The following is a 71,124-nucleotide window of genomic DNA, read 5'->3' as shown; positions in this document are numbered from 1 at the left end:
AAATTATGCTGTGGTTCTGAATGCGAGCAGCCTTTGGAGTGCTGACAGAGTATGTTGACCTCAGGGGGGGGGGGGCAATGTACAACAATCTGGCTTTACCTTGCAGACCACTGCTTTAAAGGCAGCTTAGTATAGAGTGCATAAGAATAGTCTGTTGACTTGGTTCTATGTTTATTCTCTGGGATGGGAAGAATCAGCCCACCCTCCATATTCCTGGAAACCACAAAATGACATCTCTCTCTCACACACACACACACACTCTCTCTCTCTCTCTGGCTAGGCATGCAGAAATAATAGAAGCAAACAATGCACCATAATTTATTTTTATGAATGTCAGGGATGGCAGGGCACTTGAATTCTACATCTAGTTCAAACAATATTTCAGTCAGATCCTCCGTTCTAACAGAGCTGTTAAATCTTTTCAAAGACTTCAATCTGTGTCCCCAGCATAATATATTGGTTATGGGCTTTTTTCCGTGGATAGTAATAATTGTAAATCTTGTAAATTAGCATGAAGAATGTCAACAAGACTCTCTATTAAAATCCATCTTTATTGTTATTGGAATATTTATTAGCTAATAAAATATTTAAATAGTCATGTACAACTTACTCCTTTAAACTTTCCTTCCTGCATTCCCTACATCCTGAAACATATGATCAAGAGAGTAGTTTCCACATACACCCTCCCTTCCCTTTCTATCTTCCCCGATGGTTGAATACTTTAATGTTCATTTGTGGAAATCTTTTGGCATGCCAAGCACATTACCACATTATTAACTCAGTCTGGGCTTTTATCTGCTGTGCTTCCTTTCATTATTAGTTTGCTTTATGTGGCTTTGTTACGAGAACATTGGCTTTTAATTCTGAGCTGCTCTGAAAAGGGCAGAGAATACATTTTCAAATAAACAAAATATATACAAACTTCTACTTCATATGTGTGTGCAGAAAGCTTTAGGAACAAAATCTGTTTCATGGGTACAGGGAGCTTTTGATGTGGGAAACTTCTCCAGTATGGAATGGTGCAGCCTAAGAAAAGCTACATTTCAGTTAATGAATTCCAACTGAATCACTTCCCTACTTGGAATGGATAGCTTACCTTCCATTTGGGCTATGGCCCAAACAGAGAGGGCACTCCATCACACGTTCCTGCCAGTTTGATTAACCTGAAGCCAAAAGAAACAAAATCATCCACTGGGACCAAATATGAAAGAGAGACAAAAGTCTCAGGATGTTGAAAAAGTAGGTTTATTGTACTTTGAAACATGTCTAATCTATTTCAGCCAAATCAATCTGTGGTCTTCCATAAGGGAAATATTTTAGCAATATGTAATCAAGATCTCTTTTGGGCTGGTGGAGCACAGAATAAGATGAAAACATATCTTCAGTCTGTATGCAGAACACATCATATGGAAACCAAGACTGGATTCAGATGAAGGGGGAGTGAATCTTGGTGGAAGAAACATCAGTAATTGAAGATAATCAAGTTTAAGGATGTGTCGCGGGATACCATGATCAAAATCATCCACATTCTTGTATTTTCAATCACCGTGTATGGGTGGGGCAGTTAAGAAAGTTGACAGGAGAAAAATTGATTCATTTGAAATGTGCTGAAGGAATGTTTTGAGGATACCCTTGTCTGCCAGAAAGACGAACAAGTGGGTCCTAGACTAAATCAAGCCTGAAGTATCTCTGGAGGTGGAAAATGTTGAAATTGAAGTTGTCCTATTTGGGCACATCATGAGAAGCCAGGATTCTCTGGAAAAGATAATAATGGTGGGAAAGGTAGAAGGCAGCAGGAGAAAAAAAGAAAGACCAATTATGAAATGGATTGACTTTCTAAAGTTGTAGTTGCCGACCTTGGGAATCCCAGATGTTCTTGGACTGCAACTTGCAGAAACCCTGGCCAGCACAGCTAGTGGTGAAGGCTTCTGGGAATTTCAGTCCAAGAACACCTAGATTACCCAAGGTTAAGAACCACTGCTCTAAAGGAAGCTGCAAGCTTGAGTTTGCAAAAACTGAGCAGGGCTGTTAAGGACAGGACATTGTAAAGATCACTCATTAATTGGGGTCACCATAAGTTGAAAGTGACTTGATAACACATAACAAGGAAAACAACAATGGTGCAACTTATTACACTAAACAACAGGATTTCAGCCATGAATTGAGAAGTTTTAATGCTGGAAAGGTTGAAGGCAGCAGGAAAAGAGGAAGGCCAAATATGAGATGGGCTGACTCCTTAAAAGAAGCCGCAGGCTTGAGTCAACAATTGTTGAGCAGGGCCATTTTGGAGAGTGCTCCTTCATAGGATTGCCATAAATTGGAGGTGACTTAATGGGAAATAAGAACAGCAAGCAGAACTTCATTGCATATTGCTAAATTATTGCCTCAGAAGGCAATACACACTGTTTTGTCCAAAATGCCTTTGACCATTTTTGAAGTACAACTTGATAATCTGCTTCTACCCCACAATGGTTTTGGATGTGAGTGTGGGTGTGTTTAGCTTTGTTTCTGCTTATCCTGTACAGTATATATTATTTTCAATAATGGTCATATTACTGAAAGTAAGAAAACATGCCAGGTATATGAGAAGAGAAAGGACTTTCTGCCTCCCCATCACACGAAAAGCAATAAGGCTGAGCTGACTTCTTTTAAATTCTCAGTACAGTATATGTTTCATTTCTCCGTTTTGAAAGAGAAGTAAAGCTGGACTGAGAGCAAATGGAAGAAGATCGACCCTTATCCTCCTCATTTCTTGAAAGAACAGGTCCAGTTACAAGCTCAGGCTGTGGATCTTTATTTGACACATTTATTTTAATTAGATAGTAGAACAAAGCCATTATGCCAAATGGTCATTCTCTCCGATACAATGCAGTAAAGTTACCATTGCTATATAAGTGAAGTGTGTAACATAAGGAGCAAGAGTTCTCAACAATCTGGTCTGTAATAAAAAGCTAACTACCACTTAATCATGGGCTTTGCTCATGAATTCCAGAACTGAGGTAGTGGATCGTAACTAAATGATACTGCTCTTCAATGGCTGATCTGAAATTAAAGGGATCTGATCATATCCATTAGAGAAGGTCATTAAAAACTTTATTTAAATGGCTCACAAAGCGGAATGTAATATGCAATATGATCTCGTAGACGGTGTTGGAGCAGGTCTCTGGAGTCCTGATTCACATTGCTGTTTGGCCCCAGAAGCTCACTAGAGCACAGCAAAGGTAAACCACTTATACATTTCACATATCTCAAAAACCCTACTAGGTTTCCATTCAGTCAGAAAGAACATGAGAGCATGCAACACACATAGTGTTAATCTAGATTAACATTACTGCAATAGTCTGGAGGTGTCGGGGAAATGTTTTTTTTTAATACTTCATTACAAATCAGACACAAATGTACAATATGGTATTGAAGAACTAGCACTGGATATCCAGCTACACAGCCTGTCCATACTAGATTGCCTTCTCCTAATTTTCAGTGTCACGGTGCAACTCCACAGGGACTTGTCCTGCTGCTTGAGCACCTCTGGGGATAGACTGTTTTGCTTCTTTTCCTGGTGACCACACAATGTAAGTGCCAGCGAGAACCAGTCAGTCCCGAAAGCATTCCAGCTGCACTTTTTTTTTTTGGCTACTCTTTTGCAGATGCAGATAGGATGCTTTCATTTTGGTACAGTTCCAGCAGATCTGGCAGCAAAGTCCAACAGACTGCCAGGAGACGTTCTAACAATTATCGGCTTCAGCTCTGCTCTCAGGTACAGATAGCAGCAGACACAGGTAACATCAAGTGAATGTATGACAGTATCAAGCAGACTTTAGGTCCAATAGAAAAGTATCAGGCAGACTTTAGGTCCAATACAAAAGAAATCACCAGATGGGCAATACCGAAATCAGATTGATTAAATTCTCTGCAGCCAAAGATGGAGAAGCTCTAACAAGGCCTGGAGCTGATTGTGGCTCTGATTATCAGCTTCTTACAGCAATATTCAAGCTTAAACTGAATAATGTAGGAAAAACCACTGGGCTAGTCAAGTAGAATCTAAACCAAATCCCTTATGAATACACAATGGAAGTGAAGAACTGGATTTGGTGGACAGAGTGCCTGAAGAACTATGGATGGAGGCTCATAACATTAGAAATGCAAGAAAGCAAAGTGGCTGTCCAACACCATCTTACAAATAGTAGAGAAGAGAAGGGAAACAAAATGCAAGGGAAACAGGGAAAGTTACAGAAAATTGAATGCAGACTTCCAAAGAACAGCAAGGAGAGACAAGAGGGCCTTCTTAATGAATAGTGCAAAGATATAGAGGGAAATAATAGAAAGGAAAAACTAGAGATCTGTTCAAAAAAACTGGAGATATTAAAGGAACATTTTGTGCAAAGGTGGACATGATAAAAGACAAAACTGGTAGGGACCTCACAGAAGCAGAAGACGTACCAGAAAGATCTGGATGTCCCAGACAACCCAGATAGTGTGGCTGCTGAGCTTGAGCCAGATATCCTGGAGAGTGAAGTCAAGTGGACCCTAAAAAGCATGGCTAACAACAAGGCCAGTGGAGGTGATGGCATTCCAGTTGAACTGTTTAAAATCTTAGAAGATGACACTGTTAAGGTGCTACACTCAGCATGCCACCAAGTATGGAAAACACAGCAGTGGCCAGGGGATTGGAAAAGATCAGTCTGCGTCCCAGTCCTAAAGAAGGGCAGTGCCAAAGAATGCTCCAACTACCGTACAATTGCACTCATTTCACACGCTAGCAAGGTTATGGTCAAAATCCTACAATGTAGGCTTCAGCAGTATGTGGACCAAGAACTCCCAGAAGTACAAGCTGGATTTCGAAGGAGCAGAGGAAGTAGAGACCAAATTGCTAACATGCGCTGGATTATGGAGAAAGCCAGAGAGTTCCAGAAAAACATCTACTTCTGACTGAATGACTACTCAAAAGCCTTTGACTGTGTGGACCACAACAAACTATGGCAAATTCTCAAAGGAATGGGAGTGCCTGACCACCTTATGTATCTCCTGAGAAATCTATATGTGGGACAGGAAGCAACACTTAGAACTGGGTATGGAACAACTTATTGGTTCAAAATTGGGAAAGGAGTACGACAAGGCTGTATATAGTCCCCTTTCTTATTTAACTTATATGAAGAATACATCATGCGAAAGGTTGGACTGGATGAATCCCAAACTGGAATTAAGACTGCCGGAAGAAATATCAACAACCTCCGATATGCAGATGATACCACTCTGCTGGAAGAAAGTGAGGAGGAATTAAAGAACCTCTTAATGAGGGTGAAAGAGGAGAGTGCCAAAAATGGTCTGAAGCTCAACATCCAAAAAACTAAAATCATAGCTACTGGTCCGATCACCTCCTGGCAAACAGAAGGGGAAGATATGGAGGCAGTTAGATATTTTATTTTCTTGGGCTCCATGGTTACTACAGATGGTGACAGCAGCCACATAATTAAAATACGCCTGCTTCTTGGGAGGAAAGCAATGACAAACCTTGACAGCATCTTAAAAAGCAGAGACATCCTCAAAGATCCTCATAGTCAAAGCTATGGTTTTTCCAGTAGCGGTTTATGGAAGTGAGAGATGGACCATAAAGAAGGCTGACCGCCAAAGAATTGATGCTTTTGAATTGTGGTGCTGGAGGAAACTCTTGAGAGTCCCCTGGACTGCAAGGAGAACAAACCTATCCATTTGGAAGGAAATCAACCCCGAGTGCTCACTGAAAGGACAGATCCTGAAGCTGAGCTCCAATACTTTGGCCATCTCATGAGAAGAGAAAAGTCCCTGGAAAAGACCCTGATGTTGGGAAAGTGTGAGAGCAAGAGAAGGGGACGACAGAGGACGAGATGGTTGCACAGTGTCATCAAAGCTACCAACATGAATTTGACCAAACTCTGGGAGGCAGTGGAAGACAGGAGGGCTCTGGTACATAGGGTCACAAAAAGTCAGACATGACTTAACAACTAAAGAACAACAAAGTAAGAAGCAACTTACCAGCACATAACAGCAACTGACTTGGTGTGCACCCATAGTTATAGCTGAGTTGATAACACTCTTGCACCCTCAGTCCCATACTTATATATAATAATAATGTACTTATTTATGAGAAAATGGTAGGAAGAGATCATAAATTGAATTGTACTATAAATATATGTACCGGTATGCAAAATTGATGGCTACAACTTAATGGGTTGAGACAATGACAACAAAATTGCAAAGATGATTGCATTACCTGTTGGTAGACACAACTTGACAGCATGAAATGACTTTTGTAATTCTGCTGTCATTATTTCTTCCTATTCACTTAGAAACTGGAAGTCCTGAATAAGTTTCCACCATCTTTCCTCCCACTGACCTAAGCAAGCCTGCTATTTTCAGTAATCTGAGTCATCAAAGCAAAGATTCTGTGAAACAGGGGACGGGCAAATTATATGTGAGGCCTCCAGTGTGCCAACTGAATGAATGAATTGTTCAGTTTTGTGAGAGGGAAAAAATTGCTTTAATGACTACAAAATTGCATTTCGGTAAAAACAGTATTATCATAATCGCATATATCGCTGAGGCAACTATCACCCCATGCATTGCCAAGGACACTGGGATTATTAATGAAATGCTCTTTTATGAATACTGACAATATTTGTGACTTCCACAGACATGGTATACTCTACAGGTGGCCAAAGAATAAACATACAAGGCCCAGGAAATATATACAAAGTAAAAGGCTTACTGCCGTGTCGTTTCTATCTCTAATGATGCAACCATGTTTAAGGAACCACAATATTCCTGAGTGTTCACATGCAATACAAAACCATTGTGAGCTTCAGAGTCAGACGCCGAGACCCCTCCCAGTTATCCTCTTAATAATTGTAGAACTACAGAGCTGGAAGGGTCCTTATGGATCATCAAGACCAGCCCCGGTAAAGGCAGCACAGTGGGGCATCGAAATCCCAACCTCTGGCTCCACAACCACATACCTAAACCACTGAGCTATCCATCAGTTCTCTTACACACTTTGCTTCGATTACTTCCTCGCTCTCAACATAAAACACAGTTTGCCATGATGTCATGAATTCCATAATTGAAGGCTACCATTTAAATGGCGGTTTGCACTACTGCTGTGCTGACAGATGCAAAAGTAAGAAAATGAATAAATATAAATAAATATCGCCTCCTGCTCAAACATCTACATAGGCCAGCATTCTTCCCTCCACATTGGCCAACCAAATTTTTGTGGAAAGGTCAAAAGCAGAACATGAAATCAACAGCACCCTCCTTTCCATGCTTCTGAACAACTGGCAAACTGTTATAACTACTAGCAACTACAAGCCCTCTTCTCTTCCTCCTTTTACCCTCCATGGACCACTTTCTGGAGTTTGACAGCCTCCCCAGCTACCCACACTTTCTGAAAAGCCCAGGGAAAGCCCTTTTGTCATGACATCCCTTGAGCTTTTGAACTGAATTGATTAAGTTATACTACCTTCAGGCAGGCGGGCAGGCGGGCAGGCAGGTCCATTTATGCCTCCCTGCTTTACCACTGAACTTGCCTTCAGAGTTATGGAATTAAAACAGGCATTTTTAAAAATTATAATACTCACTTAGCAAATCATCAGATTTAGACTGAAACCCAACAACAACCTCCTACAGGACAGACCAAATACACAAAATGACAGAACACAATTAGTAGCCACCTATAGCTCCTAACTGAAACCACTGAGACATGACATCTATACTAGGGGTCCCAAACCCCCGATCCGTGGCCCAGCCATGGCAGGACCGGGCTGTAGAGACAGATCCACCACCACCACATGCATTCCCCCCGTGCACCTCACCTGCACACACGGCCCCCACCTGCACACATGAGTGCCCCGCCCACCTGCAAAAACACCCCACCTTCCGTGCATGTGTGTGAGTGCGCCCCTCCCCGCATGCGTGCGAACTCCCCCACCCCTCCACGAACACACCCCGCCCACTCGTGAGCAGGGGGGGTACCCTGCCCCCCCGTGCACAGATCCCACCCCCCTAACTAGTCTGTGATTCAGAAAAGGTTGGGGGCCACTGATCTAGACCAGTGGCTCTTAACCTTTGTTACTCAGATGCTTTTGAACTGCAACTCCCAGAAACCCCAGCCAGCACAGTTGGTGGTGAAGGCTTCTTGGAATTGCAGTCCAAAACTCCTGAGTAACCCAAGGTTAAGAACCAGTGATCTAGACAACATTTCCCTCTCCTAGACTTTGGGGGACCAGCTCATACTTGCTCACAGACAACGCCCCCCTCCCAACTTAGCTGCTAACACACAAGAGGCAAAAGAACATGAACAGAGATAGGAATAAGTGCCAGACACCAACCTAGATGCCAGGTATCTACACTGGCAGTGCTATTAAGGGTACTAGCCACGTCAGCCACAGCATCAGGGATCTATTCACTTGCTCATCTTCTAATGAGCTTTCTAGTGTCTTCTGCCAGCAGGGTGCCAATGCTTTTCACATAGGACATAGAGTGCAATCACTGTAGAAAAGAATGAATGGATACAAATCTGAGATGAGGTATGGAGAACCTGTTTCAGAGCACTTAGGTCTCAGTACATACAGTCTATTGTGGATTTCAAAGCGGGTACCATCAGAACAAAAAAGAATTACAAACGGAGACTCAAGAGAGACAGCACAAACTGGCTAAAAGAAAACAATCCAATCATCTCTAAAGGCTTAAATGGAGAACAAGGCATCCTTCCACACTACTTATTTTAACAACTCATCATCCTGTAACTATAACAACTTGACAGTTCCACTGCTGTGTTAATGAATATACAGTATAAATAAACAGGCCACGTATTTGCACTCTTCTGTCAGAGAAAGTGGGCTGTGATCTACAAAACCTCACACTGAAACAATACTGTTCATTTTAAAAGTGGTACATTTTTTGCAATTTTCTTTTGCCAACATAGCATACAAGAGATGCTGGTAGAACAAATACTTTCCATGGAAAAGGTTATATGCTCAGTTCCTTAAATGTCCAGGTAAAAAGATCAGGTTTAAAGATAGAGCAGCCTCTGACTCTTCTCTGGAGAAATTTTACCAGAGTTTTTATTATCAGGTAGATAGGCAAATAGTCTTCTTTGGTATTAAGCAGCATTTTGCAACCATAATCATGATTATATTTACGTAAGTACACATTCTACTGGTTTCAGTTGTATTGATTTAAGCCAAAATCCAACTGGAGAAAAAACTCACGTGGAAAGCAGTCACGCAGCTGTTTCCTCCTAATGGCCCCTTCTTTGCACACTTGTGCATGTGAGCAAGAGTGCATAATTTCTTAATCAGTGGCAATATCAGGAATGCAAAACCCTGCCATGGAGAACACATTTAGAATCATGGAAGAGTGGAAGGGTCCTATAAGGCCATCAAGTCCAACCCCCTGCTCAATGCAGGACTATAAGAATATCAAACACCTATGTCATTACAGTCGTGCCCCGCTGGACAATTACCCCGCTCTACGACAAATCCACTTAACGTTGAAGTTTTTGCGATCGCAAAACGATGGTTTGAATGGGTTTTTTTCATTTCACAATGATCAGTTCCCTGCTTCGGGAACCGATTTTTGCTTTACGACGATCAGCAAACAGCTGAAGAAAATGGCCCCCCACTGTTTTTAGGACTGATTTTTCGCTTAACAGGCACCAGAAAATGGCTGCCGTATGGAGGATCTTTGCTGGACGAGCAGGTATTCAGCCCATTGGAATGCACTGAATGGTTTTCAATACGTTTCAATGGATTTTATTTCATTTGACGTTTTCGCTCTACAGCGATTTTGTTGGAACGAATTAACGTCATCAAGCGAGGCACCACTGTATTCTTAAGAAATCAGGCAAGTAAAGAGGACCTTCGCTGCCCCTTTCCCTTCATCAGACTGGGAATTCTGAGGTTTACAGACTCATCGTAAGTTCACTATTCTGCCACCTGTTCTTACATGCCTTGCATCTGGAAGATTTGACATTCACAGATCATACAGTACAATGCACTACATCACTGGGGAACTCGAATACACTGTTTGTTTGTTTGTTTTACCAACTAAGGTAAGGAACATTGTCTTCTTAGAAGCTGCAGAAACTAATGAAAACTGAGGCATTTAGCTTGAGGCATATTTCAGACTTGTCTGATCTAATTTGGCGGGCTAAAAACTCTATTCACTCTCTACGCAATCTTCTTATGCTGGATCGCCTATGAAGCTAGGGCACAGTTGCAAAACTGCCAGTGTTTGCATTCAGGTTCTCAAAAAAAAAAACCCACAAAAAAACAAAACAAAACAAAAAAACAACCTGGCAGTTCTGGAGTGTCCAGCTGTGAAATAAAATTTTGTGTCGCCTTTCAGCCTGTGCATGTGGGTGGATGGGGAAATATTTGCTGCCCCTGCATGCAAAATGCAATGAGCTATCATTTACAATGTTGTACACATTTTTATAAAAGCAGAGTGTGTTGTGGATAAATAATTGCTACAAACTGTCAACCCCTCAGACCTCCTTAACAAATAGTTTGCTTTTAAATGAAGATTTATTCTCTCAATAGTAGGGTAATGAGGTTAGAGGAAATATTTAAAAACAGGACAGCCCACCTAAAAGCAGAATGGCAAACGTCTATACAGTAAATCCCATTAATTCAGTAGGAGTACTTCAAGTTGGACTAGCAACTGGATTCAAGTCTGAACAGTGTCTGGAGGGAAAAATGTTGAAACTGAGAAGACAGGATTCTTTGGAAAAGACAATAATGCTGGAAGAGGTGGGAGGCAGAAGGAAAAGAGGAAGGCCAAATATGAGACCAACTGACTACCTAAAAAATATCAGGCTTGAGTTTCCAAGAGCTGAACAGGACTATAGAGGACAAACCATTTTGGAGATTGCTCGTTCATGGGATTGCCATCAGTCAGGAACTATATGATGGCTCCTAATAAGAGCAAGATGACAACAACAACAACAAACAACAACAACAACAGAGAGCATTGGAATCTGAACTGATGGTGGGGAAAGAGGAAGCTTTCAATTTATTTAAATTAAACTTAAATTTAAATTAAATTAAAATTAAATTTCCAGTGCTGGATCCGGTTTATGCCAGAGTAACTTTACATAACAGGATTTTGGCCACTGTCTTTAATTGAACTGTAGTCCCAGTTGTTCTTGGAGGGATTGTGAATTTGGTCATGCCATTTCTGGTGGAGAGAAAAGCATGATCTATCGTGTCTCATAATCCTTCCTTTGAAAAGGAAAAGAAATTATCAGTCTGGATACTTCTTGATTAAAGAAAGCAATGCTTTTTCTTACAGTACATGCTTCTATTCTTTCCTCTTATAGGATAGAGCTACATCTCCATACATTTTTCTCCAGAGAGCAAAAAATGGAAGGGAAAGGAAAAGCAGCTAAGAAGAGAACCATCTGTTGGATTCAGGCATGTGTGAAATGGAACATTGTCAAGTTAGGACTACAGTGGACCCTTGACTTACAGACGGCTTGACTTACAGACTTTTTGAGTTACAGACTTCTCTGGCCGCAAAATTTAGGTTTGACTTGCAACCTGAGGATTGATTTACAGACCAGAAAAAAACCAAAATGGAACAAAAACGGCCTGTTATGGGATTAATCGGTTTTAATGCACTGTAGGTCAATGGAGACTTGACCTACAGACTTTTTGACTTGAGAACCGCCTTCCAATACGGATTAAGTTCTCAAGTCAAGCCCCCACTCTACTAGATAAAGGGCATGCTCCCCCTTGACTCCCTGTGTTAAAGGCACACATGCAAGACTGTGCTCCCATCTGTATATGAACATATAAATGCCATGCGATGAAGATCCTTTCAGCTGTGGTCCCAAGATTGCACAGACGATCTAGGAATTTTGCACAAAATGTGCAGTCCTGTTAATTTTTGTGATCTATGTGCTAATTATAATTGGAGCAAAAACAGAAACTTCCAAAGATGAGGGAAATCATGTTAAAACTCATGTACTAAGTCCATAATTTAGCCTAGCTAATATTTATTGAGCTGGCTCGATAGCTCAGCGGTTTAGGTATCTGGCTGTTGAGACAGAGGTTGAGAGCTTGATTTCCTATTATGTGGGAAAGAGCCAGCCTAATGTGGCCTTGGGCAAGCAGCACAATCTCAGGTCACCCCCAGAAGGGAATGCTATACACCTTCTGAACCCTAAAAAAGGGTGTCATCAGTCTGAATTGACTTGACAGCAATAATATTTAATGAATCAAAGGCGATCCTATGGCACATCTGGTTCTCTAAGCTGTATATGTATTACAGAATATCTTCTGGAACACTTTGCCCCCGTAAGTGAACAACTGTTCCTGTTTGGCTGCACTGTGGAGCCTGCGACCTGCTTTAATTTCACCACCTACCTGTAGATCCAGGGGTGGGAGTTCGATTCCCCACCGTTCCTCCTTAACAGAGGCTGGAGTCGATGATCCACAGGGACCCTTCCAGCGCTACAGTTTTAGGAGGAGGATGACTAACGCTCATGTCTTGCCCATATATAGCCACCTACAATAGTTGCAGCTACTGTACACACCAATTGCCTGTTGATGCTTTCAGGCAAAGGCTCTTGGTAGCAGCGAACTCCCCCCACACACACACAAACACACACACCGAGTGTGATTTATGTCTGTCGACAAGCCCTTGTGTCTGGAGGCAGCGCGATAAGAAAGGCGATCCAGAAATAAGGATGCCATTTGTTCTCCCCCGCCTCCGCTCAGGCTTTCGATGGATGAAGGAGGAGAACAAGTTTCTCGTTGTAAGCCAGGTAATGATTATCAGGAGCAGCAGCAACATGTGCTCGCCCCTGCCAAGGAGAATGCGGGGCTCCCTCGCTTAAGCTACGGACGGGACGAAGCCGCTCTCAGCACTTCCCACCAAGCTCAAGCCCCTCTTCCGACCCTGAGCCGCTTGGATGCCCGGGAGGACAAGAAAAGCCTTTCCGAAAAGGCCGCCGCCGCCGCCTCCGCAACGAAACTACGAATCCCATGAGGCCTCCGCTCTCCTTCCCGCCTTCCGGCCGCCGTACTTCCCCCCGCCCCATAATACCTCGCGTGAAAGTTTCTTCCCTCGGTTGCGAAGGTCGCTTCTGAGAGAGGGAGAGAGAGTTGTACCGTTAGCTTCTTGTTCGCCATGTGGGCCGCCGCCGTTCGTCGCTTCGCCACTTCGGCCATTCGCCGCGGACATTATGAAGATGGCCCGGGGAAGGTAGGCGGGGATGGGGCGGGCGGAGCGTCTCCTACCTCCTCGGTTCGGAGGCTTTCGAGCGGTCGCGGCCCGACCTTGAGCCGTGCTCGGGGAGGGGAGGCGGGCGGAGGCCCGGGCCCGCCGCCGCCGCCGCCGCCTGAGGCGCCTTTGTAACCTCTCCCCCCGAGGCTTGAGCGGGTCGGGCGGAGAGCCGACGTCTCGGGCGTGGAGGGCCGGTTTCAAAAAGAGGGCCTTGTCTTGCGCTGTCGCCAAGCGGGCCTCGGAAAATGGCGGCGCCGAGCCTATGGATTGGTTTCCTTGAAGTAGTGATACCGCTTTCAAAAGGGTACCCAAGGTGGTATACATCATTAAAACACACACAAAAAAAATATTTAAAAGCTAAAAACTGTTAAGTATATAGTACAAGGATTAGAATCAAGCAAAAACTATGCTAAACATGGGAAACGACACCAAGATCTGACCTGTAGATCTCAGAGCTCGCCTAGGGATTATATGGGAATATAAGGAATTTCGGGCTTTTTATTTTTATTTTAATCTTTTATTATTGTTTTTCAAAAGATGAAATTCTCGGAGATGCCCCCCCCACACACACGTTTTTCCTCGGAAAGCTATTTTTGAGCACCATCCAGTCTTGACGTCCTGAAACATGCAAGGTCAGACTTGGACTGCATGCAGCACCTCGTGGCTTGCAGGCCATCGCTGTTCAGCTGGTTTCAGATCTTTCTTATTGGAGAAACTGATCCCAGACCACCTTTCCCTTCAGCCTTTGTAGCTGGAATGTAGCAGGTTGAAAATCCGTAGAATCCACGTATCCGCTGGGGATTAGTTCCAATCGCCATCCCCAGAGGCTGAAAAATGTGGATTGCAGCAAATTCTATTATGCCTAGCAGATTCTGTCATAGCATGGTTTGTGGCTCCCTCTCATGGCCAATTCTGGTAGTCAAATGAAAAAACATTTCTCTAGTGAACACCATAGGTAGGTAGCTTGGTCTTGGGCTCTCTCTAGTGTCCAGTTCTGGTAAGTTCATAAAAAATAGGTGTTTGGGGGATTTTTCTGTAATATTTTTAATATTTTCAGATTGCAGATAAGTGAATCAGTGGATACTGATCCTGCGGATAAGGGACCCTACCAATGCCACATCGTATTTTTGGTGCTGAAAATCTGTATGTGAAAATGGAATAGCAGTTAGGGATAGAGGTGGGTGTTGCAGTTTGAAAGAAACAAAGCCAATCAGCACTCATTGCGGAGAGGTATCTCTCCCCACCCCCTTTTGTGCAGTGTTCTGGGTTGACCAGTTTTCTGTTTTATTACTGGCATAGCCTGCTATTCTTGTGATGCACCATGGTTTCCCACCCTGCGTTACTTGCTTTCCAAGGTACAAATGATGAGACTATAACAGTATGAAAAATGATGATACTGTAAACGCTTTCTGATGTACCCATTGGGCTGTGAGTTTTATTCCAGAAGAAGCTTCACTAGGACAGCATCCAGTTTGAATTGCTCAGTATAAATCATGACATGCATCTTCAGACACTTTGCATATTCAGTGGAACGTTTACCCTTAAAGATGTTCAACTGAAATTGTAAATGAGGTCTTTTGTTATTAGGAGCAAATCTATGTGAGTAACAATACTACCACTCCTTAAACATTTATTAGTGCACATTGGGCTCAGCTTGGAGACAATGAATGGGGTGAGATTTTTTTTTCACCCATCACTTTGATTGTTTTCTGCAGAACTTGGAATCTGTAGCCCTTACATTATTTATTTATTTATTTATTTATTATTTATTTTTTATTTGGTTTATATACTACCCAACTGACAGCCAAGGCCACTGGACGGTTTAAAACAAATAACAAAAAATAACAGAGTAACAAAATAGCAACATTAATACATGGGGTGAAAATCAAAAATTATAAAGCGAAGAGGGTAAAATTATAATACAATAAATACAATTAAAAGCATAGAAAAATAAAACATGGAACATGGCAGTATGATAGAAGTTACATTATTGGACATTATGTGGCATGCATGTAGAATAACTATGCAATACCTATAATAGAATATTAACATTTTTGTTTCCCTAGAACCTCCCTTTTTCTGTGGAAAACAAATGGCGTTTATTGGCAGTTTTCGCAATCGCCTGTGGTACTATCTCTACCCTCACAGTTGTTACAGCAAGAAACCTTGCTCTGAGGACAGCATGAGTGTGCTACAATAGTACGATGAGAGGTAATTATTACTTGGATTGAGTTCCAGTTATCTGAGTGTTATGACTTACTACCCTGTTTCCCTGAAAATAAGAGCTAACCTGAAAATAAGCCCTAGTATGATTTTTCAGGATGCTTGTAATATAAGTCCTACCCCCAAAATAAGCCCCAGTTAAGTGAAACCCCACCCTCTGCCACCGTGCAGCACTATACAGCAACCAGAAGATGACATGACTGTATTTGAATAAATGTAGATTGTTGTACATGGAAAAAAATAAAACATCCCCTGAAAATAAACCCTAATGTGTTTTTGGATCAAAAAATAATATAAGACCCTGTCTTATTTTCAGAAAAACACAGTAGTATTTAGACTGCCTATTAGGGGGCAACATGGATTGTCTTAGAATCACTGTGGTAATATTGCATCCTTTTGTTTTAACATTAAATTGACTGCTACTCAGGAAGCGTGGTCTCTGTGGTGACATTTCAGCTGACTTTGGCCAAAATTCTTAAACCATGTTCATGTTAAGATGTGACATTACACTGGAATTCATCATTTAAGTACACTAGTAGGAAATTTTAGATTCCTCCATCTTGTAGCAATAGGATCTTTAGGCTGAAGTTCTCTTGTTCCTTTTTTCTCAGTGGTAGCAGAGCCACTGTCTTTTCAGTCTTACTATTTCCACAGTACTTCTTTCTGCTGCCTTATAATGTAACTGGTATAACAAGTTGATCTAAGTTTTGATGGAATATTTATATATAATTGGGATGGAATATTTGTAACAACTATGTACCTACTAAAGTGCCATTTACTAATGCTAAGGAAATTCTAGAAGAATAATTAGATATGTGATATAAATGTATAGTCAAGCTTATTGTACAGTGGTGCCTTGACTTACGAACGCCTTGACTTACAAACACAAAAAGGCAGGGGGAAAGGGAAGGAAATTCAGATAGCTAACTAGGTGGCAACAAGGCTGCTTCTTTGTAGCTCTTTCGCCCCAGCAATTAGAGAGTGTGCGATCTGAGGAGGCTGCCTACAACGTATACTTTTTACTTTTTAAAAACTGTTTTGAGTATTTTTGCAGTGTGGTTTTCGGCTGGGGGAGTTATGTTTCTGTGCTGTGATGGGTCTTGGGGGGGTTGTTTGTTTTTTGTGTTTTTCCCCCATTTCCAATTGGGGGGTTGGTTGCTTTTTGGAGTGTTTTTGCTTTGACTTACTGTGCCTTGACATAAGAACAAAAAACAGCCGGAACGAATTAATCGGGTTTCAGTGCATTCCTATGGGAAATGCTGGTTTGACTTACGAATGTTTTGACTTACGAACACCGTTCCGGAATGGATGACGTTTGTAACTCAAGGGACCACTGTACTTAACTAAGTTGGGTGGGGTGGAACGTGGACTGAACCTTTCATATCTGTATGTACTCTTAAAAAACCACAAAGCTCTTGAACTTCAGCCTGGCTGCAGCATGGAAAATGCCAAGTTGTAAACTAGCATAATTTTTTTTCCAGTGGGAACACCTCACTGAATAAGAGAAGACATAGTAATTTGCTATTGTCTGTGTAAGGACTAGGTGGACATAAATTTGAACTTTTTTGGCATGGTCTAGACTTCAGTGTCAATCATAGATGAGTATAGATTTTTTTTATATATCATGTTATAAAAGAACCTTCTAGATAGACCCACCACAGACTTGGAATAGGGCAATAGTTTGCATACCAAAAGTCCCAGACTTTAAATCTCCACATTTGCAGTTGAAAGTGTCTCATGGGACCAATAATTAGAAATACAGTGGTGCCTCGCATAGCGACAATAATCGGTGCAGCAAAAATCCCTGCAAAGCTATTTCGTCACTATGCGATATTAAAAAGCTCATACGAATGCATTGAAACCCCTTCAATGTGTTCCTGTGGGCTTCAGACTCACCTTTAAGCGAAAATCCTCCATATGGTGGCCATTTTGCTGTCCGGTTAGCGAGGAGTCCGTCCCAGAAAACAGTTGGCAGCTTTTTTTTTATCCACGGCCATTTTGGAACCGCCAATCAGCTGTTAAAAAATCATTGCTTTGCGATGATCAGTAAGCGAAACGGTACCAATCATCGCAAAGCGATTTTTCCCCATAGAGAACATCGCAGTGTGATCACAAAAGCGATCGCAAAAAGTTAATCGCTATGCGATTTCGTTGTTAAGTGAGGCACCACTGTATTTTTCTCTACCAACTTGAATACCTGCTGCTAGGTAGAGAAGGTGGTACTGGTCTAGATGGTACAAATAGTCTGATCCAGTCTAAATCAACTAGCTACTTCTACCTTAAACATCTTATTTCACTGTGTAAACATTTTGTGAGCTATAGGTGTAACAAATAGTCATTTCACAAAAGTCCTCCTAATATTAGTAGATGAAAAGGTAGAAAATATTATTGCTCATTTCTAAGAACTTTTTGATTTCCCCTGACTAATATCTTTTTCTTTCAGATTGGAGGTAGAAGAGTACAGCCTCTTTTTCCGTGAAACAAAAAATGTAACTGAAATGGATAACACAACATTTGTTTGTAAATAAAAGGTGGATTCTAAATATAAAGTGCTGTGGACTTTAATTGCGTTTGCCTCTTATTTTTACATTCATGTGCTTAGAGTTGTTTGTGTTAAATACATTGTAAACTATTCAGAGAGTGCTCTAGCACTATGGAGCAGTAAGTCAAAACAACAACATTGTGGACATGAATCTCACAGCTGCTCTAGTCCACTCTGCTAAAGTTTCATTTGAAGATACCTTGCACACCTGACTAGGCTACAGAATTAAACTGATGTATTCCTTAGTTGCTCTCAGTACTTCTAAGTACCATAAGAAATCATAAATTCCAAGATTCTTTAGGATATGGCTTTGACAGTTAAAGTACAGTGGTGCCTCGCAAAATGATGAATTTGCTAGATGATGACTTTTTTTTTGAGCAATGTTATGCTTCCCAAAATGATTGTTCCGATGGGGAATTTTCACTGGACAATGTTTAAGTCCTTGCCTTGCAAGACAGTTTTTTTCCCAACCCTGTTCCCCCCCCCTCCATTGGAACACAATTACATTAGACCTACTTTTTTATCCCAAAAAAGTGGGGGAGAAAGTATGCTGCTGGCTTTCCAGTCTGCCTCCTGGAAAAACACTAACATACACTTTCTCCCCCACTTTTTTGGCATAAAAAAGGTAGATTATATATAATTAATGTGTTCTGATTGGGGAAAAACCATTTTGCAAAGCATTGCCAAAGGGGCTATGGTTGCAAATTTAAATGATAGAGAATAGTAAAAATGGCAAGAAACCAAAATATTTAAAGAAACCATTAAAAAAACAGGAAAATCATAAATGTAATCCCCCCCCATTAACATAAATTATACAAATGAGTTCCCCACATCTGGGAAAACCATAGGGATCAGCAGAGTACAGTGGATGAGCTTCTTCCTAGCCAAACCACTTTTAGGACATGATATTTCCCTTACAAGGTATGAGTTAGAATGGCCCTTGCCTCTCCTACCCCATTCTGTCCCCTAACCCCCCAAGTCATGGCGACCCCCTGGCTGTACCTCCCACTCAGTACAGGGCTGCATAGCCCCAGTCCTGCCAGAGGCCAAGACAGCTCCTCTGTGTTTTGGGGTGCCCTGCAGGACCGCCATCAGAGGCTAAGTGTTCCTCCCACAATCCTCTAGTGCACAGGTATTAGCATAAAGTAGCAAGGGGTCCTGCCCACAATTAGCATAAGGTATTAGCATATGCTAATACCTGTGCACTAGAGGATTGTGGGAGGAACACTTAGCCTCTGATGGGGCTCCCACAGGGCACCCCAAAACACAGAGGAGCTCTCTTGGCCTCTGGCAAGGCTGGGGCTGTGCAGCCCTGTACTGAGTGGAAGGTGCAGCCACAGGGTCACCATGACTTGGGGGGTTAGGGGACAGAATGGGGTAGGAGAGGCAAGGTCCATTCTAACTCATACTTTATATGGGAAATATGTTGTAAAAGTGGTTTTCTTAAGAGGACTTAACATTTTGAGACTATTTCCATTTGATAGTTTTAAAACAATGTTTTTTGTTTAGTGGGGTGTGACCCCATGGATCAGAGCACACCAGGCTTTCCTGTCTTCTTAAAATTAAAAACAACACAGAATCATTATTTTATTTAGATTTTGATTTGTAATGAGGAAGATAACAATCATGCACTATTGATCAACCATAGCAGACTTCTACATAGCAGGTATGGCAAGATGCCTAAACAAAGTTAAGAAGGAATGATACTGCCCTAATAGATACTGAAGACTAAGGGCAGACATGCTTCAGACCTGATGGAACAACTTTAGTTTTATTCAGATCCCAAGATTCACTAACAAGAGACAATTTACCAGTTGTACTGGTGACAGTGGTGGGGCTTTTGAGACAGAAGGAGCAGGATGTTTGAATCCTGCTATAAAAAATAAAATCTGAAGGTTTTGAACATTGTGCTTATGTCATATTAGATATTCCGCGGTCAAGATATTTAGAACTCTTAATTTTGTTTTAACTAAAAATAAACATAGATAAGGCAATCCCTTTGAAGCTGACAATACAGTATGTGGATACTCAGACCAATGAATTTAATCTGTATGCCTACCAAGATTTATAATGTCATTTACTAGGTGCTACTTTACTATGTATAGCTTGTACATGTCCAAGTGACCTTTTCAAGGCTGAGTGGAGTGCTAAGTTTGGTAAATGAGTTGTGTTCCCTCATTTGGCATGACAGATGTTTGATTTCCTTGGCATTTGCAGGAATGCACAATTACACCCAATCTTGCTTTGCCAGGAGGAAAGCTTTGCTATGCACATTAACCATCATTGCAAGATGATGAATCTGGCAGTCTATGTTGTCCTCATATAACTTTATCAATATTTGGGAAGCCATAAGCAGGGTGGAAAGGCTGCTCCTTCCTGACTTACTATGGTCTGGTTCAATCAGGATTTAAGGGGTTTTTCTGAATCAGCTTTCATTGCACCCGTCATAAATACAATAAATATGCAGTATTCTAGTTGTTTGCTCAGTAGAAGCTGAATTGGTTTGTGGGTACTGGCACAGATCTTTAATTGTCCCCAGACTGGATTCTTGCCAGGCAACACAAGGGAAAGCTTTGCTCAGGATTATTTTGTCATCCAGTTATCTTAGGTGTACTGTATTTATTTTTATATACAGAGCACCTTATCCTAAAGATTCATGGTAAGTCACTACTACATTTATCATGTACTGCACATTTTCCTGACAACCCAGGCAACTGGCATGATCTGCTTCTCATTTGAAAAACAAAACAGTGTGAAATAAATTAAATAAATAAATAAATAAGGGTAGATGTGCCAACCTGGATGGTATTACAGAGATTGGGGTAGGTGAAGCTAGGTGCTGTCGGTCTTTCTCAGCTTTTGCCCACCTGGGTTCTCTGTGCAGCAGTACCCGAGACAATGCGGGAGAGAGCATTCCATCATCCTCACCAGGTGTTCACTCTCTGATGGGTCTGAATACATACATCTGAAAGAGGGTATACAGAACAGGGACTCTGCTGGTGTGCTGCCTCCCTTGCCGCACCAGTCTTCCTTCATGCCCCTTCAGAACAGCCAAATGGAATGGTAGCTGAACGTTTCTTCAGCTCTCTCAATGCAGCAGCCATCGTATTTATTTATTTATTTATTTATTTATTTATTTATTTATTTATTTATTTAATATATATCCCGCCCATCTGGTCTATTCGACCACTCTGGTCTATTCCTTCACTACATATGAAAGCAGCAGCATAACTGAGAAGGGAAGAGGCTGCATTCCTCACCCACATCATCTCAGCATCTGCTGCCTGAAGTAACAGGCTCCTTTTGCTGAATGGCTGAAAGGCCATCTAATCCAAATCTGTTTTAAAGATAACAATATATAAGAGAGAAGAGAGTGTTTGTGTTAGGTAGTGCAACAACACCTGGAAGGTAGGAAGTGTTGTACAGTGGGGTCTTGACTTAAGAACGGCTCGAGTTAAGCACATTTTGACTTAAGAACCGCTCTCATAGGAAAATATTGTCTTGACTTACATACTTAGATTTGAGTTAAGAACTGAAAAAAAAACATGTGGGAGGCAGGGAAAGTGCAAAATTTGAACTTTCAGTTAACTGTTGGCCAGTGAAAAGGGTGCCTGTCTGCTTCCTCACTCCTCCCAGCGTTTAGAGAGTGGATTGGGAGACAGTCTTCGGACTGCCTGGTACTGTACTGCCTGGACTGTATTTTCCCTGCCTTCCCTGAACCTTTCTTGACCTAAGAAAAAAAGAAACAAAATATCCCCCTCTAGTGGTCGAAGGCAGAATAGCAGCTTCCCATTAGTTTCTATGGACGGAAAAGAGCAGATATGGATCAAATGGTTTTCAATGCATTCCTATGGGAAATGCAGATTTGACCTGAGAACTTTTTGACTTGAGAACCGCCTTCCAATACGGATTAAGTTCTCAAGTCAAGACCCCACTGTACTGTATTTATGCTAGGTAAAGGTTCCCCTTGACATTTAGTCCAATCGTGTCCGACTCTAGGTCACTGTGCTCATCCTCGTTTCCAAGCCGTAGAGCCAGTGTTTGTCCATAGACGGTTTCTGTGGTCACATAGCCAGCACGACTAGATACAGAACGTCGTTTTACCTTCCCACCATGGTGGTACCTATTTATCTACTCCCATTTACATGCTTTCGAACTGCTAGGTTGGCGAGGAGCTGGGACAAAGCAACAGGAGCTCACTGCGTTGCGTGGATTCGCTCTTACGACTGCTGGTCTTCTGACCATACAGCCCAGAGGCTTCTGCAGTTTAACCCTCAGCGCCACTATGTCCCTAACATATTTCTGCTATATGACAGCTATGTATTCCTAAATGTAGATTTTATGTAAAATCTGAGTCCTGCTTGGTCCTCCTTTTGGTGATATGTAACTGTCCAGTCTGTCTCAAAATCCTTGAAAGGCAGCACAAACAAGAGGTTTATGGAGACTTCCCAGTGGGATGCCATCTCCGGCTGATGGAATTATGTTCAGCTTCATTAGTCACAAGCCCTGCCTGCTTAAGGCACAGGTATACTGTCTCTCTTTGTATGAGTGAACTCGGTAATAACTGCCTGTTATTGTTCTCATTTTTTGCTTTGCTCTGCTTTTTTCTCCCTTTAGTTTTGCTCACAGTGGGGAAGTTAATTGGTTTAGTATAAAAGTTCTTTGCCACACTCCCAATGAGAGATCAAATGAGCTGAAGAATAAAGAGGACATAGCTGTAATGTAATGGGGCATAGCTGTCAATGGCAAAACAGAACTGGAGACAGGCAACGAACAAATAGCAAAAGAACAGATCACCCTTCTGCTGTAGCCGCCCACTTCCCACTCCTTAAAAGGGAGCAACTGCCAGTGCTTACAACCTGTTGTTGTTGCCCCCGCACTGCCGTGGTCACTGGTAGTGCAATTGCTGAAACAGGTGGTAGCAGCAACAGCATTTAATATAGGCTTGCCATCAGCCAGCACTTTGTTTGTTTAGTCATTTAGTCGTGTCCAACTCTTCGTGACCCCATGGACCAGAGCATGCCAGGCCCTCCTGTCTTACACTGCCTCCCAAAATTGGGTTAAATTCATGTTGGTCACTTCAATGACACTGTCCAGCCATCTCATCCTCTGTCGTCCCCTTCTCCTCCTGCCTTCACACTTTCCCAACATCAGGGTCTTTTCCAGGGAGTCTTCTCTTCTCATGAGAATCATGTGAATTGAATTTGTCCATTTTAGTTCACTGAAGCCCAGGATGTCAATGCTTATTCTTGCCATCTCCTCCTGTTTGACCACATCCAGTTTACCAAGGTTCATAGATCTTACATTCCAGGTTCCTATGCAGTATTTTTCTTTGCAGCATCGGAATTTCCTTTCACTTCCAGGCACGTCCACAGCTGAGCATCCTTTCGGCTTTGGCCCAACCACTTCATTAGCTCTGGAGCTACTTGTACTTGTCCTCCGCTCTTCCTCAGTAGAATGTTGGATGCCTTCTGACCTGAGGGTCCCATCTTCCAGCGTCATATCTTTTAGCCTTTTGTTTCTGGTCATGGAGCTTTCTTGGCAAAGATACTGGAGTGGCTTGCCACTGCCTGCTCCAGGTAGATTGTGCTAAGTCAGAACTCTCCACTATGACCTGTCCGTCTTGGGTGGCCCTGCATGGCATAGCCCATAGCTTCACTGAGTTACTCAAGCCCCTTCGCCATGACAAGGCAGCAATCCATGAAGGGCTAGCACTAGCCAACTAGTTTCAGCATGCACGGTTGTCCCCTTAGCTCAAAATCAGTAGAGTCAAATCTATACCCCCTTTCTCTACCTTCTTCAGGAAATCTAACTGCAGAGGGGAAATGGAGGTGCCCACTTCCTGTCATAATTGTGCTCTGCCCTTTGCAGTCTTGTCTTTATTAAACCAGGAACAAGCCTCACTGAATTCAACAGAGTAGTCATGTAGAAGATTGCACTGCAAGGAAACAAAACTTTAATTATGCACTAGTTTTCAAGATTAAGGACTCCAATATGGTGTACAACTGTCTTCATAGGGAAACAATAACTGCTACTCACCACCTCCCCTGTTTGTACAGCTGTAAGCTGGCTGGTCAGCTTCGTGAGTTAGGTATCTGACGGTGGAGCTAGAGGTTAAAAAACCTGATCCCACAGCATGTGTCCCAGGAACAGATCTGGCTTGTGTGGTCTTGGGCGAGCTGCACAGTCCCAGGGCACCAACAGAACAAGGAAAACCACTGTTGAGTGCTCTCGATCTAGAAAATCCTGAGAAATGACTTGACAACATGCAATTAAGGTAAATTCAGCAACGCGAGTGTCACCTGTTACTTTAAGTTAACTCATTCACACAGAAAAAAATCCTTTATAGTATACAAGTGAAAACATTCCTTCATTTATTTATTTTGAATATTTACTTACTGCCTCACAGACACCACTCTGGGCTTTAACAATATTTCGCTTTCTGTAGCCTAAAGACTCACTCTTTTTCCTCATCATTTTACATTCAAAACATCTGCAGCAGAAGTAAGCCAATAAAATACCCTCATCCCAATGCTGTTTCTATTCTTTCCTCACACTCCTTTTCTTTCTCACTGGTCCCTTTCTCTCTTTCCCAGAGTTTCATCCAGCCTTCTCACTCCTATTTCTTTCTCCCTTTTACAGGCACCAAGATATAGCCCTCCCCAACTTGTTGTATTTGATTTCTCTCAAATTTAATTAGCCAGATTTATGTATTATACACTCACCTTGCAGATAAAAGAGGGCGGTTATGAAAGGGGTTACCCATCCACCCACACTCACCTACACAGAGCCAATTTCCCACTCAGAGGCACTCCTTTCAGAATTGTTTTATACCTAGGAAGGTTGGCTTGGCCTTGATTGTTTCTCTCTCTTTCTCTCTCACACACACACACTTTCACCTCCCTGCTCTCTTTGCAGGAAAAATGCAGTTAGATAAAGCGGTTGCTTCTGCTGCTGCCTTTACCCTAGGGAAGAGAAAACAAGAAGCACCATTTGCTTACTACCACATTTACATTTCAACTCTGCCCCCAGTCTTAAATCCTGCATCCTTAAAAGCTGCACCCAAAATCAGCTGCAAATATTTGGACCAAATCTCACAGCTTCCTGCTTTTCAGGAGTTCCTTACTCTTGAGAAGCCCTTTCTCCTGAAGAGGCTGGTGTCTGTCTCCAGTGACTCGAAGTATTACTGCAGACTTCAGACGCAATTTACATGCTTAAAATTAATTAGCCCATTTAAAAAAATAAAACAATTCCTTGATGTACACCCTTGCTGTTTCTTTTGTGTCCCTGCCAGGTTTCAAGTGTCCAAGGCCAGAATACTCTTTGCTAATACTATTTAATAGTAAAAGGGATAGTGAAAAATACATGCAATTGTCCTTCCCTAGCATTTCGATAAGGGAGTATTCACTACTCTTGATTCAAAAATAAACTGAAATACGGTATGTTGCCTCTTTCCATTAGCAAATTTCAAATCTAATTCATTTTAACAAATTAGTTTCTTTCACTGGTTGGAGTAATTTTCTGCCCTCTCTAGGATAAAAATGTTCTAGAAGTGAGGAAATATACATAAAGGAAGCAACTGAATTGTTTATAGCCAATGAGCCTCAGAGTTCTTGTTTCCAGCTCCATGAAGGTCTCTTTAAGTCTGCTTTGTACGTGTTGCCAGACAGCGAGGTTGTAGAGGGGGAAAGGGACACAAGTAAGCTCTGGAATTTTGGAGTAACTTCTCTTCCGTCAAAGACACTGATGATGATGCCTTTCCCAGGGCAACCTGTAACTTGAGAAGAGGAGAAAGACAACGTACCTTGGGTCTTTTTAAAGAGAAAGGTGGGTTGGATAGATAGATAGATAGATAGATAGATAGATAGATAGATAGATAGATAGATAGATAGATAGATAGATAGATAGATAGATAGATAGATAGATAGATAGATAGATAGATTCTTACAAACTCTTCATTGCTGGCAGTATTTTTTAAACTGTATCTGTGACACAGTAGGCAGAAACCCTTCTATGTAGTTTACAATTAAATTTCCAGTAATGACTAATGCCCATGGGAGATAAAAAAGAGTTAGAGAAACACCTTTCATTTTATAGATTTTGCAGATTTACCTTTTTTTTTCTTTTTAGGAACATGATATGTCATTTGGAGACCCTGTTTTGGGAACATAGAGGAAACTTACACATACACATTGCCCATCGTAGCTCAACAGAAGAACGTGTTTGTTTTTATTACATAGTTCCTTCATTACTTTTATATTTCTAATTATATAAATGAAAGAACAATTACTGCCTTGTTTCTCTTTGATTTATTTAGTCCCGTGTCCCTTTACCTAACTATATTGTAAAATAAACTAGACTGCATGGGTCATTTATAGTGTGATTTAATAAGATGCCTTTTACATGTGCCCTGCAGGGAGATGTAAAGTTTGCAGGTAGCAAGTGAAAAGCAATCCTTCCCTCCACCCCGGGGTTCTTTATTTTTGTTCCTAAGATTCTGCATAACAGGCAATTTAAAGCTAGAATGCACAAACCATTATTAAAGGACAGCCTACTCAGAAAGAACTTCAAAACCCAGCAGAGAAAATGATGATCGCATGTCAAAATGAGGGAGGTCATGAATGCAAGCTTGACTGGTTCCTAATTTCCTGTGAAAATTGCCATGCAAATTGTGTTATGACTTCCACCCCTGCCAGTTTGTCAAATGGTAAATATTTATCCCATTGCAGCAAAGGCTATAAACATACACAGTGGCAAAAATGGGGAAGATAACCATAACAAGAGACCTCAGAAGCTGGTTTTCTAATATATATTTGTCCTCGGCCATCATTTTCAAGACTTATCTCTGTTGCTATTTAAACTTTAAAGCCTTGAACAGCAGTAAAGTGGTTTAAAGACCAAGTACTTTAAAGACCACTTTTTTTTCAGCACAAGCCTGGTTGCTCAGAAAGAGCTCAGGCAGACTCTACTCTGAAATTCAGATGAGCACATGAAGATCAAGGATGGGATCACTGGTTTCAATCTGGCTGTCCCATCTATGGCTGGATCCCAAAGTGCTCCCTTTGTGTTAAGAGGAGAAAGACAATGTATGATCTGTTTGTTAATCAAGCAACATTATCTCTCATTAGTTGAAGAATGTCTTAAAGGTGGTGTGGGGAATACTATTAGTTTGCACATTGCAAGAGAGATCCCATCGCATCAGTCACTGTAATTAGTAGATTAAAACTCCCTTCTGTTGAAATGCCTATTTCAATTTGTCATAAGGTAAATGAAAAACTTCTGTCCTCTAGGATAGATATAAAGATTGTGTTTTATTCTTTTGCTGCAACTTCAGCTCCAAAGAAAGATACAGCGACAATTAGATGATTTACGTTAGAGAATGTAGCTCTAGATAGCTCAGGCAATGCTGATGAATTTATTTATTTATTTACTTAAGACTATGGTCACACACTGGCAATAAGAACCACATTTAAGCATCATTTAAATTGATTTAGATTTTGTTGTTCAAATAACACAAGGGTGAAATCAATTTATATGGGCTGCAAAGCGAGTTTTTTCAACTGACCCGCAGGGGCTTTTTAAAATATATTGCTTCTAAAACTGATAAAGTTCAATGTGGTTTTGTAGAAATGAGTCAATTTCAGCAGTGTAGACTCCAAAACCAGTTTGAATAACCAGAAATAAATCAATTTCTATTCAGTGCATGTGAATGCAGCCACCAATTTAAATACCACATGACTTGAAGATGATTTTCAAAAAGCCTGAACAGAAATTTGTTCCAATTGCCGGTGTGACCCCAGCTTTACATACTTACTACCTCTGTGCCTATATATACCTATATACTTACAGTATATGCTTTTATTTAAAGCATATAAAACATGTTAAATCAATCATTAAGAATTATTAAACCAAGAGGAATTCAAATATATGTAAGATTATAAAAACATATATTAATATTGAACACTATACCATGAGCCATTCCATAAAGTACAGTATCCATATTTGGACAACACACACCAGCTCAAAAAGAAATGCTCTTCCTTTGGAAAGGTTAGCAAGGAAGGGGCCAAATGAGCCTTGAAGAAAGTCTGGGAGCAACCAATGAAAAAAAGCCCTCTCTTGTGTCCACAGCAGGTGAAACTTTAAAGGCAGTGGGGACCAAATGGTAGATGTTGTAGTCCTGTAGGCCCACATATTCTCCAACTCTGATCTAGAAAGTACAACCTTCACTCACTCCCTCACTCACTCTCACTCATCTCTCTCTCTCTCTCTCTCTCTCTCACACACACACACACACACACACTGCATGTGCTGGTGTTCTTAATACTATCAAAAAGAAAGAAAACCCAGTATGGTTCAGTGGATATAGCATCTAGAACTATTTTTGGTGGTTCCTATCTTTGGGTAACAAATTGCCAGTCAAAATACGCTCTTCTCAGATATTGCATTTCACATATTGTAAGGCAAATACAGTGGTGCCCCGTATAGCGAGGTTAATCCGTTCTGGATTAACCTTCGCTATACGAAAACATCGCTGTGCGGGTAAGGAAAGCCTATTGGAACGCATTAAACTTAGTTTAATGCGTTCCAATAAGCGTCCAAACTTACCCCTCCAGCAATGTTTTCGCGTCCGGCGGCCATTTTGGAGCCGCTGAACAGCTGATCGGCGGCTCCAAAATGGCCACCGGATGACCCGAAATGGCCCCTATCAGTGTTTTCGCGCCCTCCCCTTGCTTACGGAGGTCGCGAAAACGCTGCGGGGGGCATTTCGGGCCATCCGCGGCCATTTTGGAGCCGCCGATCAGCTGTTCGGTGGCTCCAAAATGGCCGCCGGAGCCCCAATCGTCGCAAAGCGAGTGCGGCGATTGGGGCTGATCCGTATAGCGATCCCCAAAAAGGGATCGCTATACGGATTCTTCGTTAAACGGTGCGCTCGTTAAGCGAGGCACCACTGTATTTAATTTCTTTATATAGTAGCTAACATTTTTCAACATACTTTGTTTTATATATTTACACACTATCTTTCTCACACTACACACACACACACAAACCATTAGGGGCTCCAAAAGATCCCATTTTTTAACAATCTTGCTCTCTTTTTTGCAAACTAGTCCATAGATTCCTTTACTAAACCAACCCATCTCTTATTTACTCTCCCTCTTTCTGCTGCCTTCAGCTTTTTGAACATTATTGACTTTTCCAGCAAGTCTTGCCTTCTCATGACTTTTGCTTCCAGAGATATTTCAGGCTTGATTTGCTCTAGGATCCATTTATTCATCTTTCCGGCCATCCAGAGTATCCACAAAGCTCTTCTCTAGCACCACATTTCAAACAAATCGATATTTTTCCTATCACCTTTCTTCACTGTCCAACTTTCCCATCAATACGTGGTCACTGGGAATACCATAGTGCGAATGATAACCTCTGCCTCCAATGATACATCCTTACATTTAATGATCTTCCCTAGTTCTTTCACACCTACCCTTTTGAAACTCAGTCTTCTCATTTCATGAGTGCAGTCTCCATTTGGACTGAAAGAAACAAGATATAAAAAGCTGTTAATAATTTCAATTTATTCATTGTCAACATTAAAGTTACATAGTTATCCTGTAAATTTTTGTCTCCTTAACGATCAATAACAATAGATAGCTCAGCTAATACTAATGTGCCATCAAGTCCATTCTGACTTACGGTGACTCTTCTCAGGGTTTTTCAGGTAGAGGATACTTTGAAGTAGTTTGCCATTCACTTCTTCCGAGTGTCCCCTGGGACAGTGCAGCTTCCCCAAGGCTACACAGGCTGGCTCTTCTTCCTGGAGGCACAGTGAGAAATCAGACTCCCGATCTCTGGCTCCTTTGAGCTATCCATCCAGCATTTTCACATGCTAAATTAACACTATGGGGTATCCGGACTTTAAACTATTGGAAGAAATACTTTCTACACAGAGTTTGGACAGACCAAGGGCTTCTTACTCTAGACAAACTAACTGAATATGATGGTGAATTTTTGTCATTTTCTAGTCTGAAAGCTAAGCTTGACTTGTCAACCCCAGCTGAATAGCAGCAGCTACAATGGTAACATTTGCTGGTATCTAAATAATGGTCTAGCAGTACTAAATGCTTGTCAATCTCCTGTACTCTTGGAAATGCTCACTGAATCACTTCCAGAGAAGAAACCTACAAATACATCTCTTCCAGATATTCTTTGGGGTTCCACGTTTGGCATAGAATGCCTACTATAAACCAGCTTCTATATATATGATCCTCTTTGGTTGAAAGTATCACTGGAAAGGCTGGTTCAGTCTTTCTTCTCTCCCTCTCCCATAGATTGTATGTATGTAACTGTGTTACAGATCAATATTATACAATTTATGTATAAAAGTGGAGCAGCTTGTGAACTGAGGTGAGAGTGTTCGTCCCAAATTCTCATCTCGCTGCTTTGTTCTGGAGCAGTGCGTGATTACATGCTGAAACTGAATTTTATATTCTTGCTGATCAAACAGATATAAATCTAGCTTATAAGTGTTAGTAATTTCATTTGTTTTAATGAAAAGGTTAAGTTTACATTCCTCTGTGAATTATATTTTAGTACGGGAATTCCTGCAGTGAGATTAACAAGTGTCTTTCTCCTGGTTTATTCTCTTTTTTTAAATAATTCAGGCAGGCAATGTGCAGTTTCTAGTTCTTATGAAAGTGTACCTACACAACAGGTGAAACTGTGAATTCCCCCAGGTCCTGGCATATACACTATCTCCAGCTATTTCTGTGTATTTAATATAAGAAGAAATGTGCATCTGTTATATGTTTTATATGCATATGTTATATGCTTTGGGCAGAGCTAAGCTGATAGCTTTGATGTCACTATCATCATTACCACCACTATCATGATTGTCACTAGCAATAATAGCAGTGGCAGTAACACTACGCAGTTTGTAATTACTGTTTTGCACTGTGAAAGACAGAAGATGTGTGCATATAGATAAAAATGCTGAATACATAGCAATATCACCACCACCACTCACTATCATGCATTATACTTCAATGTGACTTTGCTTTTTACCTATGACAAGCTGTATCTTGAGAAATGGTAGGTTGACATTGCCATGAACTGGATCCTACATTTTCCTTCATCCCCTGGAGGAGTGGGCAAGTTGCAAGGATGGATAACTGTCTACCTGTTGTCTGCCTGTAGGGCAGAGACCTACAGAAATGAAAGAAGAAGAAAAAAGAGGAAACAAAAGGTGGTTAAGGGGTGGGTGGGTGGGTGCGTTAAATAGTGCAGGGAGGCCCTGTGACCTATTTAAAGAGTGAATTTCTACTGCTTAGAAATCCCAAACAATTTCCTTTGGAGTGGAGTGTATAGCACCTGGTATGAACAACGACTTGTGCAATCTGCAACATATCCTGCACTAGGGAGCTTGAAATTGTATGATGATGTCCAGCTCATACTGCAAGATTTTAGGAGTACAATTTCATGAGACATGACAAATTACATCTTGTGAGAGGGCTGTGTAAGGCCCAGAGTTTGTGACATCAGCCATTTTGGGCCAGTCCAACAGTACAAACAGATTGCACTGCTAAGAGGAACTTTCCTTGAGAATTTTTTGTGAGTCTTCAGTGGCAGCAGAATAGCCCATTCAATTACTGGCCAGATCAGTGGAATGCCCTGGTGATCAGCCATTGGTTTGGGTGGGTAGGTTGGGGAACCTTGGCCCACCAAGGTTTCAGTGGGGGGGGTGGTATTTGGCATCCCTCTTCTATTGATTGTTAACCCATGATGCTTTTTTCCTGCAACCTCCACCATCTCTGTTTCCACACAGCCGTTCTATTCTGACACCATTTCTAAGAAGGTACAATTAATCTTTTTTTTTTTCTGGAGAAAAAGGACCAAGGAGGCCTCAGAAAAAGCCTGGGGGGGCTGCAAGCTTTCCCAGGACCACACTTGGACCACCTTCAGTTGAACAGAAAGACTTCTTCCCTCAGAGGAGGTCTCATCTATTAGAGGAAGTAAACTTTTCGATGTTTCCTGGTCACAGGAGATTTTGTGGCTCTAAAGATCGTGTCGGATCATGACTACCAACATTCTTGGTCATTGACCATGCATGCCAGAGCTGGTAGGAATCAGAGTTCAACAACACCTGGAGGGCCACAGATGCCCTGCAGATGTACAAGATGCAGGCCTTCCTCTCTATTCTATGCACTCTTAAAAGCACAGTTGCTGGTACTGTATCAACAAAACACTATCACCTTCTCCTTGTGACTACAGTTTAAGGAGTCCTGTTGGAGGCTTTCATCTTTTAAAATGTTGTAGAGAAGTATTTGTCCCCCTCTATACCTATTTACTCTACACTCACTGTATATCTGTAGTAACAGGGGAAGCACAGCTCCCGCTTCGGCTTCTTGACACTTCGATCATCGATAAATATGAATGAATTTTATTGGTGTCCATAACAGCCTTAATGAACTTGCAGTACTGCATATTGCTGTTATTATTTATTAGAATAAAAAGTAGAAGTGATAAATCCATTTATACAGGGCTCTTTCCTGGCTCATAAAACTGTAGCCTTGCACTGAGGCCAGTCCAGAAGATGGGTGGCAAATCTGATTTTCTGTCTTGGAACAAGAGATCCTATAATTGAAACATCAGTAAGAGTTGATTGTGTGATCATGTCAGCAGAGGTATAATCAAAGCAGCAACTCTCAGAGTGAATCGTCAAGCATTGTGATTTGGTACCATGGTGCATTTTTGGGGAGTTCGATTCCCCGCTGTACTGCCTTGACAGGGGCTGGACTCAATGATTCGTAGGATCATTTTCGGCTCTGCAGTTCTAAGATTTATTATTCAAAAATACCAGGCACAGTCAATCAAAATTATAAAAACATTGACTGTCATTATATAACAGATACAAGTTTTTATTATTATTATTATTATTATTATTATTATTATTATTATTATTATTATTATTATTATTATTATTATTATTATTATTATTATTATTATTATTATTATTTAGTTTCATAGTTGATGATGATCCTTATGCATCATCAGCAGGTCAAAGCAGCTGTCTGTATTCTATTTCTGAGGAGAAAATTATCTCACTGTTACTTCTTACAAATACTGCTTTTATTTTCTTTAATCAACCATGATGGAAGATTTTGTTTCAGAAAAAGAAAAAGAAACCCCACTCTGCAGTGCAATCTTAACAGAATGTGTAGAGAGGGATGGGATGAGGCTGAGCTACCATCACATTTGGGACAGAATGTGGCTTCCTGTGGGGCTACACTGTTTCCCTCTGCCAAGCTCCTTGCTCTGGACAAGCCAGCATTCAGCCTGGAGAACTGTGTTGCCAGGGGAGATCCATCAGAAGAAGAAGAAAAATGGAGCAGGGGAAGAGCAAAGGTATAGAAGATTTAAGCGTCATCTAAATCTCCCATTCCAGGGACTCAGAAAAGTTTTTACTTTTGTGAACTGAAACTCCCATGGGCCATGCTGGTGGGGAATTCTGGAAGTTGTACTATAGGAAAATAACCTCTACAAGTTCTGCCAAGGTCATGTCACCTTTCAAGGCATAAAGTTACACCAGGGCAATTTGCTGGGGCATCCAGACCTTTTCTAATGAATTAAGTGCAAGGGAAACAGTGCAGTAATCCCAAATTTCTTCATGCTCCCATACCCACAGTGGCTCTGATATTCTTTCCCTTTCATCTCCTCCACTCCAATACCACACACATGGTGCTCACCAAACTCTGTTTTTGGCTGCTCCTATGTGGCCTTGTCAGGTACATGGTGTGCCCAAGGAATTTAAAGCAAAAGAGTCTTTTGTGGCTGTTGCCACTCCTGCTACTGCCATCACCTCCTCTTTGCCTTGCCGTGGCTCAGTCTCTTCCAGTGCCTTCCCTCCGGGTGACAGCCCCAGCAAAACAGATCAATTAAAAAATCAACTAAAAGTACAAATGCTGTTAAAACTAACTAAATTGTAAGCTCTTCAGGACTTCATTAAGTTAAATCACAGTATTAATAGTATTTGACCTTGGTTGAAAGATTCATTTAATCAGTTAAAAAATAATAGTTTGCTTCAAGAACGAATACACACCTGGTATTCTGGATAGCACTTCATATATCTGAGGAAAACTGAGGTATAATCCACAAAAGTTCATGCTATCAGATATTTGTTAAAAGAGCCACCGGACTTTTTATTGGTTTTGCTGCAAGAGACTAGCAAAAACTACCCTGTGGAATTTGTTCCAACTACAGTGGTGCCTCTCATTACGATGTTAATTCGTTCCAGCGAAATCGCTGTAGAACGAAAACATCGTAAAGCGATTTTTAAAAGCCCATAGAAACACCTTAAAACTCGATTAATGCATTCCTATGGGCTTGAAACTCACCGTCCAGCGAAGATCCTCCATAGCGCGGCCATTTTCACTGCCCGTGCAGCAAGGAATCCGTCCCAGAAAACTGTGGGTGGCCATTTTTTTTACCCAGCAGCCATTTTGAAACCACCGATCAGCTGTGCGAAAATCTTCATTTTGCGATAATCAGTTAGCGAAGCAGGTAACCGATCATCGCAAAGCAAAAAAAAAAAAACCCATAGGAAACGATTGCAAAAACTTCTTCATTATGCGATTTCTTCATTAAACGAAGCGCTCGTCTTGCGAGGCACCACTGTATAGCACGGACTAGAACATGCTTGACCACAATAAAATAAATGTCATGTTATTCACTATTAAATTTACTCAGCCTCTGCCTATATAGAACTTGACCCGCCCACCATTTAAAGAATTCTATATATTCTAGAAATTACCCTGCTTTTCCACCCTCACGTAAAGCCATCCATATCAAGCTGAGACATATCTTAGGAGAAAAAAATCTATTGTCTTTGTGAAAGTTTGCATCAGAAGTGCCCTTCTGAACTGCAGTCTGGCGCCTTCCCTATGACATGCTTGGACTTTCAAAATCTCTACAGATGGCTTCCCATACATATGAAGTCTGTTTCGGGAATGGATAAATAATTGATCAGAACATTACAGTGTGCCTACAGAGAATGGAGTTCTAAGCAGAGTACAGATTCTAGTAACTTGTTTATATATTTGGGGGGAAAAGTCATTGAAAGTTTTGCATTGCTTGGGCCATGCCTGGAATTTTTTAAACCACATATTCTCCATTAAAGCCCATTACCTGGTATTTAATTTCATTCTTGGAACAGAGAGAACTTTTATGTTTTATAATATGTTTTCTTTATTTCTAATTCTTACCAAGAGTGGAGAGGCAAACATTTTCCTATTGCTGAAATTCTACAAGAGAATTTTGACTTACAGATTATCGCTAGCAAAATGGGAGTATTTAAATTTACACACAAATTACTGCACAACTCAGTGATGGATACACTCACCTTCTGTGTGTGCATTAACTCTGTAGACTTTGTCGCCTTATCTTGTTCACCCCTTTTATTAAACGTTCTTTGTGGAAGACGGCTATGTACATTAGCTGTCCATAAGATTCTATCTTGTTTCATTTTCAGTGATTTATTACACCGCAGGATAAATTTATAGTCTAAAATCTGTCCTTCTGAGAGATAATGTTTTGTCAGATAATACGGACTTTGTAAGTGCAGCTTTTAAAGGAGTTTAAAGAGTTTTGTCTGGAATAACATTTTCAAAAGGGGCTTAAAGCAGGAAATCAGGGAGCAAAGATAATATGAGCTAAATCCTCCTCCAACACACTTTTATGGACTGGGAAATGATACAAGCAAGGGCCATATCTCTGGCATGATGTCCCTCACACTGGAAGCAACCTTACTCCATGTGATGCGCTCCTGATCTTTTAGACTCCAGCCCCTACCATCCCTAACCTTTGGCTATGCTCCCTGGGACTGATGGGAATTGCAAAAAGGTACCATCGGAGGAAGTCTGGGGAGAGGACGTCCTGTATTAAAGTTCCTCAGAAGACTGGGGAGAGAGCCTGTGGACTCCATTGCAAGCTGAGAAGTGAAGAAACTGGCTCTCTTTTGTACTTAATAAACTTACTTCTTGATCGTTTGAGTAGAAGTCCTGTTTTATCTGATTTTTCAGTCATAGAAATGTCATAAGCATATTCCTGAGATTATCACACACTCATCCCACCTCATAATATGTGCATTTTTTAATTCACTCAGGCATAGGTTTCCCAGACTGGGCAGGAAGAGAACAAGTGGCATGGTGTCATAACAGAGCCAAGGACTACTTCTGCCTTTAGAAAGAGAGCTGAGCTTGGAAAGGTTCTTCTTTGGATTTTGAATTGCTGAAATCTTGAGCATAGAAAAGTTACCTTTTGGGATCACATCTTTCCATATCCTAAATCTGCTGGGCCTGTAGCCAGTGGGGGTGGGGGAAGAGAGACTGAAGGATTCTTGGAACTGTAGTCCAATGAAAACTGATTTTTTTTTTCAGTCTCTGCAACGAGACAACATGATTCAACTTCTTCTTTTGTCTGTATTTGGGAATGCCTGCAATCTTGCACAAGCTTACTTGGGAGGATATCTCATTGTTTAGTGGAAGATTAATTTCTGAACTAAAATTGTGTGGTTACATGCCATTGAGTTGGAACCAACTTATAGTGGTCCTGATGGGGTTTTCAAGGTAAGTGAGATATATAAATGGTTTTGCCAGTGCCAAACCTTAGTGAATTTCCATGGCTGAGTGATTATTTAAACCCAAGCCTCCTGAGTTCTAGTCTGTCACTCTGTTCACTACACCAAACTGGCTGATAATATGCTTAGGATCTGGGAATAGTTTGGAAGTCTGCAATTCAATCTTACCCTTTTATCTTCTATTGCCACAATGTTTCAGAGTCTATGGGGTTGGAATATCAAGGATAAGATACACATTTAATGCTGAATAGTATAGTACATTTCTTTCTCTTTATCACCACTCCTGCTCATTTATCTGCTATGAGATTAAACCAGCTAAATTCTAAAAGTTTATTAAAATAATATGACACTTGCATTAATATCTTAATAAACTCTTACCTAGGAATTCATTTCCCATACTATGACAGCTGGAGATTGAATGAAATGATGTGGTTAATGGGTCAACCTGGCCCAAGAAAAAATTTTATGTAGTGCCTATATAGAGCCATTGATCAAGGCCTTCATTTAGACATATGGGTAATAAAAGCATATTTGCTACAATTTATCTTTTAATAAGAGCCATATATTTGGACCAAGGGGAAGATTTTAAAAGTGGACAAGTTCATTTTCAGATTTCTGAACGAAACTAAAAAAGCCATCCATCTGCATTAATTATGGCACAATGGAGATTGAAAATATACTTTCCCTTCATAAGTGCTACTTAGAACTTAATTTCAAGTATTCTGCATGGAGTGTCTTTGAAAACAGTGTCACATCTGAAAATAAAGGTCCACACTGGAAGTAATCCAGCAGGTTTTGTGACCCATACTAAGAAAGGTCTTAGCAAAGAGAGACTAAGGCCTCTTCTACTTACGTCTTTCTTCCAGCCCCATTGTCTCATTTGGTGTCCAATGAGCATGGTAAAATCTGGGAACTTGGTTACCCATCCATAAAGAGCACCTGCATAGCAGCAGGACATCATCCAATTCATTACAGTGCTGTACTGCAATTCTGCTTAAGTTATATATCTGCTAATGTTGCATCTGTAGATATATACATATTAGTATACACAATTTTATGTAAATCAATATCCTCTTTTGTCCTTTTTTTTGACAATCCATATTTTTGTTGTTGTTGCATAGCAGTACCTGTTTTGTCCTGTTAGCAAATCTATGCCATTCTCAAATCCTATTGCACAAGTACACAAATAGCATAACTTTCAGATATAAACTACTGTAAGTTATGAAATCTGTAGGCATTATGAGTTGCATGCTGAGTTGTATGCAACAGCTTATGCCTATGGAAATTTCTTAACCTGCAGCAATTCATGTCTAAATGTTACATCATTTGCACAACCATGTAATGGGATTACAACCTTCTTTCCTAATGGTGCATACCCCCCTTTTTGATGATAATTCCATGACCACACTTGCAGTATAAATAGAATCTTGGGTGAGGAGCACCTTTGATACCCCTCCCCAACAGAATGATAGATGTACTTCTTTGTTTCAATAAATTCTGGCCCATGTTGATGCCCATCATAGTTGCCCAGTCCTGCATGAAAGTCAACACAGACACACACACACCAGTGCTCCTCCAGCATTGCTTAGCCCAAGATGTGTCTTCATGCATGGACAGCTAGGGAAGTTTAGCAAGTTCCTGAGACCTGGCAAACCTTATTCTCAGATGCCTACTGATATTATACCAGCCCTGGAATCCAGTATTCATCATGCAATGTAAGCAGGGGTTTCAGTTCTTGTATTGATCCTATTCTTTTGAATTGCTTTAATAAACATGTGGCCTTTTATAGCCTAGCAGTTCAGCTTCTAGACCTTTCCATCAATATAAATTGAAATCGTATGAAAGATACACACAAAAATATGGTGCAACCTCAACTGCAATGATATTTTGAAGACAGTGAATTGGAATTACATTGCGCAGTTAGAGGGAGGCATGCTTTTGCTCGAGGAAGTCAGAAGGCTTAAAAGACACGAACAGTGTAAAAACATGGAAGTGTTCGTGTACTTGTTTCTCTTCAAAAGCTGTAAAAAAATGCCCGCAGTTCTTTGCCCTAGGTCAGTCTCTGAATCCCAACTTTTAAATCAGAGCAGTCACCTCATAGATTGAGGCTGTTTAAAACCATTTATGATTCCAAAAGCAACCTTCTGTTCTGGGGGCAAAGTGGCCCTGATAGTTTAATTTCCATGTGCTATATATATGTATATCCTGATTTGAGGGGAGTAAAGCTGACAATTAACAAGAATAGGTTAAACATGAAGAGGGAATTTAAGTCACTTATGTTTGAAGGAAGTACTTACATTGGAAGGAAATTCCCCTTTGCCTTTAATACAAACCTGTAATTTGGTCCTTACTTTTTACTTACATTGGCATAGAATGTGAATTGGGGCTGATAAATTTTCATTGGCAATCTAATAAACACTTTGATTTTTCCAGGCTTTTAAATGCAGGAGTTCAGTGTCATGCAATTTATATCACAACTAAACTAAACAGGTCCATATGCTTAGCAAATAAATTCACCTTTTCAGTTCCTTTGACAAATTACAAGGTTTATACTTGGCCTCCAACTTCTAAGTCTTTTGTCTCGCTTGCTTGCTTTCATTTCCTACCAAATACTGGTGCAATGTCATGTGCACTGACCATATGATAGTCCAAATGAACCAGAATTTGTATTTCATCCACTTTGCCCTTTTATATTTTTTTGTGGTAAATTCCCTTAAGAAATTCACTTGCCAAACCCAACATACCAGAAAATGGAAATTATACAATGAATTTGAGGTGTTCATTTCATCTATATCAGTTCAACTAGTCCAAAATATACATAGTGCAATGCTATAAATATACAGCTAGTGTTGATGTTTCTCAAGAACTAAATAGGCTCTGAATATAGTTTTGCAAATATTAATTTTGTATACATCAAGTATACATCTATTTTGTATACATGAAACTAGAGGCTGTGAGGAATGAAAAGACAAATGTCCCCTCCACCAAGAAGCAGTTTCCCATCATGTGCCACCAGCCCCCCCCCCAATGTTTCACATACAGTTTATAACTCAGCTATAACAAGGACATAAGAATAAGACTACAGCATTAAACACTCTTACTTTAAAGTCAATTATGTAAAAATCAGTTGGAGTCATTTCTGAGAAAAGAGGTATGAGATGTGATTGACAGTTAGAATTATGATTTCTTTTTTAAAAAAAATCTAAGGTGGAGAGTTAAACACATCCTGGTCCTCTCTCCCCCTCCCCACCCCCGACCCCTGGAAAGGCACTTGCCTTTTCTGCTCTTCCCCTGCCTCCATTTTTTTCTGGTGCTGCCATAGCTTGTAAAGATGGAAAGCTACGTTTTCATTTTATAGGGAGCTGGTTTCAGTGCAACCTCAACATTTGGCTTCTCCTCACTTCTCATAAGCATCTGTTCATGCAAGTAGCTTATTCATGGGCAATGTTACATGGAAGATTATTAACCTATGTTAATAATATGTTCCAGAATATTATATATAATAACCTATGTTCCAGCACCACTTGTATAAAATGAAAAATTACGGTGCACAGATATGGGACAAGAAAACTAGATGGCGGTGGTGATGACAATGATTTGTGAATCACGATGTGAGGAAAACCTCAAGCAACCAAGCTGGTCAGCCAAAAGGTGGAGCACATTGCCCAAGTTTATCCAAAGCAGCAGTGGAAGTATGGCTAACAATGGTGTTGGGCTCAACAAATGGCTTGCGGCAAGGCTGTCTGAAGGGCCACATTGTTCTTTACACACTTGTCTGGGTTTTGGATTCCTTAGACCAGTGGCCTTGCCAGGACTGGGCCATGAAGACAAATCTCCCACCCCCAAAGCATGTGCAGATGCATGCATGCCCCTCCCTCCCATGCACACATGGCCCCTCCCAGACACACAACCCCTCCCACAGCCCCTCCCATGCATGCACAGCCCCTCCCATATGCACAGATGCACACAAAGCCCCTCCTACACATGAATGGATACCCTCCTGCCCTCCCCACCTGCACGCTAAACCGGTCTGTGGAGGCAAAAAGGTTGGGGACCACTGCCTTAGAGTACGGAAGGTTTGTCTCTTGATCCTTCACCAGGACATCCATTTGTTGGGCTTGTTAGGGCATTCAGACTAGTCCCTTCCAAAGCAGGTAAGACAGGAGGGATGCCACTAGTCCTCCTTTACACAGGACAGTCCTCTGTTTTAAAGGATGTCAGAGGCCAGTCCTCTTTTGGCATGTGTTTCTCATTTAATGAGCCATTCAGCCCAGATCTAGTTAAGATAGGCACCGTAAAGAAAGATTTCAGGGCTCTTGCCATTGCCCCCCCCCCCGAGTTACCAACTAGACAATGGCTTCAAGAGATACGCAGGCCACTTGCACACAGTCTTTCCCTCCTGGTCCTGAGGGACTATAATTCATTTTAAATTACAAAAATAATTTCTGAATAAAAATCACTTTATATCCGTGCATATAAATTGGCACTTGCAATTTTATATGAATCATTGCCTCTTTTTACTATGCGGGCTGCTATCCTACTAAGCTGGCCTCTTCTATTTATTTATTTTATTCATTTAAAATATTTTTATTCCACCTTTCCCCTCAAAAGGGCACAAGGTGGTTCTAGTTGTTTTTCAGACACTGGCAAGGTTTTTTTTTAATTCAGGCAGTCCTTTGGCAACTGACTGCTTAATGAATGGCTATTGTATTTTTCTTTTTGATGGCCTTTTAAATTGTTCTGAACTCTGTTTTAGTATTATATCTTTTCATATTTTTATCCCTACTTTTTCCTCTGACTCACCTGGTTGTGGTCCACAATTTTTTAAAATAAATGATATAAAGCAAATACACACATATATAGCAGGCATGGGTCATCTCTTCTGTGTTCCTGACAAAATGAAAACTTGGGCCAAGTCCAACAGCCTTATACTGTATGGTTTATGATCTTGTTACCTGGCGGAGTGCCTCTCCCTCAGGTAAACCTCCCACTCCACCTAAACCTCCAAATCTTTGATGTTGCCGGTGGCCACTTCAAGAAAAGCCCAGAAATTTACTATTAGAAACCAGTAGAAATTGGGTTTTTTGTATACAAATATCCCCTCACAGGTGGAGACACAAGCTAGTCGGAGCTTTCCTATCGCTCCATTGTCCACAATGGATTAGCCACTCTGCAACCTGGCAGAGAGGCTCATCATCCCACCTTCTGCCAGGACTGGCTAATCCATTGCGAACAATGGAGTGATAGGAAGGCTCCGTTGAGCTCGTGTCAGCGACAGAATCATGAGTGGACAGACCCTCATCTCCACCTGTGGGGGATATTCATATTCGTATACATATTCGAATACCCCCATCTCTAGAAACCAGCCCTTCTCAGCAGTGGCCACCTCACTATGGAATTCCCTTCCAGCAGAAGCGTGTCTGTCCCCCACCCTTCTTAGCTTTAAGAAACAAATCAAAACCTGGCTCTTTACCCAGGCCTTTGAAAACTTTATTATTTCATTTAATTTCTTTCCTGGTATTTTTGTAATGGTCCTAGGTTACTGTTTCATTCAGTTGCCTTTTATTCCTGCTATCTTGATGTTTAGTTTAATGTTTCTTAGATAATGGGGTTATGATGGGTTGTAGTTTACCCCCTTATGATTATTGTTTTACTTGTTTCTATTCCTATGTTTAAAACTCCCAGTGTGGTGTAGTGGATAAAAAGACAGACTTAGGAGAACAGGATTCAAACCTCCACTGGACTATGGAAACTCACTGAGGGAATGGAACTAGTAAAACCATTCCTTCAGTGTCTCACTTACCTTGAAAGCCCTAACAGGGTTGCTAGAAGTCAGTTCCAGCTTGATGGCACAGGACAGACATGTTTAATTTTGTGTAGTCATCCAGAGTGGTGGTTCACTACTAGTTGGGCAGATATAAATTTAATAAACATACAAACATTTGTCACACCGTTCCAAAAAGTTAATTTCGCAAACATGAAAACCACACATAAAATCTTACTTGATAAAATTTCTCATGGCAAAAGCATATTCGGGGACTGCAATTCCAATTCAAATACGGCAGTCCAGACTCTGAACAGGTACTAAGGACTTGAACCACATTATCTTAACAAATGAATCTCTCTTTTCTCTAAGGATTAATCTGTAGTTTACCTCAAGTTCATTTATTTAAGAAATAGATTGTGCTGCTAAGAAATAACAAATTGGGTAGAAGAACAATAAGAGAATTGGTTTACAAAAGGATTCTGCTCTAGATTGTGTTGTTTTAAACATTAATGACCACCCTCAAATTTATCTCTGTAGGACTCTCCTGACAAATTGCAAACAAACTGTTTGCATTTAAAATCCATGGAATCCTTTATAAGACTGAAAGAAATCTATCCAATTATTCGTGTTCCTTATTAGTTTGCATGCAGTAGTTGCCCCCATGCTTGAATGCATGGGATAATGATTCAAGGAGGAGATTCAATAAACCAAAGGCTCAAACATACCATGTATGAGTAAACACCGCAATGTATTTTAGTGTATGAAACAATCTCAGATCTATCTAGATACAATGAGTACTGGATAGGAAAGTCTCTGAAGTGGTGATCTGAAAATTCTTGGTTTACTCTATTGAAATTGATTGTGGCTAACTCTTGATAAAATGGAAAAAGAAAATGCAACAGAATTTAATGTAATTATATCTAATTTTGCTGCATGAATAGGGTCAGTCTCCTGTTGAATTCTGCAATCATAAAAAGGCAATGTCAAAGCCCAAGATTTTATTGTAATTATATCTAATTTTGCAGCATGAAGAGGGTCAGTCTGTTGAATTCTGCAGTCACAGAAAGGTAATGTCAAAGTCCAAGATATCACAAGCAGCCTCTCACCATGGACAAGAGCACCAGGACCCAGTTCATCACATAGGGTATCGAGTCCAAAGACACTCACTGTGCAGTTGGCCTTGACCAAGAGGAGGCAAGAGCACCAGGCTGGGAACCGGGTCCTAGGACTGGGAGCATGGAGCCAGAATAAGGCACTGAGATGCAGGAAACCAGCAGAAGCAAGGAGGGACCAAGGCAGAGGCAGGAACACTGAAGTATAGATGCAGAGAGGCAAGAGAAGGAGTAGGTCCAGGTGCACTGGAACGCAGGGACTTCACAGCTCAGGAACAGCAAGGCACATTTGTTGCTGAGGTAAGTTCTGGGAGAGAGAACCACTCCTTAAACAGGCCTTCCCTCCAGGACTCCAGGTGAGCCTCATGGCTGGCCCAACAGTTGCTACACAGGCCAGGGCCTGAGCCTGCAAACACCAGGCCATTCCTGGGTCAGGCTGGCCCCAATCCTGCAGCTTCCAGGGCAGTGTGGGCCAGATCCTGACAGGTAACTGCATAAGCATTCCTCTTCTATGGCAGGCTCCTCTTTGCAATCCCACAGTTGTTAGATTGTTGTTAGATTGCTCATGTGCCTGGTCACGTGACTGGTTGTGCAATGTGAGAGGGGCAGGAGAGAACAGGGAAATGCTCACATAATTGCCATTTTAGGCCAAACAGAGTATGGCCCATTTGCTTTGCAAATTAATCAGCAAGCATCAATTGGATGCCTGCTGTACTTGTTTAGTAAGATGCTAAACTTTGGGACAAAGTACAACAAGGCAGGTGAAACTAGCTGGCTCCTGCTTCCTTTCCTTTTCATCCAAATCTATGAAGAGCTCTGACAGAGTGGACAGCCAATGGTGGCCCAAGATGTTTTGCTGCCTGAGACAAAGGGCAAAACAGTGCCCCCTCCATTTCATCTACAGAAGCTTTCTCATGCAGTAGTTGAATCTTATTTCATCACTGACAGCTGGATAGCATCCTCTGCCACAGTGGTTCCCAAATTTGGGTAACCCAGGACTAAAACTCCTAGAAGCCTTCACCTCTAGCTGTGCTAGCCAGGGTTCTGAGAGGAACCACATAGGAATGCTGATTTCATTTCAGTTTGGGAATATTTCCGCTTACGGCTTAATTAATACCTACTTTTGTTTTTCAAAGATAATGAAATCTCCAATTACAAAAAGTCATTCAGGATGGAATGACTAGAGCAGAAAACTGTGTTAGCCAAGGCTGTGACAGCCAGAAATTATAAATGTCTGGAAAGGGAAATCTTAGGCAGGCCAAGGACGTACTGAACCAAACTGCCAGTTCTTCCCAGGAAATGTCCACACCTGGCTTCCTTGCCCTTGAATAAAATCCGCATTGGATTTACGAGAAATGAGAGCAATGATTGCTTTCACTATAAAAACACAAAACTTCTCAGAAACCTTCTTCTAGATATTAGGAATAATGTCTAATGTAGAGTTATGATCCGTGCTGATTATTTTCATTCATTTTTAAAGGCCTGCCTACCAAATTGAATTCCCTTGATATTAACATTCATACATCATCAAACAGATGGAATAGTTAGAAGGATTCCCTGGCCTTCAAGGGAGTAGAAATCCCACCCCCATTCCATTTGGACATGTACTGTATATTATTTCCTAGTGTGGCAACCCCAGACCTACTGGAGTATCCCACCCTATAGTTATGCTGCCACCAACCATTCCCTATAAGGAGTCACACAGACCAGGAATGGATTTTAATAAATAAAAGAACAAGGTTTATTGAAACAACAAACAGGGTAAACAAAAGGATCAGGTAAATAGGATACAGGAATGTGGCATAGTCCCAATCACACACATACAACAGCTTGGTTCCCACGGAACACCTTAAGGTAACGCACAGACCCTGAACCTATCAGTTCTGGCTACCTAAATAGAAACCTGAACCTATCAGGTATGTACTAACTGACAAACAGTTGTACCCAGTCTGACACACAGACTCCAACTCCCCTTCTCCACATCAGCTCCAAATATATATACAGTACAGCTCCTCCCCCCTGATGTCCCGCCTTCCACTCCCCATAGGATGGAACTTTCCCTCCAAACCCATGACAGACAGGTACCATCAGTGCTGTATGTGACACCTCCCCTCTTTATAAGTTGTTTTGCGGGGGAAAAGCTAAAGTGCTTTTCTCCAAAAAACAACCAGGATCAAAACACAAAACAGTTATACAATATCATACAATCCCATAACCCATACTTACTCACTCTAGGTCAAACACATCACTTATGCATTTAAACATTAATATTTGCAATACATTAAGTTACCTTTATTAATACAAACCAAGCCTGTTCAATAAACAGGTACATTTAACTTTTGGTCACCAAAATATACATAGTCCATGGTTTCTTCGCCGTCTTCACTCGTCGGGTCTTCTTGACAAGGCGTCAGCAACACAGTTCATTGACCCTCTGACCACCTTCACTTCGAAGTCAAAATCTTGCAGGTTTAAAGCCCACCTCATAAGTTTACTATTATGGGTTTTCATTGTCTTTAACCACTGCAGTGGTGAGTGGTCAGTGCACAGAACAAAATGTCTTCCCCAGATGTAAGGTTTGGCCTTCTGAATTGCGTATACTATGGCCAGGCACTCCTTTTCCACGGTTGCCAAATGTCTCTCACCTTTCTGGAGTTTCCTACTCAGGTAGGACACTGGATGCTGGTCACCATTTTCATCCTCCTGGCAAAGAACTGCTCCTACCCCGCTGTTAGACGCATCGGTGTAGATGATGAACTCCCGGTCGAAGTCGGGAGCACGCAGCACTGGATAATGGACGAGCGCCTCCTTCAACCTCTGGAACGCCTCCTCACAGTCGCTGGTCCACGGGATGCGGTCATCAGTCTTCTTCCGCGTCAGATCGGTCAGCGGAGTCGCCATCTCGCTAAACCTCGGGATGAACTTTCTGTAGTAGCCCACCAACCCAAGAAATGATTTGACTTTTTTCTTGGTGTTGGGTCTGGGCCAATCACGAACGGCTTCTATCTTGGCCTCTAGGGGTTTGATCACTCCTCCCCCTACTATGTGACCCAAGTATTTTATTTCTGGGCTACCCAGCTGACACTTGCTTGCCTTTACTGTTAGCCCTGCTGCACTTAACCTCTGCAGCACTATCTCCAGGTGTTTCAGGTGATCTTCCCAGGTATTGCTGAAGATCCCTATATCGTCAATGTAGGCCACAGTAAAGTCACTGAGCCCTGCTAAGGTCTGGTCCATCAGCCTTTGGAATGTGGCTGGTGCATTTCTGAGACCAAAACTAAGGACTCTAAACTCATATAGACCGAAAGGGCTGCAAAATGCGGTCTTTTCCTGATCCCTGGGATCAATCCTTAATTGCCAGTAACCCTTTACTAGGTCCAACGATGAAATGAACCGACAACCCCCTATGGTTTCAATCAGGTTGTCTAGCCTGGGCATTGGGTAGGCATCAGCAGTGGTTACGCGGTTTAATTTTCGGTAATCTACACAAAATCTAATGCTCCCATCAGGCTTGTCCACCAGGACTATCGGAGAGGACCAAGGACTAGAAGAGGGGACGATTATGTTCTCCCTAAGCATCTCGTCCAGCTCCTTCCGCACCTTGTCCCTATAGGGTCCCGTCACTCGGTATGGGGATACTGCTTGCGAGGGTGCATCCCCTGTGTGGATCCGATGCATCACTCCCTTCACTATCCCCGGCTTATTTGAAAAAACTTTATGATATTTAGTGAGCAGCACTTTTAGTTCTTGCTGCTGGTCTTGGGTGAGTGCAGGACTGATCTTCACCTCATCTGGGTTGTATTTCACTTCCCCTCTACCCTCCCAGAAGGGTAATTCAGCTTCCTCACTCTCAGCTGCTTTTATGGCAAATAAAACCCTCTGTTCCCCTCTGTAGTAGGGTTTCAGGGCATTCACATGTACCACCCTCCGTGCTTGGTGTTCCTCCTGTTCTATAAGGTAGTTCAGATCTGACATCTTGGAAATGACCCTGTATGGTCCTGCCCATTTGAGCTGCAGTTTGTTCTCTTTGCAGGGCCTAAGCCAAAGCACTTCCTCCCCTGGGTTAAAGTGCCTCTCCCTGGCTTTCTGGTCATACCAGGTTTTCTGTCTGACCTTCTGAGCTTGCAGGTTTTCTGCTGCTAGCTCTAGGTTTCTCTTCAGGCCATTCATTAAAGTGTCTATATACGTCACAACATCTTGTGGGTCATCCTGGGTGATCTGCTCCCAATTTTGTTTGATTAAATCAAGTGGACCTCTTACTTTTCTCCCAAACAAAAGTTCAAACGGACTGAACCCGGTACTGGCTTGGGGCACTGATCGATAAGCAAACAAAAGGGATTGCAGCTTCTGGTCCCAATTGTTTGGATTCTCTGCCAAGTAAGCCCTAATCATGCGCATCAGAGTCCCATTGAACTTCTCCGTTAACCCATTACTTTCGGGGTGATAGGCAGTGGTTTCCTTGTGTTTAATTCCACAGATTTGCCATAACCGTTTCATGAGCTTTGATGTAAACGATGTGGCCAAATCTGTGATTATTTCTGAGGCAAATCCCATCCTGGACATATACCCCACCAAGGCATCTGCCACTGTGTTAGTTTCGATGTTAGTCAAGGGTATGGCTTCGGGGTACCTCATGGCATGGTCCACAATGGTGAGAATGAACCGGTTCCCCCTCTTTGTGGCCTTGGGCAAAGGTCCCACAATATCCACTCCTATACATTTCAACGGGGTGTCAATCACAGGCAAAGGGCACAACTTCGCTTTGGTCCTGTCACGGTTATTCCCCTGCCTCTGACACACATCACATTGTTTACAGAACTCCTTGATCTGCTTCCCTATTTCAGGCCAGTAAAAATTTTGTGTGATTCTCTGCTGTGTTTTGTTCACCCCCAAGTGCGCAGCAAACATGTCAGAGTGCCCCCTTTGTAAGATCATGGGGCGATACTTTTCAGGTACCACTAGCTGACTTCTGATCCCATCTCCCCCTTTTGAGATATTCATCAGGGTCTCTCTATATAAAATTCCCTTTTTCTCGCGAAATCTCGCTGGGGTTTCAGGTGTTAGCTGGGTGTCTGTCACCTTTTCAAAACACTTTCGGAGAGTGGCGTCTGCCTTTTGCTCTTGGCCAAATTTGCTGTCCGTGGCTAAGGTTTCTGCCACGGCTTCGGGACTACCCTCATCTGCTTCAACCTCGGGCTCTTCAGTACCCCCCTGAACTGTCCCCGTGGTAGCTTGTGAGCGTGTAATCACTAGCACCCGTTTCACATGTTCAGCCAGGTCATTTCCCACGAGCACGGCTGCTGGCAGAGTCGATGAAATCGCTAGCCGCCAAACTCCCCTCCAGCCTTGAAAGCTCACAGGTACCTCAGCTACTGGCAGTGAGATCACCTGCCCCTCAATCCCTGCCACCTTCAGGCTCTCATTTGGGATTATATACTTCCTAGGAATAATGTCTGGATGGCACAGGGTCACCTGGGAACAAGTATCCCTTAGCCCCCTATACTGATGGTCAAGTATTCCTACGTCCACCCCTGCGGTCTCAAACAATTGCGAATCTGTCCTAACTAGTAAGCAGCGCTTGACCTCCACAAGAGGACCATTTTCCCCAGCCTGATCAGCAGATGTAACTGGTTCAGAGTGAGTAGCCATAGCAACAGGCTCCCTCAATGGCAAGGAGCTTTGCTCTGTCTGGACACAGAACACAGCTTTTGGCTTGGTTCCACTCAAATCATGAGGCAAATTTCCCTTTAGCTGCTTTAATTTCTCACACTCTGAGATTAGATGGCCCTTTCCTTGACAGAAATAACATTTTCTGCTGTACTTGGAGTCTTTCTCATCTGGTTTTGGTTTTCCCTCCAAAATCTGAGGTCTTGGTGGTTTCATGTCTGAGGGCTTCCCTTCAACATGGGCCCCTCCCCCTTGCTGGTTTTTCCCTGGTCCCTGAGAGTACCTGCTGTAGGTTTCTTTGGGCTTACCCACAGATTTCCCCTCAGCACCTAAGGGCTTCCTTATTTGGGAAATAAAATCTGCGATCTCTGCCGCTTCTGTCACCGATTTAGGTTTCCTCTCCCTCACATGGAACTTTAGTTCCCCATGCAGGACTGAATAAAATTGTTCCAGCGCTATCAGGTCTTTGAGCTGCTGGAAGGTCTCTGTCCCCTCCTGAGACAGCCATTTCTCTAGCAACCTCACCAGTTGGGCCCCCACCTGGGTAAAAGTCTGCTCTGGTTTTTTCGTGAGTGACCTGAATCTTTGCCTCAGCTGTTCAGCATTTATCCCATGCCGGGCAAACACCAGTTTTTTAAACTCAGCGAAGTCCTTCAGCAGTTCCACTGGCATCTCTGCATAGACTTCTGCCAGGCTGCCACTGATTAAAGATCGCATAATGGTCATCTTCTCAGTTTCCCTTACTGAGAAGTCCACAAACGCTCTTTCCACGAGGGAAAAGAACACCTCAGGGCAATCTCCCTTGTGGTACACAGGGAATTTCTTCAGGTCAGTTTTAGACAGGCTGCCTTCCCCATTCCCTGGGTTCCCCTCATCATTATTGTTATTCCTATTTCCACTCATCATCTCCAGCTTCTTCAGCTCAAACGCCATTTTTTCTAACTCCAACTGTCTCTGTTTCTCTTCCTTTTCAAACACCATTCTTTCTAACTCCAACTGTCTCTGTTTCTCTTCCCTTTCAAACGCCATTCTTTCTCTCTCTCTTTCCATCTCAAATTTTCTGTTTCTCCCTTTCCTTTTCCTCCATTTCCCTCACCCTCAGTTCATGCTGTTGGGCTAGGAGCATTCTTCTGAGTTCTGAGGTCAGTTCTCCCGTGCTCTCATCCTGCACTGAGCCAAATTCCTCCTCAGAACCTTGTTCTCCCTGTGGTTCTCTCACTTCCCCCATTTCTGCCATTTGGCTTCGAGTCAAGGGCATAATCCCCCCAGAATAGGCTGCCTTCAAATGTCACGCCTCAAAATAAAATGACAACTTTTTTCCTTTTGCCTCAGAAACAGCCTTCTATAGACTGCTGCTGTCCCTTCAGCACCAACTTGCAACTGTTGCCAGGCAGAATCCACCCCCTCTGCTAGGCCTCTCAGCAGACAGGCTAGATCACTGTTACTTCACGCAGCTTTGCCTCAGCCCTTTCCCGCCAAAACAGGTTGCCTCAGAGCTCCGTAATCTAGTCCCCCAATCTGAGTTTGCACGTTCTTCCACTAGCCTACCTCCCCGTGAGGTAAGCCTAGAAGATTACCTACGCGCCCTCAGATTTTCCCTGACTAGACCCCCCTTGCTCTGGGCACACTTGCCAAGGCTTTGCTGGACCACTGGACAACTGGACCAGTCGTATCCCACACGCTGGACACCAATCAATGTGGCAACCCCAGACCTACTGAAGTATCCCACCCTATAGTTATGCTGCCACCAACCATTCCCTATAAGGAGTCACACAGACCAGGAATGGATTTTAATAAATAAAAGAACAAGGTTTATTGAAACAACAAACAGGGTAAACAAAAGGATCAGGTAAATAGGATACAGGAACGTGGCATAGTCCCAATCACACACATACAACAGCTTGGTTCCCACGGAACACCTTAAGGTAACGCACAGACCCTGAACCTATCAGTTCTGGCTACCTAAATAGAAACCTGAACCTATCAGGTATGTACTAACTGACAAACAGTTGTACCCAGTCTGACACACAGACTCCAACTCCCCTTCTCCACATCAGCTCCAAATATATATACAGTACAGCTCCTCCCCCCTGATGTCCCGCCTTCCACTCCCCATAGGATGGAACTTTCCCTCCAAACCCATGACAGACAGGTACCATCAGTGCTGTATGTGACACCTAGCAATTGCTATCACCCAGATTAAAAATCTTTGAGTCCTTCTCTCAACCCAGAATCCTCTTTTTTCTCTCCAGTCCCTCTTTGTTCTTTCTTTTACCCTGGGCTCTTCTCCTCTCTCTCTGCCTCTTCACCCTGGTACTCATTCAGCTTGCACCACTCTTAGAAACCCCTTAGTCCCATCTCCCACTCTGGTCAGTGCAGGGTGTCCAATTAGGACAAATGGGGCACTGATCCACCTCAAGCTCAATATTCTCCCAGCCAGCCATGTGCAAGAGAGGACTGAAGTGCAAGGTGTTTCAAGAAACATAGATGGCTTTGCCTGTTCCATTTGCAAAAGAGGGTAGTATTTTCAAGTAATGCATTTTAACCACTCCCACCTGATTTAAAAATAGTGAGAAGTCTGGTGTAGATTAGAGATAGGCACAAATCAGAAAAATGGTGATTTGTTTTGATTCATGATTCATCAAGGTCAACGAGTCATGAATAATGAATTTATTATTTTTTGCTGATTCATTTTTGCCTTTAAAACCCTATAAAACTGCCTCCCAGGCACCTAGAGACACCATAATTGGGCTTCAGATGCCCAGTTTTACACCCAAAAAGAGGGAACCACAGGAAAATTTCTCCCAGGCACCTAGGGACACCAAAATCACAGGGAAGCCTCCCCTGACTCTGCTCTACAATCCCTCCAAGTTTGGTGAAGGTTGTATTTCAGACATCTGAAATATACACCCACAAAGTGGATCCCTCCAGGAAAGTGCCCTTTAGAGCTGGCTTGGGGAAACCCAGTCTTCAGATGGATTGAAGAGAGTCAGGGGAAGCTTCTCTGTGATTTTGGCATCTCTAAGTGCCTAGGGGGGCCCTTTGGGGGCATATGACTCATACATCCAGAATCCAATCTTCACCAAACTTGAAGGGGTGAGGAGCTGGCTAGCAGACCGGAGGGAACAGATTTTCAATCCGGTCTGCCAGCCCAGGATGTAACAGAGGCTGGAGCTGCTGGGACCTCATTGGCAACTGACAGTTTCCCCCAACCCACCTACCCTGAAGGTTCATGGACAGTACAGTTACGGCATTTAAGAGTTGGCTTTTGGACATGTTTTGTTATTGACTGATTTCTTGTTCTTGTCACATCTTTGTTGGCAGTTCTGGAGCATTACGATGGATCCAGGAGAGCAATGGATGGCAGGAGGGGAGCTGCCTGCTTCGATTGATAAGGAACCCCTTGAAGGAGCCCAGGGAGGGGGCCAGAAGGGTTCCCAGCTTGGGGGGGGGGAGCCTGGCCTTGCCCCTGGGTGGCAGGGAGACACAGAGTGGCTAATACCTGTGGGTCTCCACTGGCTGCCATTCCTGCGCTATCACCCAGATACTGTACAACTGGAATGATATAGGATACATCAGGTGGCATTCGGGGCTCCTGATGGAACTGGATCCAACCTCAATGCTCAAACCAAACGAACTGCAGGCTGCTATCAATAAAAGCTGTGACCTTTTTAAATCCAGTTATGTGTCATTGTGTCTTATTCAGTGGCCTGACATTAGGCCACAATACTGATGACATCAGCAGCAGTAGGGATTGTTTGGAAATTAAACACTTCTGACTTCTCTCTCAGAGTTTCTAAGGCACCTGTATAATCCCTTTCATGAGCAAAAAGTCATAGGGACTTTAAATCATTCCCACCAGTAAAGTCATCCAGGCAGCAGTGAGCTTCAGTAACTAAAGACTTCCTCTTCCTGTCCCACAACTCCCCTATAATGGTGGCAGCCTTGGGAGAGAAGTAGGACACGCTTAATCTCTGAAAAATTGACACTGCTGATAGTGTCATCACCCTGACTTCAGTGTTAGTTATGTAACCAGATTTCAGTCAATGTCTGATTGTGTCTGGTGTGCACAGTTGTTAAACCGCTGTACTGCAGCCAAAACTGTGCTCACGACCTGGGATTCAATCCCAGGTAGCCGGCTCAAGGTTGACTCAGCCTTCTATCCTTCCATTGTTGGTAAAATGAGTACCCAGCTCACTGGGGGAGGGGGGAATGTGTAGCCTGCATAATTAACTTGTAAACCACCCAGAGAGTTCTTCAAGCGCTATGGGTCAGTATATAAGCAGCATGCTTTGCTTTTTTGCTTTGGTGTTCTGGACTTCAGTACATAATTCCTCTAAAGTTTGATTTCATAAACTCAGAAATACTGCCTCAGTCACTTCTCTGCAACATTAACATGCTTTCAGCTCTAATTGCAGGTTACTTCTGATGGTTGTTTCTGGCTTCAGAATGTGCTCCATATACTGTGAAGATATATCGGCCAGCAATGAACCTCTGAAATTAGAGAGGTGATGCAATCTAGAAGCTGGCAGCATGTTCAATTTCAGTTTTGGTTCCCATTGCTCCTAGAGCAACGACAAGAGAATTCCCAGCGTGCCAAGAAGGTCTGTAAAACCTGGCTCCTTAGTTCTTTGCTTAGGACAATAATCTGAGTATCTCATTTGTAGATTTCATGCGGTGCCACTAGAACATAGATCAAAACTTCTGGTTTATTTTCATTAAAGGGAAAACCATTTCTGGAAAACTTGAGCCTTTCAAGGTCAAATCCTCATGTAATATCTTTGAAAACCTTTTCTTTCAACAGCCCACACACATTACCTACAAACCTGACATTTTAAAGTTCAGCACTTTTGCACTATTAACTTCACATTCAGAAATAATACAGACTCTGATATATTATGAGCAAAAGATCCTGAACCTTTATCTGTTCTCTTCTTATTTACCTCATTTATTTTATATAACTGCGTTGAAATTTGCTTTAAGAGCTCACTGTATGAGAGAAAGCATTATTTTATTACTTGAAGGTACATAAACTCTTACAAGTAATTCAGCTTTTGCTAGCCTCAGTTGCATTAGGATAATTGAAAGTCTAGGAGATCCTTGTTCTGGCTCATAAGTCCCTCTTCTGCATATAGCCGCAAGTATTTTATATTGGCTCCACAGGTATTATAAACCATAAAGCCAGCTGGAAAACCTAGAAGGTTCAGTTGGAATGTGGCTTTTCCTCCTGTAGTTCAGAGAACAGATGTTTTAGTTTTCACTTTTAATATAATCAAAGTGCCATTCCAGCTGGGCATGTAGTCTGTGTGAAAAGGAAACACAAAAAGTTATTCTTGTGGACTATACCATGGCTGGAGAAATCCATCCTTCTAGGAAACCACTAGAGTTCCAAGCTGATCATCTCTAAAATTTCTTAAAAGCCTAATATGATTTCTTCCATGTGAGTCAGTTCCCAGATCACATTATAAGGTGACTTTCAGAGGGATAGGAATGGATTAGAACAGTGGTTCTTAACGTGGGCGATAATGCCCCCCAGGGGGCGATTTCATTTTTCAGGGGGGCAGTAGAACGAAAAGGGGTGGCATGGGGGCGCTCGAGTAGAAGGGGGGCAGTAGGGGGGCGCTGGAGCAAGCCAAACCTGTGAAGATGGCTGCAGCCTTTTTACAGTGTGCATGAATATATATTTTCCTCCAATCTTAATTTAGTATCAGAGTTTTTGTCTTGAAATTTTTAGTTCCTGCATTGCGGTTTGTTTTTATGCCCTTTTAATATTTCTTTTTGCATCTTAAAATTCGCTTGCAACTAAATCATTAAATGTTACTTTTTGGGGGCATTTCATTTTCTTGGAATTGAATTTTTTTTCCAGGGGTCATTGGATGTAAGTGTCATAAATAAATGAATAAATAAATAAATAAGATATCATCACCATGGCGAGGGGGGCGATGATAACTTCCTCAATGGCTCAAGGGGGCGTTTCTTTCAAAAAGGTTAAGAACCACTGGCATAGAATACCACTCAACCAATTTTCTTCAATAAGAAATTATGAAATGTGACCATTTCTTAATAAACAGGATGGAAAGAACCTGAAATTCAAGAAATCTGGGGAAACAGTGTAATACAGAGAAAATGACAAAGCTATCCATTCAGGCAGCTTGGAGTGCATATTTCTCTGAAGACTGGTCCTGAATCCCTTTCTTTTCAACCACATACTGAATTGACCTTGACAGTTTTCCTCATCTGTAGCAGCTACATAGAGCAGATACAACATGGTCCTCTCATTGGTGAGTATAGCTGTACATCTTTAATCTGACCAGTACAGATTATGTCCTGTACTGTTTTGTTTTCTGAGAAGACTAACATTTTAAAGTTTCTTCATAAACAACATGGTGACAGCTTGATTTTAAAAAAAAACTGAATATGGGGGAAAATGACACTGAGAAATTCATGCATCACAAAAAGCTTCTTTAATAACTAGATTATATTGTTTACTACAAACAAATCAAATTTTGAAAACAATAATTTTCTGGGGTTATAGTTCCCAGAATCCAAATCAACATTCTGGCAGAGATATTCTTAGCACAGAGTTCCCCAAAAGTAATAGTGTTTAAAAAAAGCAGAGGCAAGGTAACAGAGAATCAGTGTAGTAAAAAAGCAGGCAACAATGCAACCAATGGGAGCCATCACCAAACAAAACAGCCCCCCAACACATCTGCAAATATACAACTTTATCAGAAGAGATACATTGTAAATTAACCAAACAACATTTTTTAAATAGTCAAACAGAGAAAGCATCCTCCCGAGCACGCAGGGGAAAAAATAGCAAAATAAAATACAGACACAGAGCTCCCTCTCTGGAAAAAAAATAAATAAATAAAAGCAAGCAGATAAACACAAATCAAAATCACTAGAATATGGAGAGAATTTTCTACCCCCTACAACTTGATGCCTTCTCTTGTTTTATATTTCTTTTTGAGCCCAGGAAGTCAGCAAAAAAAAAAAAAAAATCTAAGAAAGGAAAGGATGAAAGAGGGGGAAATCACCAAAGAAAACAGGTGTGTGTGTCCCCAAAATAACTCCACAGAGGGGCACTGACACAGGCAGGCTGCCTGGCAGCAGCAGTGATATGGAAGGGTGGGTGATGTAAAGCAAAAGGAAATGTAAACCAAAGAAAACAAAAGAAAACAACTTTTGTGTTCCTCTCTTCATTAACATAAACAAACTACAGTATTAATGTTTAAGAGGATCTCTGTCAGAAATCAAGGAAAGACTACAAAAGCAACAAAAGATCATCTCTCTCCCCCCACCCCCATATTTTAAAATGCAAAATTCCTTCCCTAACAATGATCATGATGATACATGGTCACACAGGCAGGCTCTTCTCTCTGGAAACACAGTAGGAAATTGAGCTCTCAACATCTGGCTAAATCACCGAGCTATTCAGCCAGCAAGGAAAGGAGTACACAGGGCTTTCAGCCTCTCCTTGATCTAAGGCTCATACTAAAATATTGCATTATTTTAGCTGTACTTAGAGAGGTTCCATTTATTTGTACCTTGACACTCCAATGCTTTCTTTGACAACCTTTGAGCATTCCTGTCATAAATGAGACAGGAACATGCATAATGTCAGTTTTAAAAAATGTATCCACCCTCAAATTACAGGTTCTAGTGACAGCCCACCCTCAAGCAATGATTTTTTTAAAGCAGGACTCCAAAGAAATGTGGGAATGCAGGTGTTTCTGAGATGCTAATATTAACTATTTAAAGGAATGGAAGTGATCCTGCTGAGTTAATTAGGTACCATGCTGGGACCTCTAAAACTAGCCAAGTAAGAGATCAGATGAAAATTCCTTTTAAGTATATATCTCAAATGAACTATTGAAGAGTGATGAATTGTGAGCTATTAAAGCTCTCAGGCCCTGGGAAAAGTGACTCACAGATAAAAATGTGCTAAGAACAAAATCTTTAGAAGTTTAAATACATCACCTTCTCTTAGTGATAAAATATGTTCAGATCAATATCCCTAGACATGAGCATACAATAAATGGTGAAAAGAACTATTGAACTGATTTAAAGCACACGCACATAGACACAAATCAAACCCTTTTAAAGTCTTCCAGTGACAAAGTTCTGGAAGTATAGTTAGGAGATCCAATTGGCTGGTGATACAATCTAACTTTCCTTGAATTTGTCCATTGCCTCTTCTTGCAGGAGAGATGCATTTTTCAAAGGCCATAATGTCTGAAGTGCAATTCATGCACTGCATATGCATTACACAGAAAACAGCCAAATTCTCATCCAAGCACTAAGCAGGTAGGACCCTGCTTGGCTTTTCAGATGAGATTAGACAGGCATGATGATCCAGTCTTTAGCTACTTATCTGTCTTTCCCCTCCTTTACAACCTATTTTAATTTGTTCCTTCTCCTCCTGCTGAGCCATATAGAAAGAGAAGCGCAGCTTTACTGAAATTCTATACAGATCGAAGAGGATAATAACAGGAAGAGATATAACCCTCTCTTCAGGCAACTGAATGAGAGAAGCAATAAGTGTGTAGGGAAGGGGAGCAGGCAAGATTTTGCTTGGTGTTGGCAGTTACAACAATCTGTCCACGTGGAGGGTGATAGTATAATTTTAACTATGTAAGACATCATTTCCTTCCTTTTGTAACATTTTACATTACTGTTATCATTACAGGATGTGACATCACTCCCTGGTGAAATGGAAATATTACATGAGCCACATGCTGATTCACATTCTACGTTGGGTTGCTGCCTCGTGCTCTGTTGCAGGTACTGAGGTGACAACAACAATGAATGGATGGCAAATGTGTTTTCTGCCACAGCCCACCAGCCCATGTCATTCAGATGTCTTTAAAACGACAACAATTGCTCTAACAGTAACAAGCTGCAGTTGTGTTCTAGTTACTTCAGAGCAGAGATGGGCACAAGCTGCCAGTCTGGTGGTTTGTCCTGGTTCACTTATTGGCCAAGCAGGTGTTTAGTGCTTGAAAGCCACACCTCCTCTGGCAGATGTCCACTCAGAGGCAGCATCTGGAGGAGGCAGGGCAAGGAAGCCAGGTCACTACCTCTGAGTGGGCGGCTGCCAGAGGAGGTGGAGATTTGAAGATCCAAACACCTGTTTGGCAGATAAGTGAACTAGCAAAAACCAGTGGTTTGTGCCCTTCAGAGAACAGAAGAGATTTTAAAGATTGCAGCCAGTACCTCGCAGTTAAGATCTAGTGAAAGAGACATCCCTCAAGGAGGTAAGAGGGACGGCTTGTAGACAAAGGGCCTTTTCGGCAGCTGCTTCCAGGCTATGGAACGCTATCCCAAGGGAGATTCGTCTGGCGCCAGTGTTGATGACGTTTCAGTGCCAGGTCAAAACCTTCCTGTTCCAGAAGACTTTTAACTGAAATAACATCAACTGTGGGTCCTGATGGCAATTTTTAGAGTATCTATTTTAATCGTTTTATCTTTTATTGTATTTTAATTGAATTTTAATTGTTGTAAGCCACCCAGAGACCTTTGGGTAGAGTGGGTGGCATATAAATAAATAAATAAATAAATAAATAAATAAATAAATAAATAAATAAATAAATAAATAAATAAATAAATAAATAAATAAATAAATAAATAAATAAAGACTTTTTGTGCATTTCTTTTCTTGCTTTTCAGGACATTTTTTGTGTGAAAAAAATTATCAAAGCTTTTTTACTGTACTTTTTTCCTTACCTTTCCTTTTATTTCTGTCATTATTATTATTGCTCCTTCTGCAAATATTAAGGGTTAGCACTAGGAGAAAGGGAGAATAAGCTATTCCAGGGCTTCCCACCTCCCCCACTTCAGCTTGTTGGAAGACTCAGCAGGTAAAAAGCAATTTGTCACACAACCTAACAGTCCTGAAATTAGTTCCTGAGCTGAAATGTCAAAGAAGTGATGCAGTCAAGGATGAGTGCCTTTCTGCAGAAAATTTGCTTGTGGTATTTCAAAAAGAGAGAGATGGCTCTGGGGACAGGGATAACAATGGGGACCTATAGCCACAGCACAGTGCCTAGTATAGATTTAGGTTCTGAATCTGTAACACAACAAAGATGGTACTTTTGCAAAGAATTACTTGGATATTGTGTCAGTATTTCACAGCTGCCTACATCAATACAAAACAAAAGAACACCACAACAGAAAGGAAGCTTAGGTGAGGCAAAGCCTAGAAGCAATTATTTTTGGACAAGCATTACATTTGGATTACACTTTCCTTGCTGGCTAGAGGGATTCTGGGAACTATTGTCCCAGAAAGCATGCTCCCATCTCTGATGTGGAAAACCTGTTAAAATCAAAGCAGGATGCAGAACACTTTTGGTGATGCTAGCTTGGAGAGAGAGGGTCACGTGTACACATATGAATGATCCTCCTTTCTCTGGGAGAGACTGTGAAGATACTTCTCCTCCTCCTCCCTGGAGGTTATCAGACAGATTGCTCTTTCCACACCACTATCAGCAGGGGGGGAAAGATCAGTCTGTATGGCCAGAATTCAATAGTGCACATCCACTGATGGGAGAAGTATTAGCACAAGAATAATCTGGGTAAAAGCATCTGGGCTGTTGTGTATAAACTGGCCATTTTCTCCCAACAGTGAGGTCATATGACCAATGTTGTAATAATGAGCAACCACCCAAAAAGGAAGAAGGACATAGTGTTATGTCATTGCTACTGCTGTTGCTGTTCCTTGTGCCACAGAGCAGAGACAAGAAACTTAAGAATTTTGAGGCATTCTCGTCTACTTTTTGTAGCTGACTGGATAGATTAGTGAGTTAGGCATTTAGTTGTGGAGGGAGAGGTTGGGAGTTCAACTCTCCACTGTGCATCCTTGAAGAGCCAGCCGGTGTGGTCCTGGGCCACCTGTACAGTCCCAGGATGCCCTCAGAATAACAGAATGGCAAATGACTTCTGAGAACTCTCTACCTAGAAAACTCTGAACTATAAATTGAAATCAACTTAATGGCACCCAGTTATTATTATAAGTAATGCTAATCATGGTTTTATCGTGAAGTCTTTCTTTCTTTCTTTCTTTCTTTCTTTCTTTCTTTCTTTCTTTCTTTCTTTCTTTCTTTCTTTCTTTCGCATACTGTCATTGAAACCAGCACCTTTATTTTGCACAGACATTTTTTCTGTGACAAATAACACAACAGGCAACATAAAGCTTTAAAAAAACTTTCCTTTTTAAAGTTTCCTTTTTAAAAAATGTACCGTATTTTTCGCTCCATAAGATGCACCTCTCCATAAGATGCACCAAATTTTTAGGAGAAGAAAACAGGAAAAAAAATTGTTTTCTTCTCCTAAAAATTGGTGAGCCCTTATGGAGAGGTCCGTCTTATGGAACACACCCTAGGACTCTTTGGAGGCTTACCCATCCCCCCCCCAAAGGCCAGAGGGGGCGAAATCGCCACCTTCTGGGACTCTTCTGAAGCTTCCCAAGCCTCAAACGAGTCCCAGAGGTGGCAATTTCACCCCCTCGGACCCCTGGGGAGGCAGGGTGAGTCTCTAAGGGTCCTAGGGTGTATTCCAGGACCCTTTAGAGACTCACCCTCCCCCTGGGGGTCAGAGAGGGCAAAATCGCCACCTTCTGAGACTCTTTTGAGGCTTGAGAAGCTTCAGAAGAGTCCCAGAAGGTGGCGATTTTGCCCCTCTGACCCCTGGGGGGAGGGGGAGTCTCTAAAGGGTCCTAGGGTGTGTTCCACGACCCTTTAGAGACTCACCCTGCCCCCCCCAGGGGTCAGAGGGGGTGAAATCACTACCTTCTGGGACTCTTCTGAGGCTTCCCAAGCCTCAAAAGAGTCCCAGAAGGTGGTGATTTCGCCCACGCTGGCCCCATGGGGGGGTGCGGGGAGTGGTGCAAGGGTCCGGGAAGGCACACTTGGACCCTTGCGACACTCCTTCCACCCCCCACAGGGCCAGTGGGGGCAAAATAGCCTTGCGACACTGCCCCCACCTGGAAGCTGACTATTTTGCCCACGCTGGCCCTGTGGGGGTGGGGGGAGCGGTGCAAGGGTCCAGGAAGGGTCACTTGAACTCTTGTGACGCTCCCCCCTACGGGGCCACCGGGGGCGAAATCGCCGCCTTCGCTCCATAAGACGCACAGATTTCCCCCACACACATTTTTTGGGGGTGAAAGTGCGTCTTATGGAGCAAAAAATACGGTATGTTTCTTTTCATGTACATTCTTTAATGTAAGAAAGGGTGAAGCTTCTTTCAATATGTGAAAAGCACACACCATAAAGCCATGTTCTCCTTCTACCTTGTAAATCAGGTGAAGCACAAGAAATTGCTGACTGGCCCATTCACTTAATACACAGAAAAAAACTAACTCTTCTTCAAATGGTGATGCTTGAGCATTTGTCTATTTATTCCATGTATATACTGACTTTCCTTCAAAGCAGCCAAGATGGTTTAGATGATTATCAACTTCTGTTTTACTTCCACAACAACCTTCTGAGGTAGGCTAGACTAAGCAATAAATGACTGAGTGAAGGTCACACAGAAATTGTTCTGGACAAGTCTTTTGTCATCTATCACCCTTTCACAGGGCCAAACAAGGGCAATACCTATATGGCAGTTAAAGGAACAAACAGCCTCCTAGAGCACACCTAAGCCAATCACTACTCAGTTGGAGAACAACCAATCAGAAGAGAGTGGGACAAGGTTTCACTTAAAATGAGCTTCTACTATACAGATCTGGGAATCTCTGGCCTTCCATATGTTGCTGGGCTATAGCTTCCACCATTCTAAGTGAACATCATCTGTGGGAGGGAATGATGGGAGTTCTACTCCAACAACATCTGGAAATCAACCATAGATCCCTCACTTCCTGGTTGAGTTGCTTAATAACCACTGCTCCCAACATAGCAAGGCTGCCTGAGGTCCAACCATGTTATCAAAATGACCTCATCATCCTCCCAAACCAGGTGTTCTTTTGCATCCATGGCAGAAAACTCAGCAGCACAATCCAGTATGGCCATGGAAGTCACCAGCCACTCCAGTGAGGGAACTGGAGAAAGACCAAAAAGTCTTTTTCTCTATCCTGACATATCTCAAGGTGGAAGAGTTTTTTGATATGGTGGCCAAATTCTAGGTGGGGAGACTGGGCATTTCACTGCGCATGAAGACACAAGTACCAAGAGCTCAGGCAAATCCATTTTATGTGTTTCTAGGGTTTTTTTTAAATGTTTAATGTTAATCCCTTTGTTCAGGTGCTTTCATCCTCAGACTTGTAATGATATTGAGAAATGCTGGGACTTGGAGTCACATAAAAGAACATGGAATCTGTTAAGTTCTATTAAGAAGAGTTAAAAGCAATCACGGATTGCTGCCTTGTTGTGGCGAAGGGGCCTTAGTAGCTCAGGGAAGCTATGGGCTATGCCGTGCAGGGCCACCCAAGATGGACAGGTCATAGTGGAGAGTTCTGACTAAACACAATCGACCTGGAGTAGGAACTGGCAATGGCACTCCAGTATCTTTGCCAAGAAAACCCTATGAACAGAAACAAAAGGCTAAAAGATATGACGCTAGAAGATGGGCCCCTCAGGTCGGAAGGTGTCCAACATGTTACTGAGGAAGAGCGGAGGACAAGTACAAGTAGCTCCAGAGCTAATGAAGTGGTTGGGCCAAAGCCAAAAGGACACTCAGCTGTGGACGTGCCTGGAAGTGAAAGGAAAGTCCGATGCTGCAAAGAGAAATACTGCATAGGAACCTGAAATGTAAGGTCTATGAACCTTGGTAAACTGGATGTGGTCAAACAGGAGATGGCAAGAATAAACATTGACATCCTGGGCATCAGTGAACTAAAATGGACAGGAATGGGCGAATTCAATTCAGATGATGATCATATTTACTATTGAGGGCAAGAACCCCGCAGAAGGAATGGAGTAGCCCTCATTGTCAAAAAAGAGTGGGAAAAGCTATAATGGGATATAATCTTTAAAATGATAGAATGATGTCAATACGAATCCAAGGCAGACCTTTCAACATCACAGTAATCCAAGTTTATGCACCAACCACCAATGCTAAGGAGACTGAAACTGACCAATTTCATGAAGACTTACAACACCTTCTAGAACTGACACCAAAGAAAGATGTTCTTCTCATTCTAGGGGATTTGAATGTTACGGTAGGGAGTCAAGAGATAAAAGGAACAACAGGGAAGTTTGGCCTGTGAGTTCAAAATGAAGCAGGGCAAAGGCTAATAGAGTTCTGTGAAGAGAACAAGCTGGTCATCACAAACACTCTTTTCCAACAACACAAGAGGCGACTCTATACATGGAAATCACCAGATGGGCAATACCAAAATCAGATTGATTATATTCTCTGCAGCCAAAGATGGAGAAGCTCAATACAGTCAGCAAAAACAAGACCTGGAGCTGATTGTGACTCTGATCATCAGCTTCTCATAGCAAAATTGAAGCTTAAACTGAAGAAAGTAGGAAAAACCACTGGGCTAGTCAGGTATAATCTAAACCACATCCCTTATGAATACACAGTGGAAGTGAAGAACAGATTTAAGGAACTCGATTTGGTGGACAGAGTTCCTGAAGAACTTTGGATAGAGGCTCGTAACATTGTACAGGAGGCAGCAACAAATACCATCCCAAAGAAAAGGAAATGCAAGAAAGCAAAGTGGCTGTCCAACGAGGCCTTAGAAATAGCAGAGAGGAGAAGGGAAACAAAATGCAAGGGAGATAGGGAAAGTTACAGAAAATGAAATGCAGACTTCCAAAGAATAGCAAGGAGAGACAAGAGGGCCTTCTTAAATGAACAATGTAAAGAAATAGAGGAAAATAATAGAAAAGGAAAAACCAGAGATCTGTTCAGGAAAATTGGAAATATTAGAGGAACATGATAAAGGACAAAAATGGGAGAGACCTTACAGAAGCAGAAGACATCAAGGTGGCAAGAATACACAGAGGAATTATACCAGAAAGCTTTGGCTATCCCAGACAACCCAGATAATGTGATTGCTGACCTAGAGCCAGACATCCTGGAAAGTGAAGTCAAGTGGGCCTTAGAAAGCTTGTCTAACAACAAGGCCAGTGGAGGTGATGGCATTCCAGCTGCACTATTTAAAATCTTAAAAGATGACGCTGTTAAGGTGCTACATTCAATATGCCAGCAAGTTTGGAATACTCAACCGTGGCAAGAGGACTGGAAAAGATCAGTTTACATCCCAATCCCAAAGAAGGTCAGTGCCAAAGAATGCTCCAACTACCGTACAATTGCACTCATTTCCCACGCTAGCAAGGTTATGCTCAAAATCCTCCAAGGTAGGCTTCAGCAGTATGTGGACCGAGAACTCCCAAAAGTACAAGCTGGATTCCGAAGGGGCAGAGGAACTAGAGACCAAATTGCTAACATGCGCTGGATTATAGAGAAAGCCAGAGGGTTCCAGAAAAACATCTACTTCTGCTTCATTGACTATGCAAAAGCCTTTGACTGTGTGGACCACAGCAAACTATGGGAAGTCCTTAAAGAAATGGGAGTGCCTGACCACCTTGTCGATCTCCTGAGAAACCTATACATGGGGCAAGAAGCAACAGTTAGAACTGAATATGGGAGAACTGATTGGTTCAAAATTGGGAAAGGAGTACGACAAGGCTGTATATTGTCTCCCTGCTTATTCAACTTATATGCAGAATACATCATGCGAAAGGCTGAACTGGAGGAATACCAAGCCGGAATCAAGATTGCTGGAAGAAATATCAACAACCTCCGATATGCAGATGATACCACTCTGATGGCAGAAAGTGAGGAGGAACTAAAGAACCTTGTAATGAGGGTGAAAGAGGAGAGTACAAAAAATGATCTGAAACTCAACATCAAAAAAACTAAGATCATGGCCACTGGTCCCATCACCTCCTGGGAAATAGAAGGGGAAGATATGGAGGCATGACATATTTTACTTTCTTGGGCTCCATGATCACTGCAGATGGAGACAGCAGCCACAAAATTAAAAGACGCCTGCTTCTGGGGAGGAAAGTGATGACAAACCTAGACAGCATCCTAAAAAGCAGAGACATCACCTTGCCAACAAAAGTCCGCATAGTCACAGCTATAGTTTTTCCTGTAGTGATGTATGGAAGTGAGAGCTGGACCATAAAGAAAGCTGACCGCCGAAGAATTGATACTTTTGAATTGTGGTGTTGGAGGAGGCTCTTGAGAGTCCCCTGGACTGCAAGGAGAACAAACCTATCAATTCTAAAGGAAATCAACCCTGAGTGCTCCCTGGAAGGACAGGTCCAGAAGCTGAGGCTCCAATACTTTGGCTATCTGATGAGAAGAGAAGACTCCCTGGAAAAGACTCTGATGTTGGGAAAGTGTGACGGCAAGAGGAGAAGGGGACGACAGATAATGAAATGGTTGGACAGTGTCATCAAAGCTACCAGAATGAATTTGACACAACTCCGGGAGACAGTGGAAGGTAGGAGAGCCTGGCGTGCTCTGGTCCATGGGGTCACAAAGAGTCGGGCACGACTAAATGACTAAACGAACAAAAAGCAATGGAATGTGTGTCATTGTTTTTGCAGAGTCGGGTGGTAGAAGAGGGGCTTGTTACAGAGATAAGAAGGCAAGGCCAGAGAGAGGCCTGGAGGAGACCAAACAAGAATGCCACTTTAATTGGAAGCAAGATAAAAACACCTGTTTTTATTATACAGTTGTTGTGCCAAAGCATAAATCATAACACATATTCAAAAGATGATTACTTAGCTTAGTTTTTAGTATTTTTTTATTTTAATAAGAAATAGCAACTTTATTTAACCATTGTCGCTTTTGAATCTGTTATGCTTTATGCTTTGGCACAACAACTGTATTCTAGTGAAACTTACTTTATTTTCTTAATTTAAGCAAATATGATCCTTACTGAGGACTGGTCTCTTGAAACAGCAGGGCTTACATCTAATTCCAGTGGATTGGAGAAGGTCACTAAGTTGCGACTGTACTTACCAGGTCCTACCTTGCAGGGCTGCTATGTTGTCTAAGGAAGCACAAAGTCTATGCTTGATCGCTTTGGAAGCAAAGGTTTCTTTTAACGTCAAGATAGTCCACGAGGTATATGCTGTGCACTTCTGAGGCTTAAAGGACCTACTTCAGAGATAAAGGTGGTAATTTTGCGCTCACAATGACCCTTTGCCCAAACATCATACTCTCTTTAGGGAGAGGTGTTAATAAGACTCTCTACTGCTGTAATGACGACTCTTTACAATCAGTCAGAAATGGATCTGGAATTGTGGCTCTACCAATAAAATTGTTTTATTGGCTAACAATTTGCAGCCACACTAGCTTCCTAAGTCTGGTGGTGCAGCCTTGGCAGGTAGAGCTGTGCAGATTATGTTTTTCTGGACTGCCTGCTCCCAAATTTCCCCAGGCAGCACTTCTCTTGGTGGGCACAAACAGGTTCATACCCCCCCCCTTTTAAAAAACTGTTGGGACATTGCAAAAACATCACTGCTCAGTGTAACTCTGTGATTTTTTTTTTTTTGGAAGTAAAAATCAGGATGGGCAGATGTGCTCCCTGAAGACATTGCCGTGATTTGAATTAGGCACAGTTCTTCTCTGACTTGCTCACAAACCAGTGATGGATATAGCCTCTGTTTTCCAGCTTTCCATTCCAAAGCCTGCAGTTTGCCATGTTTGTGCAACTGGATTTGACTGGAGTCACAATCAGTGTTATCATTTGTTCTTGAGAGGGACAACTGGAAGGCTGGAGATTACAGTTAAACTGTCAGACAGGGCTTCATTGTAAAATGGGGTGGGTGAGATTCAGCTTATGAGGGCTCCATTCTGAAACGGCTAGATAAGATTAAGCACATAGGATCAATCTTGTTTTTCTTCATGGTCAGGAAAGAACTAGAGTGGGTATGACATGCTTTTGGAATCAAAATGAAAAGCTGTATACATGTTCCAGGAAATATCAAACTTTTACTACACAACAGTTACATTGGCAAAAAAAAAGGCTGGTATTGTCAGTAGATTTTAAAATTCTGAGGCGTTATTACTTTTTATTAGGATTATGAATTCCCACCCACCTCCCGTTTGGTCCAGGTTGAAATGAAGATGAACAAATCAGAACCCAATCTTTCTTTGTGAGGAGACTCCTATCCAATCTGTGCTTGTGTTAGCATTTTTATGTTACCACATGTCTGGGAAGAACCCCATTTCTGTGAATAGCAAACAAATATAACTCGGCAAGGTAGCTTGAACAGCATCATAAAAATATTCTAGCTGAATTATTCTCCCCCCTCTTTCTCAGAAAACACACACACACACACACACACACACACACACACACACAAAGAGAACAGAGAGTCAGAGAGAGGGGGGACAACTATTATGAACTGTGACAGTGAAACCATTATACCCAAAATAAAAACTAGAAGTGGAAACCCTGCTCTCTTAAAGTGGAGTTGTGACCTACCTATTCAAAATCATATAAGAAATCTGGTATTCATCTCTCTCTCCTAGTAGTATAAATGCTAATAAGCAGAAGAAAAAAGAAACAAAAATGGAAGGACACAAGGTCAACATGCTGCATTGAAGAACGTCACTTGCTTCACACAACTAAGGAGAACGTTGCCAAGAGCAATTGTGGTCAATTTTATAGAGCCTTCCAACCTCACTCGGAGACACTCCATCGTACCTCAGTGGTTCAAGTGTGCAGGAGAAGTCTAGGGCTTCATTGGAGGTCAAGCTATCAGTCTCAGTCACCTTTGGTGCCAGATCAGTATCTTCCCCTTACAGTACTTCCTTTTGCCCTGCCCACACTTCTAAGCACATCCTTTCTGAATGAAATTAGAATACGTTAAAAGACGATTATTTTCCCTCTGAAAACACAGGTGCGCAGCTTAAGGATGCTTCTGGATTAATCTCTGAGCCTGGATGTCCAGGTTTCAGCAGTGGTTAGGAGTGCCTTTACATAGTTGAAAGTAGTGTGTCTACTACTACATCCCTGGAGAGGTCTGACCTGGCGACAGTGACGCATGCCTTAGTTACATCCTAGCTGGATTACTGCAATGTACTCTATGTGGGTGTCCCTTTGGAAAGGGCTCAGAAACGTCACCAGATCCAAAAAGCTGCAGCCAGACTGATAACTGGGACTGATTATAGGGATCATATAATTCTCTTGTTATAGCAGCTCCACTGGCCACTGGTCATTTCTAGATGCAATTCAAAGTGCTGATTTTAACCTATAAAGCCCTAAATGGCTTGGGTCTAAGCTGTCTCAATTCCCTTTATGAGATTGCCCAGCTGTTCAGGACATTAGGGAAGGCCTTTCTCTCAGCCTCACCACCCTCACAGGTGCAATTGGTGGGGGACACCGAAGAGTCTTTTAAGCTCCCAGACTGGAACTCCCTCCCATGGGAGGCCAGGCTGCTTCCATCTTTGCTATCATTTTGCAAACCGATGAAGAGCTTCCTCTTCAGGCAGGCTTTCCTGATATTCAGTAACATGTAAACTGTAGGTGCAGAAGAAACCTGCCATTTGCTGTTATAGTCCTGAGAATGCAGAATATCTCCCTGAGGCTAACCTTCTACTCCTGCTCTGGTAAGTAGCAAAAGCATAGGTATGAGAAACACATACAGAAGTGCACCTCTGAAAAATTGTGACCAGTCCAAACAGCACTCCATAAGCCATGTCTGAAAGGAAGGGAGTCGTTTTGAATGGGTGTTTGAATTTGGATCATATTTTGCAAAGCTAGTGTAGACAAACACTTTTAGAGATCTAATTTCTATTTTTTTAAAAAATCTTCCCTCCCCGTGATTGTGTTTTGCTTCCATTTTTGTTGGCTCATAGAGAATTCAACGCTTATTTTTCTGATGTCTATCATCATTTCCTCTTTAGGAAATGCTTCCTGCTACTTTTTTTTTTTTTTTTTTTTTTTTTTTTTTGTTATTGAAGTTGATCCACCTTGTTGTTTTGAAGACCTTAAAAAGTGCTTATTCTGCATAGGAGAAAGAGAAAGGGAGCGAGGCATCAGAGTTAGAGACAGAGAAGACACACACATACACACAGAGTGACTATGTTTCAGCAAGAAGTGGTTGACTGATGAAAAAAAAGGAGCCAGATTTTTCCCTTGCTTGGTGTCTCTCTTTGAACGGTAGAGAGTACAAAAGAGGATCCTGTTCACCGTTTTCATTGCTGACATTGGTGTTGTCAATATTCAGGATGGGCTTTGTTCTAGAAATGTCACATTCTGTTTCCTGCTGGCAACATGGGCACAACATTACAAGGTGATGTTGGGACGTTTCCTGCCATTTGGAATGGTGGGTACAAAAACAATATCTTATATTCATAACCTGGAGGTTTTTTGAAGGATGGAATTCCATCACATGGTAGGATGCCTTGGAACAGCTTCATTTCTGTTCTTTATCACAGTGTTGTGATTCTGGCTATACTTGTTGGCATTTTTACTGTTGTTGATATTTTATATCAAGTTTTTGGAAAGTGGAAATTGCTTTGGCCATTTTCTGTTAAAGGGAAAAGTGAGATTAAAATACCTGGAGTTAGGAATCCTTTCTAGGCTTTTTGCAGGAACAGCAAATGTATATGTGTTTTTCCTCTATCATTTCCAAAAGCTACATGGGGAAATTCTCCTCTGTTTTGAGGTCCGACCAAGGTTCCTCATCAGTATCTCAACAGCACATGCTAGCAAACCATTCTAATACTATGGTAGTATACTGACATTCTTAAACCAGTCGAACAAGCCAACAAAAATACAAAAATAACAAATTTATTTCCTGAGTAAATTATTCATGTTTGCAAGCAATACAGCATTTATAACTATATTGGAACTTTCACATTCATTTGATATTGTTATACTTTTTTTCAAGATACAAATGAGATTTCTTGGATGGGTAGCACATTTACAAGTGAGAAATATACAGCATTAATACATTGTTGGAAGGTGCTGTCTGTAGACTTTTACAATACACAAATGATAGTATATGAGAAGAAGGAGCCAAGTCTGAAATCTATGGTTTTTCAATATTAGCATAACCTATGTGAAAACTGTCTTCAACACAGTCACAATGTGGATTGCACTATTATAGGCACAATTCAACAAATAAAAAGTTGCATAAAACAGGTACATAAAATTATCTCATAGCCACTTATAAGTCAAGCCAGTGTACTGCTGCTATTATTGCCAAGGATAATAAATTAACATAAAACTACTATACCTCACTTTAATGAGTTTAATATCTTAAGCTGGCTCTGCGGTGCTCACACCAGCCAGGTGGCATTTACACTCAAAGCAAAGAGCAAGCTTTTATTTATAATTTGAATTCAGTGCTCTAAATGCATGGATGACATTTTAATGGGAGCTTTGATCTCATGGGTTGTTATCAGAAGCTTTTTGCACTTAGCTGGAATGTTTCCAGAAACATTATCAAGACTGAGATCAATGTTAGGTGTTACTCCTGGGTTTCTTTCCCATTTCTTTCTTCTTTTGCAACAAAGCTCTAGAGAAATAACAAAATGGTGACATCTAATTGAGGCTGGGTAACTTAAATAAATTAAGATCTGGGACTTAAATAAGTTACTTTTGTCATGCCTTTTCAAAGTTATCAGTGCAGGTATGATAAAGGCTAGAAATCTTTATTCTGAATGCAGGTGCAATAAAAATTATGACAATTGTTTAGCGCAGTGGTTCCCAACTTTGGGTCCCCAGATGTTCCTGGACTAAAACTCCCAGAAGCCTTCAACACTACCTGTGCTGGCCAGGATTTTGGGGATTTGTAGTCCAAGAACATCTCAGAACCAAGGTTGGAAACTGCTGATTTAGAGGATTACAATTTACTACAGATTAACAAAGTTGCACACCAACCCACCATAGATCCACTCTTGAAAGGTGCAACCCTAAGATAAAGCAAAAGCAAAG

The 71,124-nt window shown here is 41.9% G+C and overlaps 1 protein-coding gene, 1 long non-coding RNA gene and 1 other non-coding gene across 3 annotated transcripts; all 3 read left to right on the top strand.

The window, feature by feature from the left end:
• The first annotated feature begins 13,078 nt into the window (after window positions 1–13,078).
• COX7C (cytochrome c oxidase subunit 7C) lies at window positions 13,079–18,038 on the top strand. The gene is made up of 3 exons (XM_020783788.3): window positions 13,079–13,245; window positions 15,333–15,477; window positions 17,933–18,038. Exons 1-2 carry the CDS (start codon window positions 13,171–13,173, stop codon window positions 15,450–15,452), a joined length of 195 nt encoding a protein of 64 aa, XP_020639447.1. The 5' UTR covers window positions 13,079–13,170; the 3' UTR covers window positions 15,453–15,477; window positions 17,933–18,038.
• On the top strand, window positions 14,622–14,683 carry LOC140705281 (small nucleolar RNA Z39). Its single transcript, XR_012084709.1, has one exon. It is a non-coding gene; the product is annotated as a small nucleolar RNA Z39 (small nucleolar RNA).
• A 34,089-nt stretch (window positions 18,039–52,127) lies between the features above and the next one.
• On the top strand, window positions 52,128–59,771 carry LOC144587049 (uncharacterized). The gene is made up of 2 exons (XR_013542214.1): window positions 52,128–55,486; window positions 57,898–59,771. It is a non-coding gene; the product is annotated as an uncharacterized LOC144587049 (long non-coding RNA).
• The last annotated feature ends 11,353 nt before the right edge of the window (window positions 59,772–71,124 follow it).

The sequence above is a fragment of the Pogona vitticeps genome, chromosome 2, assembly GCF_051106095.1.
Source record: "Pogona vitticeps strain Pit_001003342236 chromosome 2, PviZW2.1, whole genome shotgun sequence".
In the NCBI taxonomy this organism is placed as follows: Eukaryota; Metazoa; Chordata; class Lepidosauria; order Squamata; family Agamidae; genus Pogona; species Pogona vitticeps.
Note: the sequence above shows the minus strand (reverse complement) of the source record. Positions and strands in the feature narration are given on the sequence as shown.

Coding starts and splice junctions, on each gene's coding strand:
- COX7C (XM_020783788.3), top strand. CDS start 13,171: ATGTGGGCCGCCGCCGTTCGTCGCTTCGCCACTTCGGCCATTCGCCGC. Junction 13,246..15,332: donor ATGAAGATGGCCCGGGGAAG/GTAGGCGGGGAT, acceptor TTGTTTCCCTAG/AACCTCCCTTTTTCTGTGGA.